This window comes from Rhopalosiphum padi, chromosome 2 (assembly GCF_020882245.1).
Source record: "Rhopalosiphum padi isolate XX-2018 chromosome 2, ASM2088224v1, whole genome shotgun sequence".
In the NCBI taxonomy this organism is placed as follows: Eukaryota; Metazoa; Arthropoda; class Insecta; order Hemiptera; family Aphididae; genus Rhopalosiphum; species Rhopalosiphum padi.
In genome coordinates this window covers 1,561,401-1,617,899 of record NC_083598.1, presented here as the reverse complement: position 1 = coordinate 1,617,899, position 56,499 = coordinate 1,561,401, and the positions used below count along the sequence as shown (strand labels likewise).

General features: G+C 30.3%; 5 protein-coding genes across 6 annotated transcripts; 4 read left to right on the top strand and 1 right to left on the bottom strand.

Moving 5' to 3' along the window:
* Positions 1-13,607: 13,607 nt before the first annotated feature.
* On the top strand, positions 13,608-16,224 carry LOC132921536 (uncharacterized). The gene is made up of 7 exons (XM_060984605.1): positions 13,608-13,854; positions 13,935-14,485; positions 14,566-14,667; positions 14,727-14,816; positions 14,973-15,222; positions 15,817-15,976; positions 16,048-16,224. The coding sequence occupies exons 1-4, from the start codon at positions 13,668-13,670 to the stop codon at positions 14,730-14,732; spliced, it is 846 nt and encodes a 281-aa protein (XP_060840588.1). The 5' UTR covers positions 13,608-13,667; the 3' UTR covers positions 14,733-14,816; positions 14,973-15,222; positions 15,817-15,976; positions 16,048-16,224.
* An 837-nt stretch (positions 16,225-17,061) lies between these two features.
* On the top strand, positions 17,062-18,212 carry LOC132923136 (uncharacterized). Its single transcript, XM_060986971.1, has 2 exons — positions 17,062-17,385; positions 17,813-18,212. The coding sequence occupies exons 1-2, from the start codon at positions 17,074-17,076 to the stop codon at positions 18,140-18,142; spliced, it is 642 nt and encodes a 213-aa protein (XP_060842954.1). The 5' UTR covers positions 17,062-17,073; the 3' UTR covers positions 18,143-18,212.
* Positions 18,213-31,465: 13,253 nt separating this feature from the next.
* LOC132922829 (protein lin-37 homolog) lies at positions 31,466-36,006 on the top strand. Of its 2 annotated transcripts, none has more exons than XM_060986550.1 (7): positions 31,466-31,593; positions 32,912-33,016; positions 33,117-33,228; positions 33,739-33,912; positions 33,977-34,166; positions 34,389-34,537; positions 35,649-36,006. In XM_060986550.1, exons 2-7 carry the CDS (start codon positions 32,938-32,940, stop codon positions 35,662-35,664), a joined length of 720 nt encoding a protein of 239 aa, XP_060842533.1. In that variant the 5' UTR covers positions 31,466-31,593; positions 32,912-32,937; the 3' UTR covers positions 35,665-36,006. The 2 variants fall into 2 exon arrangements, with proteins under 2 accessions (XP_060842533.1, XP_060842534.1); XM_060986551.1 differs by lacking the exon at positions 31,466-31,593 and adding an exon at positions 31,612-31,736.
* A 2,307-nt stretch (positions 36,007-38,313) lies between these two features.
* LOC132920096 (peroxiredoxin-like) lies at positions 38,314-40,730 on the top strand. The gene is made up of 8 exons (XM_060982171.1): positions 38,314-38,537; positions 38,606-38,704; positions 39,155-39,236; positions 39,764-39,908; positions 39,971-40,106; positions 40,180-40,308; positions 40,366-40,471; positions 40,542-40,730. The coding sequence occupies exons 2-8, from the start codon at positions 38,672-38,674 to the stop codon at positions 40,628-40,630; spliced, it is 720 nt and encodes a 239-aa protein (XP_060838154.1). The 5' UTR covers positions 38,314-38,537; positions 38,606-38,671; the 3' UTR covers positions 40,631-40,730.
* An 879-nt stretch (positions 40,731-41,609) lies between these two features.
* On the bottom strand, positions 41,610-55,449 carry LOC132920095 (bridge-like lipid transfer protein family member 3B). Its single transcript, XM_060982170.1, has 19 exons — positions 55,142-55,449; positions 54,860-55,061; positions 54,215-54,403; positions 52,439-52,664; positions 52,189-52,355; positions 51,956-52,115; positions 51,512-51,877; positions 51,284-51,376; positions 51,011-51,198; positions 50,685-50,925; positions 49,515-49,623; positions 49,144-49,402; positions 48,829-49,077; positions 48,487-48,767; positions 47,204-47,438; positions 46,981-47,115; positions 45,464-45,724; positions 45,068-45,396; positions 41,610-44,989 (listed from the first exon to the last, which is right to left on the bottom strand). The coding sequence occupies exons 1-19, from the start codon at positions 55,183-55,185 to the stop codon at positions 44,863-44,865; spliced, it is 3,861 nt and encodes a 1,286-aa protein (XP_060838153.1). The 5' UTR covers positions 55,186-55,449; the 3' UTR covers positions 41,610-44,862.
* Between the last annotated feature and the right edge of the window lie 1,050 nt (positions 55,450-56,499).

Genomic DNA, 56,499 nt, shown 5'->3' with positions numbered 1-56,499 from the left:
TAAGTATCTTGTACTTGTACACCCGTTTTATCTTAAATACATTTTAAACAATTCAACCAGGAACATGTTCACTCATAACGTTCAGTAAACGGCCATTGGTCCGGTCGATCGCGTTGTTTATTCGTTAATTTAAAAGCAGACGTGTATTGTAAGTATCATAAGACAAAATAAACTCATGGGTTTCACAACGATGTCGAACCAGACATACTGTGAGGAAGATTTTAGCATCATTCTATCCCACATATGGGAAGAAATCAAAAAATTTATTGCAGCAGTTGTGAAGCTATTGATCGTCCTAATTTCGATGGTTAACTTCACCGCACGGTTGGCCGAGGAGGTGTTGAATGTGATAATCAGGACAAAGGCAGACGACGGCGCCCAATGTCTGGAGCCAAGGACACATGTTCACTCATATCGTCTTGTAAGCGGCTAATGTTCCGGTCGATCGCGGCGGCCGTGACCGCGACGTCATTTTGGTGGGTGTGCTTTGTCACCCTAATACGCCGGTGTACTCGTATTTTGGAGGAAAGTAGTTCATCATATAAGTAATCCGTAATTTGTGCTCGATTACCGGCAAGATTGTTATCCGGTGACGTTCTTTTTAATATTATACAATCTAAGTATCTTGTACTTGTACACCCGTTTTATCTTAAATACATTTTAAACAATTCAACCAGGAACATGTTCACTCATAACGTTCAGTAAACGGCCATTGGTCCGGTCGATCGCGTTGTTTATTCGTTAATTTAAAAGCAGACGTGTATTGTAAGCATCATAAGACAAAATAAACTCATGGGTTTCACAACGATGTCGAACCAGACATACTGTGAGGAAGATTTTAGCATCATTCTATCCCACATATGGGAAGAAATCAAAAAATTTATTGCAGCAGTTGTGAAGCTATTGATCGTCCTAATTTCGATGGTTAACTTCACCGCACGGTGGGCCGAGGAGGTGTTGAATGTGATAATCAGGACAAAGGCAGACGACGGCGCCCAATGTCTGGAGCCAAGGACACATGTACAGTCATATCGTCTTGTAAGCGGCTAATGTTCCGGTCGATCGCGGCGGCCGTGACCGCGACGTCATTTTGGTGGGTGTGCTTTGTCACCCTAATACGCCGGTGTACTCGGATTTTGGAGGGAAGTAGTTCATCATATAAGTAATCCGTAATTTGTGCTCGATTACCGGCAAGATTGTTATCCGGTGACGTTCTTTTTAATATTATACAATCTAAGTATCTTGTACTTGTACACCCGTTTTATCTTAAATACATTTTAAACAATTCAACCAGGAACATGTTCACTCATAACGTTCAGTAATCGGCCATTGGTCCGGTCGATCGCGTTGTTTATTCGTTAATTTAAAAGCAGACGTGTATTGTAAGCATCATAAGACAAAATAAACTCATGGGTTTCACAACGATGTCGAACCAGACATACTGTGAGGAAGATTTTAGCATCATTCTATCCCACATATGGGAAGAAATCAAAAAATTTATTGCAGCAGTTGTGAAGCTATTGATCGTCCTAATTTCGATGGTTAACTTCACCGCACGGTGGGCCGAGGAGGTGTTGAATGTGATAATCAGGACAAAGGCAGACGACGGCGCCCAATGTCTGGAGCCAAGGACACATGTACAGTCATATCGTCTTGTAAGCGGCTAATGTTCCGGTCGATCGCGGCGGCCGTGACCGCGACGTCATTTTGGTGGGTGTGCTTTGTCACCCTAATACGCCGGTGTACTCGGATGTTGGAGGGAAGTAGTTCATCATATAAGTAATCCGTAATTTGTGCTCGATTACCAGCAAGATTGTTATCCGGTGACGTTCTTTTTAATATTATACAATCTAAGTATCTTGTACTTGTACACCCGTTTTATCTTAAATACATTTTAAACAATTAAACCAGGAACATGTTCACTCATATCGTCTTGTAAGCGGCTATTGGTCCGGTCGATCGCGGCGGCCGTGACCGTGACGTCATTTTGGTGGGGTGTACATTGTCACCCTAATACGCCGGTGTACTCGTATTTTGGAGGGAAGTAGTTCATCATATAAGTAATCCGTAATTTGTGCTCGATTACCGGCAAGATTGTTATCCGGTGACGTTCTTTTAATATTATACAATCTAAGTATCTTGTACTTGTACACCCGTTTTATCTTAAATAAATTTTAAACAATTCAACTAGGAAAATGTTCACTCAGAACGTTCTGTAAACGGCCATTGGTCCAGTCGGTCGCGTTGTTTATTCGTTAATTCAAAAGCAGACGTGTATTGTAAGCATCATAAGACAAAATATACTCATGGGTTTCACAACGATGTCGAACCAGACATGCTGTGAGGAAGAGTTTAGCATCATTCTATCCCACATATGGGAAGAAATCAAAAAATTTATTGCAGCAGTTGTGAAGCTATTGATCGTCCTAATTTCGATGGTTAACTTCACCGCACGGTTGGCCGAGGAGGTGTTGAAATTGATAATCAGGACAAAGGCAGACGATGGCGCCCAATGTCTGGAGCCAAGGACACATGTTCACTCATATCGTCTTGTAAGCGGCTAATGTTCCGGTCGATCGCGGCGGCCGTGACCGCGACGTCATTTTGGTGGGTGTGCTTTGTCACCCTAATACGCCGGTGTACTCGTATTTTGGAGGGATGTAGTTCATCATATAAGTAATCCGTAATTTGTGCTCGATTACCGGCAAGATTGTTATCCGGTGACGTTCTTTTTAATATTATACAATCTAAGTATCTTTTACTTGTACACCCGTTTTATCTTAAATAAATTTTAAACAATTCAACCAGGAACATGTTCACTCATAACGTTCCGTAAACGGCCATTGGTCCGGTCGATCGCGGCGGCCGTGACCGCGACGTCATTTTGGTTGGTGTACTTTGTCACCCTAATACGCCGGTGTACTCGTATTTTGGAGGGAATTAGTTCATCATATAAGTAATCCGTAATTTGTGCTCGATTACCGGCAAGATTGTTATCCGGTGACGTTCTTTTTATATTATACAATCTAAGTATCTTGTACTTGTACACCCGTTTTATCTTAAATAAATTTTAAACAATTCAACTAGGAAAAATGTTCACTCAGAACGTTCTGTAAACGGCCATTTGTCCAGTCGGTCGCGTTGTTTATTCGTTAATTCAAAAGCAGACGTGTATTGTAAGCATCATAAGACAAAATATACTCATGGGTTTCACAACGATGTCGAACCAGACATGCTGTGAAGATTTTAGATCATTCTATCCCACATATGGGAAGAAATCAAAAAATTTATTGCAGCAGTTGTGAAGCTATTGATCGTCCTAATTTCGATGGTTAACTTCACCGCACGGTGGGCCGAGGAGGTGTTGAATGTGATAATCAGGACAAAGGCAGACGACGGCGCCCAATGTCTGGAGCCAAGGACACATGTACAGTCATATCGTCTTGTAAGCGGCTAATGTTCCGGTCGATCGCGGCGGCCGTGACCGCGACGTCATTTTGGTGGGTGTGCTTTGTCACCCTAATACGCCGGTGTACTCGGATTTTGGAGGGAAGTAGTTCATCATATAAGTAATCCGTAATTTGTGCTCGATTACCAGCAAGATTGTTATCCGGTGACGTTCTTTTTAATATTATACAATCTAAGTATCTTGTACTTGTACACCCGTTTTATCTTAAATACATTTTAAACAATTAAACCAGGAACATGTTCACTCATATCGTCTTGTAAGCGGCTATTGGTCCGGTCGATCGCGGCGGCCGTGACCGTGACGTCATTTTGGTGGGTGTACATTGTCACCCTAATACGCCGGTGTACTCGTATTTTGGAGGGAAGTAGTTCATCATATAAGTAATCCGTAATTTGTGCTCGATTACCGGCAAGATTGTTATCCGGTGACGTTCTTTTAATATTATACAATCTAAGTATCTTGTACTTGTACACCCGTTTTATCTTAAATAAATTTTAAACAATTCAACTAGGAAAATGTTCACTCAGAACGTTCTGTAAACGGCCATTGGTCCAGTCGGTCGCGTTGTTTATTCGTTAATTCAAAAGCAGACGTGTATTGTAAGCATCATAAGACAAAATATACTCATGGGTTTCACAACGATGTCGAACCAGACATGCTGTGAGGAAGAGTTTAGCATCATTCTATCCCACATATGGGAAGAAATCAAAAAATTTATTGCAGCAGTTGTGAAGCTATTGATCGTCCTAATTTCGATGGTTAACTTCACCGCACGGTTGGCCGAGGAGGTGTTGAATGTGATAATCAGGACAAAGGCAGACGATGGCGCCCAATGTCTGGAGCCAAGGACACATGTTCACTCATATCGTCTTGTAAGCGGCTAATGTTCCGGTCGATCGCGGCGGCCGTGACCGCGACGTCATTTTGGTGGGTGTGCTTTGTCACCCTAATACGCCGGTGTACTCGTATTTTGGAGGGATGTAGTTCATCATATAAGTAATCCGTAATTTGTGCTCGATTACCGGCAAGATTGTTATCCGGTGACGTTCTTTTTAATATTATACAATCTAAGTATCTTTTACTTGTACACCCGTTTTATCTTAAATAAATTTTAAACAATTCAACCAGGAACATGTTCACTCATAACGTTCCGTAAACGGCCATTGGTCCGGTCGATCGCGGCGGCCGTGACCGCGACGTCATTTTGGTTGGTGTACTTTGTCACCCTAATACGCCGGTGTACTCGTATTTTGGAGGGAATTAGTTCATCATATAAGTAATCCGTAATTTGTGCTCGATTACCGGCAAGATTGTTATCCGGTGACGTTCTTTTTATATTATACAATCTAAGTATCTTGTACTTGTACACCCGTTTTATCTTAAATAAATTTTAAACAATTCAACTAGGAAAATGTTCACTCAGAACGTTCTGTAAACGGCCATTTGTCCAGTCGGTCGCGTTGTTTATTCGTTAATTCAAAAGCAGACGTGTATTGTAAGCATCATAAGACAAAATATACTCATGGGTTTCACAACGATGTCGAACCAGACATGCTGTGAAGATTTTAGATCATTCTATCCCACATATGGGAAGAAATCAAAAAATTTATTGCAGCAGTTGTGAAGCTATTGATCGTCCTAATTTCGATGGTTAACTTCACCGCACGGTTGGCCGAGGAGGTGTTGAATGTGATAATCAGGACAAAGGCAGACGATGGCGCCCAATGTCTGGAGCCAAGGACACATGTTCACTCATATCGTCTTGTAAGCGGCTATTGGTCCGGTCGATCGCGGCGGCCGTGACCGCGACGTCATTTTGGTGGGTGTACATTGTCACCCTAATACGCCGGTGTACTCGTATTTTGGAGGAAAGTAGTTCATCATATAAGTAATTCGTAATTTGTGCTCGATTACCGGCAAGATTGTAATCCGGTGACGTTCTTTTTAATATTATACAATCTAAGTATCTTTTACTTGTACACCCGTTTTATCTTAAATAAATTTTAAACAATTCAACCAGGAACATGTTCACTCATAACGTTCCGTAAACGGCCATTGGTCCGGTCGATCGCGGCGGCCGTGACCGCGACGTCATTTTGGTGGGTGTGCTTTGTCACCCTAATACGCCGGTGTACTCGTATTTTGGAGGGATGTAGTTCATCATATAAGTAATCCGTAATTTGTGCTCGATTACCGGCAAGATTGTTATCCGGTGACGTTCTTTTTAATATTATACAATCTAAGTATCTTGTACTTGTACACCCGTTTTATCTTAAATACATTTTAAACAATTCAACCAGGAACATGTTCACTCATAACGTTCAGTAAACGGCCATTGGTCCGGTCGATCGCGTTGTTTATTCGTTAATTTAAAAGCAGACGTGTATTGTAAGCATCATAAGACAAAATAAACTCATGGGTTTCACAACGATGTCGAACCAGACATACTGTGAGGAAGATTTTAGCATCATTCTATCCCACATATGGGAAGAAATCAAAAAATTTATTGCAGCAGTTGTGAAGCTATTGATCGTCCTAATTTCGATGGTTAACTTCACCGCACGGTGGGCCGAGGAGGTGTTGAATGTGATAATCAGGACAAAGGCAGACGACGGCGCCCAATGTCTGGAGCCAAGGACACATGTACAGTCATATCGTCTTGTAAGCGGCTAATGTTCCGGTCGATCGCGGCGGCCGTGACCGCGACGTCATTTTGGTGGGTGTGCTTTGTCACCCTAATACGCCGGTGTACTCGGATTTTGGAGGGAAGTAGTTCATCATATAAGTAATCCGTAATTTGTGCTAGATTACCAGCAAGATTGTTATCCGGTGACGTTCTTTTTAATATTATACAATCTAAGTATCTTGTACTTGTACACCCGTTTTATCTTAAATACATTTTAAACAATTAAACCAGGAACATGTTCACTCATATCGTCTTGTAAGCGGCTATTGGTCCGGTCGATCGCGGCGGCCGTGACCGTGACGTCATTTTGGTGGGTGTACATTGTCACCCTAATACGCCGGTGTACTCGTATTTTGGAGGGAAGTAGTTCATCATATAAGTAATCCGTAATTTGTGCTCGATTACCGGCAAGATTGTTATCCGGTGACGTTCTTTTAATATTATACAATCTAAGTATCTTGTACTTGTACACCCGTTTTATCTTAAATAAATTTTAAACAATTCAACTAGGAAAATGTTCACTCAGAACGTTCTGTAAACGGCCATTGGTCCAGTCGGTCGCGTTGTTTATTCGTTAATTCAAAAGCAGACGTGTATTGTAAGCATCATAAGACAAAATATACTCATGGGTTTCACAACGATGTCGAACCAGACATGCTGTGAGGAAGAGTTTAGCATCATTCTATCCCACATATGGGAAGAAATCAAAAAATTTATTGCAGCAGTTGTGAAGCTATTGATCGTCCTAATTTCGATGGTTAACTTCACCGCACGGTTGGCCGAGGAGGTGTTGAATGTGATAATCAGGACAAAGGCAGACGATGGCGCCCAATGTCTGGAGCCAAGGACACATGTTCACTCATATCGTCTTGTAAGCGGCTAATGTTCCGGTCGATCGCGGCGGCCGTGACCGCGACGTCATTTTGGTGGGTGTGCTTTGTCACCCTAATACGCCGGTGTACTCGTATTTTGGAGGGATGTAGTTCATCATATAAGTAATCCGTAATTTGTGCTCGATTACCGGCAAGATTGTTATCCGGTGACGTTCTTTTTAATATTATACAATCTAAGTATCTTTTACTTGTACACCCGTTTTATCTTAAATAAATTTTAAACAATTCAACCAGGAACATGTTCACTCATAACGTTCCGTAAACGGCCATTGGTCCGGTCGATCGCGGCGGCCGTGACCGCGACGTCATTTTGGTGGGTGTACTTTGTCACCCTAATACGCCGGTGTACTCGTATTTTGGAGGGAATTAGTTCATCATATAAGTAATCCGTAATTTGTGCTCGATTACCGGCAAGATTGTTATCCGGTGACGTTCTTTTTATATTATACAATCTAAGTATCTTGTACTTGTACACCCGTTTTATCTTAAATAAATTTTAAACAATTCAACTAGGAAAATGTTCACTCAGAACGTTCTGTAAACGGCCATTTGTCCAGTCGGTCGCGTTGTTTATTCGTTAATTCAAAAGCAGACGTGTATTGTAAGCATCATAAGACAAAATATACTCATGGGTTTCACAACGATGTCGAACCAGACATGCTGTGAAGATTTTAGATCATTCTATCCCACATATGGGAAGAAATCAAAAAATTTATTGCAGCAGTTGTGAAGCTATTGATCGTCCTAATTTCGATGGTTAACTTCACCGCACGGTTGGCCGAGGAGGTGTTGAATGTGATAATCAGGACAAAGGCAGACGACGGCGCCCAATGTCTGGAGCCAAGGACACATGTTCACTCATATCGTCTTGTAAGCGGCTAATGTTCCGGTCGATCGCGGCGGCCGTGACCGCGACGTCATTTTGGTGGGTGTGCTTTGTCACCCTAATACGCCGGTGTACTCGTATTTTGGAGGGAAGTAGTTCATCATATAAGTAATCCGTAATTTGTGCTCGATTACCAGCAAGATTGTTATCCGGTGACGTTCTTTTTAATATTATACAATCTAAGTATCTTGTACTTGTACACCCGTTTTATCTTAAATACATTTTAAACAATTAAACCAGGAACATTTTCTTTCATAACGTTCAGTAAACGGCCATTGGTCCAGTCGATCGCGTTTTTTATTCGTTAATTTAAAAGCAGACGTGTATTCTAAGCATCATAAGACAAAATAAACTCATGGGATTCACAACGATGTCGAACCAGACATGCTGTGAGGAAGAGTTTAGCATCATTCTATCCCACATATGGGAAGAAATCAAAAAATTTATTGCAGCAGTTGTGAAGCTATTGATCGTCCTAATTTCGATGGTTAACTTCACCGCACGGTTGGCCGAGGAGGTGTTGAATATGATAATCGGAACAACGGCAGACGACGGCGCCCAATGTCTGGAGCCAAGGACACATGTTCACTCATATCGTCTTGTAAGCGGCTATTGTTCCGGTCGATCGCGGCGGCCGTGACCGCGACGTCATTTTGGTGGGTGTGCTTTGTCACCCTAATACGCCGGTGTACTCGTATTTTGGAGGGATGTAGTTCATCATATAAGTAATCCGTAATTTGTGCTCGATTACCGGCAAGATTGTTATCCGGTGACGTTCTTTTTAATATTATACAATCTAAGTATCTTGTACTTGTACACCCGTTTTATCTTAAATAAATTTTAAACAATTCAACTAGGAAAATGTTCACTCAGAACGTTCTGTAAACGGCCATTGGTCCAGTCGGTCGCGTTGTTTATTCGTTAATTCAAAAGCAGACGTGTATTGTAAGCATCATAAGACAAAATATACTCATGGGTTTAACAACGATGTCGAACCAGACATGCTGTGAAGAAGATTTTAGATCATTCTATCCCACATATGGGAAGAAATCAAAAAATTTATTACAACAGTTGTGAAGCTATTGCTCGTCCTAATTTCGATGGTTAACTTCACCGCACGGTTGGCCGAGGAGGTGTTGAATGTGATAATCAGGACAAAGGCAGACGACGGCGCCCAATGTCTGGAGCCAAGGACACATGTTCACTCATATCGTCTTGTAAGCGGCTAATGTTCCGGTCGATCGCGGCGGCCGTGACCGCGACGTCATTTTGGTGGGTGTGCTTTGTCACCCTAATACGCCGGTGTACTCGTATTTTGGAGGGAAGTAGTTCATCATATAAGTAATCCGTAATTTGTGCTCGATTACCAGCAAGATTGTTATCCGGTGACGTTCTTTTTAATATTATACAATCTAAGTATCTTGTACTTGTACACCCGTTTTATCTTAAATAAATTTTAAACAATTCAACTAGGAAAATGTTCACTCAGAACGTTCTGTAAACGGCCATTGGTCCAGTCGGTCGCGTTGTTTATTCGTTAATTCAAAAGCAGACGTGTATTGTAAGCATCATAAGACAAAATATACTCATGGGTTTAACAACGATGTCGAACCAGACATGCTGTGAAGAAGATTTTAGATCATTCTATCCCACATATGGGAAGAAATCAAAAAATTTATTACAACAGTTGTGAAGCTATTGATCGTCCTAATTTCGATGGTTAACTTCACCGCACGGTTGGCCGAGGAGGTGTTGAATGTGATAATCAGGACAAAGGCAGACGACGGCGCCCAATGTCTGGAGCCAAGGACACATGTTCACTCATATCGTCTTGTAAGCGGCTATTGTTCCGGTCGATCGCGGCGGCCGTGACCGCGACGTCATTTTGGTGGGTGTACATTGTCACCCTAATACGCCGGTGTACTCGTATTTTGGAGTGAAGTAGTTAATCATATAAGTAATCCGTAATTTGTGCTCGATTACCGGCAAGATTGTTATCCGGTGACGTTCTTTTTAATATTATACAATCTAAGTATCTTGTACTTGTACACCCGTTTTATCTTAAATACATTTTAAACAATTAAACCAGGAACATGTTCACTCATGTCGTCTTGTAAGCGACTATTGTTCCGGTCGATCGCGGCGGCCGTGACCGCGACGTCATTTTGGTGGGTGTACATTGTCACCCTAATACGCCGGTGTACTCGTATTTTGGAGGGATGTAGTTAATCATATAAGTAATCCGTAATTTGTGCTCGATTACCGGCAAGATTGTTATCCGGTGACGTTCTTTTTAATATTATACAATCTAAGTATCTTGTACTTGTACACCCGTTTTATCTTAAATAAATTTTAAACAATTCAACTAGGAAAATGTTCACTCAGAACGTTCTGTAAACGGCCATTGGTCCAGTCGGTCGCGTTGTTTATTCGTTAATTCAAAAGCAGACGTGTATTGTAAGCATCATAAGACAAAATATACTCATGGGTTTCACAACGATGTCGAACCAGACATGCTGTGAGGAAGATTTTAGCATCATTCTATCCCACATATGGGAAGAAATCAAAAAATTTATTGCAGCAGTTGTGAAGCTATTGATCGTCCTAATTTCGATGGTTAACTTCACCGCACGGTTGGCCGAGGAGGTGTTGAATGTGATAATCAGGACAAAGGCAGACGACGGCGCCCAATGTCTGGAGCCAAGGACACATGTTCACTCATATCGTCTTGTAAGCGGCTAATGTTCCGGTCGATCGCGGCGGCCGTGACCGCGACGTCATTTTGGTGGGTGTGCTTTGTCACCCTAATACGCCGGTGTACTCGTATTTTGGAGGGAAGTAGTTCATCATATAAGTAATCCGTAATTTGTGCTCGATTACCAGCAAGATTGTTATCCGGTGACGTTCTTTTTAATATTATACAATCTAAGTATCTTGTACTTGTACACCCGTTTTATCTTAAATACATTTTAAACAATTCAACTAGGAAAATGTTCACTCAGAACGTTCTGTAAACGGCCATTGGTCCAGTCGGTCGCGTTGTTTATTCGTTAATTCAAAAGCAGACGTGTATTGTAAGCATCATAAGACAAAATATACTCATGGGTTTAACAACGATGTCGAACCAGACATGCTGTGAAGAAGATTTTAGATCATTCTATCCCACATATGGGAAGAAATCAAAAAATTTATTACAACAGTTGTGAAGCTATTGATCGTCCTAATTTCGATGGTTAACTTCACCGCACGGTTGGCCGAGGAGGTGTTGAATGTGATAATCAGGACAAAGGCAGACGACGGCGCCCAATGTCTGGAGCCAAGGACACATGTTCACTCATATCGTCATGTAAGCGGCTATTGTTCCGGTCGATCGCGGCGGCCGTGACCGCGACGTCATTTTGGTGGGTGTACATTGTCACCCTAATACGCCGGTGTACTCGTATTTTGGAGTGAAGTAGTTAATCATATAAGTAATCCGTAATTTGTGCTCGATTACCGGCAAGATTGTTATCCGGTGACGTTCTTTTTAATATTATACAATCTAAGTATCTTGTACTTGTACACCCGTTTTATCTTAAATACATTTTAAACAATTAAACCAGGAACGTTCACTCATAACGTTCTGTAAACGGCCATGGGTCCGGTCGATCGCGGCGGCCGTGACCGCGACGTCATTTTGGTGGGTGTACATTGTCATCCTAATACGCCGGTGTACTCGTATTTTGGAGGGATGTAGTTAATCATATAAGTAATCCGTAATTTGTGCTCGATTACCGGCAAGATTGTTATCCGGTGACGTTCTTTTTAATATTATACAATCTAAGTATCTTGTACTTGTACACCCGTTTTATCTTAAATAAATTTTAAACAATTCAACTAGGAAAATGTTCACTCAGAACGTTCTGTAAACGGCCATTGGTCCAGTCGGTCGCGTTGTTTATTCGTTTATTCAAAAGCAGACGTGTATTGTAAGCATCATAAGACAAAATATACTCATGGGTTTCACAACGATGTCGAACCAGACATGCTGTGAAGATTTTAGATCATTCTATCCCACATATGGGAAGAAATCAAAAAATTTATTGCAGCAGTTGTGAAGCTATTGATCGTCCTAATTTCGATGGTTAACTTCACCGCACGGTTGGCCGAGGAGGTGTTGAATGTGATAATTAGGACAACGGCGCCCAATGTCTGGAGCCAAGGACACATGTTCACTCATATCGTCTTGTAAGCGGCTATTGGTCCGGTCGATCGCAGCGGCCGTGACCGCGATGTCATTTTGGTGGGTGTACTTTGTCACCCTAATACGCCGGTGTACTCGTATTTTGGAGGGAATTAGTTCATCATATAAGTAATCCGTAATTTGTGCTCGATTACCGGCAAGATTGTTATCCGGTGACGTTCTTTTTAATATTATACAATCTAAGTATCTTGTACTTGTACACCCGTTTTATCTTAAATAAATTTTAAACAATTCAACCAGGAAAATGTTCTCTCATAACGTTCTGTAAACGGCCATTGGTCCGGTCGGTAGCGTTGTTTATTCGTTAATTCAAAAGCAGACGTGTATTGTAAGCATCATAAGACAAAATAAACTCATGGGTTTCACAACGATGTCGAACCAGACATGCTGTGAAGAAGATTTTAGCATCATTCTATCCCACATATGGGAAGAAATCAAAAAATTTATTGCAGCAGTTGTGAAGCTATTGATCGTCCTAATTTCGATGGTTAACTTCACCGCACGGTTGGCCGAGGAGGTGTTGAATGTGATAATCAGGACAACGGCAGACGACGGCGCCCAATGTCTGGAGCCAAGGACACATGTTCACTCATATCGTCTTGTAAGCGGCTATTGGTCCGGTCGATCGCAGCGGCCGTGACCGCGATGTCATTTTGGTGGGTGTACTTTGTCACCCTAATACGCCGGTGTACTCGTATTTTGGAGGGAATTAGTTCATCATATAAGTAATCCGTAATTTGTGCTCGATTACCGGCAAGATTGTTATCCGGTGACGTTCTTTTTAATATTATACAATCTAAGTATCTTGTACTTGTACACCCGTTTTATCTTAAATAAATTTTAAACAATTCAACCAGGAACATGTTCACTCATAACGTTCTGTAAACAGCCATTGGTCCGGTCGATTGCGTTGTTTATTCGTTAATTCAACAGCAAAGTGTATTGTAAGCATCATAAGACAAAATAAACTCATGAGTTTCACAACGATGTTGAACATGACATGCTGTGAGGAAGATTTAACCATCATTCTATCCTACATATGGGAAGAAATCAAAAAAATTATTGCAGCAGTTGTGACGCTATTGATCGTCCTATTTTCGATGGTTAACTTGATATGGAGAACATTTGAAGTGTTAGAGAATATGTTTGAAAAACCTGTAGAGAGTTGTAAATTAGGAATTTATAAAATAAGTTATTTTTCTAAAGTGTTATGTGTATGGGACATTAATGACATCATTACAAAATATGTTGTGTCAACAACTGACCAAGTTGTTACTGTAGTTATACCGATTATTCATTTTGAAAATTAATTCTTTATTTTTGTTTATATTATGTATCTTTATAAGTTTATAACTGTATAATAAGCATTAGCAGTTTTAGAATATTTAGTCCTGTAGTGTAAGTAATATTATTTTATTAGAACTATTTCTTAAAAATTATAATTCACCTAATATACATTTTTAATATAATTAAGTTTTATTAGATCAAATATGTGGACTATTGTACACTTTGTGCAAGACAACAGTGTTGAAGTAGTACCCACATATTGGGTTAATGGAGATAATTGTGCTTGGCTTAAAAATAATGAAGGAGCTTCAAAATTAAGAGTTTCACTAGTAAAACCCAATGATTTTGAATTTGATTATTATAGAGTGAGAGTCTTTTCCAAAAATATAAGTATGTTATTTACATTGATGTACCAACCTAAACTAAATGTATAATACATAATTTAATTGTATTAAAACTGTTATAATCAGATTCGTTATTAGAAGCAAAAGAGAAATGTGAACGAGCACAGTTTACTTCTGATATTTCAGATTATGATCAAGAAACACTGGTTAGAAAACGTAAACAAATATCTGAATTAAATAAAAACAAAGCCAAAAGTACAAGATATCAAGGAACATTAGGAGTATCTTCATGTCACAAAAACTTATTTGATATACCAAATGGTGACAAAATATATAATGGTAACCATAATTCTGATAATGATTTTATTAATTCAAAACCTAAAAGCCAGAAAGAAAAATCAGCATCTACATCTACTTCTATAACAGCATCAACATCTACATCTTACCAGAACTTTGAAACAAATGAAACAGGAAATGTAGACTTAACATTATTATATAATAGTGGTCGTTCGAATATTTCTGATGATAATTTCACTACAGAATATAAAAATAACCAGAAGGAATCTTTATTGTATAATACTCAAATTATATCACTCAAAAATATTTTGATAAATAGTTTGAAGAAAATGATGAACTCAATCCAGAAAATATTTTGGACCCGGCTATATCTCAAGAAGGTATATATTATATATTATAAGTATACAAACTGATTTTTAAGTATGTAGAATAAATTAAATAAATATTGTTAATGTTTTAGTTTCCACTGTTTCAAGTATTATTGTGCCACAAACTACATCACCTAATTCTTCATGTAGCCAGTTTAATAACATGTATGCTCTTGATGTCCATAAAAATAATGGTAAACAATTTAATATAACTATTCTTATTAATTAATTAATCTATTACAATATTTTTCAGTTATAAACATTAATAACACAACCCCATCAAATGTAAACAAAACTAACCCAAAGACGACCGATAGTACACCTTCTAGTTCACAAAATAATAGTAAGCATTATATTATTGTTCTCATACATGTAATATATATAGGTACATAATTATAATTAACATGAATAATGTGAAATAAATATAAGTTTTATACTTATACTAAAACTTAAAAACATGAAAATGAACTAATACATAGGTATGCAACTTTTTGTTTAGCCTTTCAGAAATCTGTTCTTAGTTATTTGGCATATTTAAAGATTGAATTAAATAAAATGTCTGATACCCAACAAGAAATACTGCAAATGTTGTCCAATTTACCTAATAATCATTTTAATACTTAATTAAGACTATTTTTGTTGATGAGGAAATCGATTATTTTATTTCTGCATGGCCACTCCAAAATCATGAAAGTCTAGAGGATATGGAAAGTAAAATGAGATCGGACTCAAACTTCAGAAACAAAGTGGTAAAATTCTTTATTTATTATATGTTGTGTTTTTCAGTATGTATGTATGTATTAAACTAATAATCATCTACTGAACAGTTTTTATGAAAATTAGTCTAAAATAATTTTACATTGTTATCATAAAATGAATCACTATTTTTTTTTAATTATATTTAAATATTAAATGTATCTAAAACTATTTGAATATTCCATTTTTATTATATATATATTATAATATGCTACTAAATTAAAAATGTTTAAGATTTTTTTAATGAAATGTCAGATTATATCACTTGTTAGCAATATCATTTCTGGTAGTATAATGGAATAACAATTTGGTGAATAAGTAATTCATTATTTGGTTATTTTCATTTGTTTTATAAAAATAGTATTTATATCTATAAGTTGAACAGTTTAAATATATTTAAATGTATACTTATGGGTGCTTTTAAGAAGAAAATTAAATTATTATTAAATTACATATTATTTTATTATTAATATTTTACTTGCTTTTTCGTTACTTTGGTCTTTTGTATTTTTACCTATATCTACCGTTTTGTGTGTTTTATTAATTTTTTTTATTATTATTACTATTAATCTTATTAAATACTTTAGTTTGGCGAGCTTATCAGAGTTGGAGGAAAATCCTTACCAGATATGATACATAAAATTATGAAAAAAGTTTTTGCGGACTCCTTATTGATGGAGTTTACATATCATGGATTGAGGAACAAATACAACTTTTCTAATTTGCTGATAAATAAAGCAATAATTGGTAATTTTTGGCATTTTATAATTTATTATAAACAAAATAATATTAATATTATTTCCTAATTATTTTTATAGATGCAACTCGCAAGTCCAAGTTTAAAAATTCATGTGATGATGACATTGCTCTGATAGTTGGGAAATGGTTAACCACGTCAAAATCCAGAACAGAAAAAAAAATTAAAATTAAAACAATTTTTTATATATATTATAACAAAGTATTAATATAATTATATATTATAATAAGGTTATGCAGAAGACATTAAATAAACAATTATAATCCTACTAGCTGACCCGGCAAACGTTGTTTTGCCATATAAATTATTTCTAGGGAATTTGTAGTGTAGAAAAAAATAACCAACTTATTGTAAGTGTATACAGTATTACAGTGTGTCCCGTTTTAAATGTACCACTAAATATCTCAGCCCGATAATCTTAGATTGAAATACGGTTTGCTGCAATAGATAAGGGGTACTGAAGTACACATTAAAGGACAAATTTCAAATTTTTAACTCTTGTAGTATGCGCATGCGCAACACAAATTTTTTTTATAAATTGCAACACCTATTTTTGTCACCGGATATGGATAGATTATTTTATTCTAAGTAATTTTGATCCATTGACCATAGTTCTAAACCAAAAATTGAACGAGTTACACCTTTTGGAAATTTTAAAATAATTAAATTTTTTCGATTTTACCAAAAACATTACACGCTTGAATTTAATACAAAAGTAAGTCATTTTTGAACTAAAATGAAATACATTTAAATAATTTAATACAAAATTACCAAAAAAAAAATGTATAGCCAAATTAAATTAAATTAATTTAAAAATAAATTTACCAACTAAATTGACAATGACGTTGTAATTTGCGTTATTATTGTGCGATAAAAGTTATTTAATTATTTCCAGTTTTATTATTAGTACTTTGATAATAGTAAATTATTTCTAATTTTATTCTTAGTACTTCGATAATTATTGTAGATATTGTTTGATTATCAAAAATGAACTAATGCACGTTCACTCAGTATTGTACGTTCATGGATAACACTTATAACTTTTAACATAATACTTTGAAAGATTTTTCTTTTTTTCTTCTTTAAAATGTTAAACAATAGTGAAAAAGTTGATATGATTTTAATTTATGGTGAGTGTAATAAACATTGTCGGGAGGCTGCAAGGGTTTATGCAAATCGATATCCCGAAAGATATCATCCACCGCATAATTTTTTTTTAAGATTAGTTAATAATTTACGAACTTACGGGACTTTTTCGATAAGAGATGCACAGAGACAACCACTACGCAATATGGAACAAAATGATGATCAGGAAAATGAAATAATTGCGTACATTCAATTAAATCCTCACTCATCTTTAAGACATGTTGCTAGAGAATTTGGCTTTTCAAAAACAAAGGTACATAAAATATTCAAAAAATACAAGTTACATCCTTATAGGGCTGATCTAGTTCAGCATTTACGCCAAGGTGATAACGTAGATTAACATTTATTGCATGGATAACAACAGAAATTAATAACGACCCATTATTTTTAAATTACATTTTGTGGACCGATGAATCAAAGTTTACCAATAATGGCGTTTTAAATAATAGCAGAATAACCGTTATTGGTCAAACGGAAATCCACATTAGGCAGTTGATACAAATTATCAAACAGTATGGGGCACAAATGTGTGGTGCGGATTATTAGGAGGAAATTTAATAGGTCCACATTTTTATGACGGTACTCTTAATGGAAGACGTTATTCAGATTTCTTAACTTTGCTACCGATGATGTTGGAAGATGTCCCTTTATTACTTCGTCAAAACTTATTTTTTCAACAGGATGGAGCACCCGCTCATAATGCCATTATTGTAAGACAACAGTTAAATGAAATTTTTGGAAATCGATGGATGGGAACTCACGGGCCAGTGAAATGGCCCCCACGGTCACCTGATCTAACACCATTAGATTTTTTTTTATGGGGTCATTTAAAGACTGTTGTTTATGCAGATCCACCAGCAAACTTACAGGATTTAAAAAATAAAATAACGGTAGCGTGCAGACAATTAACAAAAGAACAAATTTTGGCAGCAACCTTTAGAGAAGTGAGTCGTCGATTGGAAATGTGTTTAGAAAAAAACGGAGGAAATTTTGAACATTTTATTAGATAAAAAAAATAAACATAAGTCAAAACAATGTAACGGAGTATTTTTTATTTAATTTCCTACTTCACATTCTTTATTAAAATCTATGAAAAAATCACTCAATTCAAATTTAAAACAATAAATGTTTTTTGGTAAAATCGAAAAAAATTTAATTATTTTAAAATTTCCAAAAGGTGTAATTCATTCAATTTTTGGTTTAGAACTATGGTCAATGGATCAAAATTACTTAGAATAAAATAATCTATCCATATCCGGTGACAAAAATAGGTGTTGCAGTTTATAAAAAAAAATTGTGTTGCGCATGCGCATACTACAAGAGTTAAAAATTTGAAATTTGTCCTTAAATATGTACTTCAGTACCCCTTAGCTATTGCAGCAAACCGTATTTCAATCTAAGATTATCGGGCTGAGATATTTAGTGGTACATTTAAAACGGGACACACTGTATAGGTAGATCAATTTACCCGGCGTTGCCCGGAAACAAATTCGTGACAAATGAAATAAAGCCATTATATGTGTTTTGTATTACCATTTACCTTCTTAAATACATAATTATCGATAAGACATAAGGTTAGGATACTAAACTTAAAAAAAACTACGTTTTTTGAAAAGTAATTTTTATTATTTTGGAAAAATACTACATATCTACCGATTAACCAATATTTCTTTATAAACTATATTATTAGTTTTTTCACCAGGGGCATAAATGTTTAAGTTTTTTTCTGAGCTTACACGGGAGCAGGCAACATAAAATTGTCCGTGAGTGAAGCATGTCAATTCCTGCAACTTTCATTGTCTGTCCTTTTGCCTTATTAATTGACATAGCAAAACAAAGTTTAACTGGAAATTGGACACGTTTAAATTCGAAGGGGTACTCGTTTGTTATCATTGGTATTCTTGGGATATATACCATTTGACCACTCGCTGAGCCGGTAAGAATTTCAGCTTCAATAAGGTTTTTTTTCAAAGATAATATTTTTAATCTGGTTCCATTGCACAATTTGGGAGCATTTAAATTTCGCATGAGAATAATAGGCGCACCGATTTTTAAATCAAGTTTGTGTGGGGGGAGACCTAATGGATTTAATGAGTTAAGAAATTCAGTCGGGATATCTATAGCTTCATCTTGATTAGTAAGTGTATCTATGGAAATATAGTTTTTATTATCAGCTTCGAACATGGAAAGAACTTTTTCGTTTATGATGTTGACGATGTCGTTTTTAGGGGCCAAAATTGCACGTTCACGAAGCCATTCATTAGATTTATTGGAAAGATGAGAAATTTCAGGATAAACTTTGTTGATTAAGTTATTTTGATCAAGAACCGAAATTGCAAATGTAGAATTTATGTGTATTATGCTATCCTTATCATTCTGAAAAGTTCCGTCACCAATTTTCAAAAGATGTTGTGAGAAGAGCTCGGCATTATTATCACCACCAAGGTGTACACGCATATTGGTTGTTAATCTCAAAGATGTTATGTAAGACCAAAGATAAGATGACTTTAGACAGGCGTTGATTTCATCACTTTTAGTGCCTTTAGGCACAACTGGCAATATTTGTCTAAAGTCACGAGCAAAAAGAATAACAACCCCGCCCATTGGGCGATCATTATTTTTAAAATCCCTCAGCGTTCTATCAAGTGCCTCAGGACCACCTTTATTCGCCATTGTTGATTCATCCCAAACAATAAAACGTGTCTCCCTTAATAATTTACCCAAAGAACTTTGTTTCTTCATACTACAAACTGGGCGTTCGTTAGTCTGAAGATCCAAAGGTAATTTGAAAGCGGAATGTGCTGTCTTGCCATTTTGTAATAATGTTGTTGCTATCCCGGAAGTAGCGACTGCTAATGAAATTATTCTCTCTACACGTAGCTTTGCAAGCAAGAGATTCAGCATGAAGGTCTTGCCAGTTCCACCAGGAGCATCAAGAAAAAATAATTCTCCAGTATCTTGCAATACGCTTTGTAAAATAGTATTATAAACAACTTGCTGATCGTTTGTTAACTTCGGCTCATTCTCCTTAATGTAATTTGAAAGTATATCATAATCATAAGAAGTTTCTGCAATATAAGCCCCCTATCTCTAAGAAAATTATTATCATTATCATCAGTTCGTAACGGTGATTCCATGTTAAAATCAGACAGCTTCTTTCCAGATATATTCAGAAGATCATTTTCTATTAATATTAAAGTTTTATTCAAAATATATGGAGTGACAGCTAAATCGTGATTTCCAGAACGATGCCTTTCTTGCTGCAAAATATCTAATGACATATTATTTTTGTGATTTTCCCACAGTTCTGTTAAATTAGTAATGTGGCAAAATGCTATCATAGTAAAAATATATATATATATATATAGTTAAATATCCGCCATGCAGCTTCTGATGAACTAATATATCTGCCATTTTGGAATGCTTTAATTTCATCACGCGATTCTACTGAGAATGCAGCTTGATCAGATCCTTTATTAATATAACTACAAATATATTGAATGGCTTTTACTGAATGGCAAAGTTCTATGTTGATGTGACAGTCAAATACACGTAATAATAAAGGGCTATATGGCACAATCCACCGATTATCGATTGTGACCATGCGATTACCGGATTTCCTTAGCTGAAAAGTTTGCCCCCCATCATCCGGTGATCGACGACGATATTTTGGATAACCATCCTGTCCGGATTGTGTCACAATAGTAAACAGTTTCGGAAAACCTTTTGAACATTTTCCGTTTTGCATACACGGTGAATTCATGTTAAATGTACCACATGGGCCATGAATCATGTTTCTACTGACGACATTAAATAGGGAAGGACCTTCTTGTTGATTTGGCAACTCAGCACTAAGAACTAAATCGATGTCATTTGGCCTTAATTTATCGTTGAGCCACACTAAGAGATGAACATGAGGCAATCCTCTTTTTTGCCATTCAATAGTATACATATAACACCTAACTCCACCATATATTTTTTCTTTTGTAATTAAATCTATAAGTTTTTTCACTTTCAAATTGAAAACGCGAGCGATAATATCATTCCGGTCAGCGGGTATTTGATTAGTAAATAAACATGATTGAATATCTGGCCATTGTGGATTGCACGTCATCGTAATAAAAAGATCTGGGCGTCCGTAATTTCGTACGTACACCATGGCATCTTGTTTACGTTGCTGCATGTAGCGTGGACCACCAACAAATGAAGATGGTAAAATCACTCTCTGGCCAATTTGATCTGGGTTTCCGTCAGCTTGCATTGCATCTTGAAGGTCAGTGTAAATTTCAGTTCGTAATCTAGTTTGATTTGCTCTTAGATATTGAAGCCGTTCAGTTTCAATTTTCGCGTACATATCGACAATATATTGATTCAAAAGTTTACCGTATTTAAGTATATTATTAGAATTTTCTCTGACTTGAAGTCTATAAGAGTAAAAGTCCATGGCGGAAACCGTTTTATTAAAAGGAATTTTTGTAATTGGATTAACTTGCGAAACATCAATAGAATAACCATTCTGTCCATAACAAAACATTAGAGGATACTGTAACGCATCGTACGAACGATGAATTTCACTTACGCGTGTTAATGTATCATCTCGAGCTCTTAATACAATATCTCTCTTTGAAAATTCTTGGCCGACAATTAATATGGCTACTTCATCAGTTTGAGGAGTATTATATCGACCACGATTTGCTTGTGGTTTTCTGTCGGCCCTAATAACAATCTTAAATTCAGCTAGATTGGACGGCATCAAATCGAGTGCACTCTTAAAACTACGAATGTACGAATTATTTCTATGCAACATATATTGCAAATCATATAATATTTGTTTATCTGTATTGGAAGCAATAGACAAACGCCTTTTCACTTCATTCTCTGAGTCACCCATAAAATATATCTGTAAAAACTTTGGTTCTTCTGTACCGGTGGGTAATAAAGAACCCGCCAAATGATAAACTTGACCTTGAACTTTAAATGTTGGCATGAAATTTCCATGTCTAATTTCTGTTGCACCAAACGATGTCATTTGGAAAGCCGAATTATAAACACGTATCATGTCCAAAAATGTTTTGAATTTTCGTGAGAAAAATTTAAGAGACTTTTTAATGGTTCAGGTGGATCAGCAATGTCTTCCAAAACAACTTTTCCTCCTGAACAACAAAAACCTGCAGGCTCTTTGGACCATTTCAATGCACGACAATAATTACATTTTAAATTCATATTTCCAATGATAACGTGAGAATTATTTTTATAATCTATTAATTTATCATTAGTAAATGCCGACATTTCACGGCGACGCCATGGAACTTGTGGTTCATCTAAATTTTCGTTGTTATTAAATATTAATATTGTTTTCATTAATACTACCAACACTATTTTGACTTAATCTAAGTAAACGTTAACGTTTTATTATATTCGATGAACGACCTAAATTAATTTTCCTTTTCATTGTGATAAATTTTAATAATTAAAAAAACGAATAAAAATTTAAAAATTATAGAAATTAAATTAAATTAAAAATAAGTTATTATTAATAATTTACTTATTATTAGTACTGTTTACTATTTAAATGCAGGCATCTTGAATATTCGACAATTCATCGATAGTTGATACACAAACATTAAGCAGCGTTCCGACTTTTACGAAGCTTCTCTTAAAATGTCGGTCGGTCCGTCCTTCGTTCACTATAATGCGGTGAATTTCTACAGAATGTGCGAGAAATTGTGTTTTTTTTGTATTAACATAGATTATATATATATTATGCTACTGCAGATATATATATATATATAGTATATTAGTATATATATATAAATTTAACATTCATCAGATATCAAAATTTATTGCAGGAATGCAATTAATAGTATTATAATTTTGTTATTCATAAAATATTAAGTAAATACAAAAAAATTATCAAACTGATGTTTATGAGTTGTTAAAAAACAAATATCATACAGATATTTTATTAATAATATCTATGAAATAATACTTCTTGGTTCATAAGAAATCTATATGATATTAATTGAATATTAAAAAACATGGCAGTCTTTATTGAGATATGATTGTAATATTTAAATCAAAACTCAAATATTTATATGATATTCATATGATATTTTTTTGCTATATGGCCAGGAACATAATGATCACTCGTAACGTTTTGTAAACGGCCATTGGTCCGGTCGATCGCGTTGTTTATTCATTAATTCAACAGCAGACGTATTGTAAGCATCATAAGACAAAATAAACTCATGGATTTCACAACGATGTCGAACACGACATGCTGTGAGTAAGATTTTAGCATCATTCTATCCCACATATGGGAAGAAATCAAAAAATTTATTGCAGCAGTTGTGAAGCTATTGATCGTCCTATTTTCGATGGTTAACTTCACCGCACGGTTGGCCGAGGAGGTGTTGAATGTGATAATCAGGGTAACGGCAGACGACGGCGCCCAATGTCTGGAACCAGTAACATGTTCACTCATATCGTTTTGTAAACGGCCATTGGTCCGGTCGATCGCGGCGGCCGTGACCGCGACGTTTTTTTGGTGGGTGTACTTTGTCACCCTAATAGCGCCGGTGTACTCGTATTTTGGAATAGAGTGGTTCATCATATTAGTAATCCGTAATTTGTGCGCGGTTACCGGCAAGATTGTTATCGGGTGACGTTCTTTTTAATATTATACAATCTAAGTATCTTGTACTTGTGCACCCGTTTTATCTTAAATAAATTTTAAACAATTCAACCAGGAACATGTTCACTCATAACGTTCTGTTAACATTAAGTATACTGAAATATTGTGTTCGCATTTTATGTATAAGATTTTCAAAATGACAAGAACCAATAACGTTTTTTGTAATCGATGTAGCTTTAGTTCTTCCCATTTGTATACCATTTACAATTTTTGAGACAGGAATAGCAGATTTAAATACGCCTACAAGATGATCAACAAAGTTAAATGATAAATTGTGTTTTGCAATCATTCCACATAACTTAATTTCAGCTGATTTTACTAATTAGTCAATTGGATCATTTTTCTTTTTAGCAAACATTTGATCAATGCTAACCTTTGTTCAAGATTTAAAATTTTGCAAATGATTTGTTCCTTTGCCGTAATTTTTAATTACAGTTAATTCAGAAAAAAATTCTGAATTGCAAACTTTACATTTTGCTTTCAGTGGCTTACCTTTAACTGATGTTAACCTACTTTTATACTCCGGTTTCTCACACCACTCGTTTTGAGTAACCGAGTCCATACTATTACAAAATGTTGGAGAATTTTTATTGAAAGTTACAAAGAAAAAAAATAGCATAAAGAATAAAGGTAAGGTGTTAAATTGAAAAATTTAATTTTTTTATTTGTTGTTATTTTAAATTTAAATATTTTTTTTTTTTAAACATCGCGTTTCCCGGGTGATGGCGTTGTTTATTCATTAATTCAACATCAGACGTATTGTAAGCATCATAAGACAAAATAAACTCATGGATTTCACAACGATGTTTAACACCACATGCTGTGAGGAAGATTTAACCATCATTCTATCCCAAATATGGGAAGAAATCAAAACAATTATTACATCAGTTGTGACGCTATTGATCGTCCTATTTTCGATGGTTGTCTTCACCGCACGGTTGGCCGAGGAGGTGTTGAATGTGATAATCAGGGCAACGGCAGACGACGGCGCCCAATGTCTGGAACCAGGAGCATGTTCACTCGTATCGTTTTTTAAACGGCCATTGGTCCGGTCGATCGCGGCGGCCATGACCGCGACGTTTTTTTGGTGGGTGTACTTTGTCACCCTAATAGGGCCGGTGTACTCGTATTTTGGAATGGATTGGTTCATCATATTGGTAATCCGTAATTTGTGCGCGGTTACCGGCAAGATTGTTATCGGGTGACGTTATTTTTAATATTATACAAATTAAGTTTCTTGTACCTGTACACCCGTTTTATCTTAAATAAATTTTAAACAATTTAGTGGCGTTGAGGTCCATGTTAAGAGGATGCCAGCGTAGTATTTGTTCTCTCTCTCTAACCCACGCGCAACATATAGCAAATTTTACATTCACAAAAATGAATATAACCATATTAATTTCTCAAATTAGAGTGAAATGACCTATTACATAATTTAAAGTTAAGAACATTATCTAGGGCATCTCATAAGCGTTTCGAGTCCCATCATTCAACAGTAAAATTAGTAAAATTAATTTTCGTATACCCTGTGCTTTTTTGTATTCTGGTGTATCACTTTACGAGTGACTATTTAAAAACAATAATATATCAACCGTATTTACCTATTTAAAACCTTATAACAAACTAAACGTTCCACGAACATCACAAACATTTTGGTCCTCCGGGCCGGATCAACATAAATTACGTAACGCTTTTCGTGGACACTTTTTCGTGACGGTTTTTTATTTTAATGTGCCAAAACAAAGACATAAAATGTCAATATCTAATTGGAATCAATCATAACGCATACGAGAGTCCGCGTTAAGTGAGACATTTTATGTCTTTACTTTCCTACCTATTCGTCATATGTATAGGTAGGCATAGGCGCCACCAGGAATTTTATCGGGCGAATGTAAGTTCCTACACGAGACCTAGCAGGTAAACAAGATACATATGTTAGTTCCTACACGATAAAATAAGGTACATGTGTAAGTTCCTATACAGTAAAAAACAGGTACTTGTGTAAGTTCCTACACGGTAAGAAAAGGTACGCGTGCAAGTTCCTACACTAAGTATGTTATAAGTTATCAATCTAATATTAGTTATATCATATTCTAATACTGTCATACATTTTAACCCTTTATTCTATATAATATATAATTCTTTATAATATTTAATAATTTACCTTATAAATATTATCAATTTAATAATTTTAAAAATAATAATTGTAATAATACAATAATAATTCGTCATTTATTGTAAAAAAAAAAAAATATAAATGTTTCGAACAGTACTAACATAACTATTATTATTCAATGTGACAATGTACATTATTCTGTGGGGTTTTTTGTACAATTTTTATCAGTAATGAAAAGTCGTAAATATTTCGTAGATTGAAAAATCGAATTTATAAGTCACTTTGTCAGCTTTATCGATAAACTATCATTATAATGTATCTTATCTTAATGCGATAACATTATTTCATCACTTACTCCACACTATTATGTTCTTACAATTATTACAATTATTAGTATTTTTAAAATTATTAAATTAAATTAGATAGATAGCTAATAAATTTTATAGAATATAGAATAAAGGGTTAAAATGTATGACAGTATTTTATAGACGTAGATTGATAACTTATAATATTCCTAGTGTAGGAACTTACACATGTACCTTTTTTTATCGTGTAGGAACTTACACAAGTGCCTGTCTTTCGTCGTGTAGGAACTAGCATAGGTACCTGTCTTCCGCCGTGTAGGAACTAACATACGTACCTTTTTTTTTCGTGTAGGAACTTACACATCACATATGTAGGAATTAACGTATGTAATTGTCTACCTGTTACTCTCGTGTAGGAACTTACGATTCCCCATTTTATCAGGGGGGTGCATCGTGCAAGTAGGTATACGCTAATTTCTAAATAATGCTTATATACGTAATAATAATAATAATAATAATAATAATAATAGTTAAATACGCAAAAATATTGTATACGTATAATAATATGTTTCTTATCGAGAAAAAATTGGAAAAATTATGAAAGATCAGAAAATTGCACTCGAAATTACAAATTCAATGTGCATTCGATAAGACGACGGGGTTTTGATTGTAAAGGCACCTGCTGACGAAAAATCTACTGACTATTGGACGTTGTCACATTATAAAACGAAAAACATTAATCAAATTGATTCCAAGGACAGGTAAAATATATTATACTACTTTACTATCGCGCTTCGAATATAACTAAATAATTATAGTATACATTAATACTATAGTTATTTATTTTTTAAGTAAGATATTATTATAAAAATAATTTTTGTATGAATAATTTTTATAGATTGAAACATGCTGAATGTTCGATGAAGCTTGCAATAACCGATCAGATAAAGGACCAAACAATATCGAGTGAGCTGAACGAATTGGTTCAAACACTTTTCGACCGCTTCATGAAAGATTCGAAGAAAAAATTTACACGTATTTGATATGTATTATAAATAAACTATGTTTATAATAGTGGTGGCTGGAAATCATTTAATAAATAATAAAACTTTGTTTGCAATATATTATGACTTGTTTTTTTTTATTTAAATAAAAATAAAATAATACATTTATAGCCTTTGTCTTCTGATGATGATTTTGACTTTTCTTCGGATACCGATTTAGGTGAAGGTGATTCTGCCGACGAAGAAGCTGTAAATGATACAATACGACAGGTTAATCCCCAAATTGAATCTGAGGATGAAATGGTTATTCAAACGTCCGACATTGAATCGGATTCTATCGATTCTTCGCCTACAACTAGTCAAACTATTAGGAAGGCTCCCGCTTCTAAAACTAGTCGAAAAAATTATACATGGTTAGACGACAAACCAAGTATAAGTAAAATACCTTTTAACGAAAATTCCAGACTTAAAGTTCAACCTACCGGTGATCAACCGATCGATTTTTTCAATTTATTGGTGACTAAAGATTTTTATAATTTGGTTGTGAGAGAGACTAATAATTATGCGGCTGATTTATATTTGAATAGATCAAGTGATAAGTCTCGGATTACAAATTGGGTTGATATAGACATTGATGAATTAAAAATTTTTTTTGGTCTTCTATTTCATACTGGTACAATAAAAATGTCCAGAATTGAAGATTATTAGAAAACCAGTAAATTATTTAATCTTAATATTTTTCGATCCTGTATGAGTAGAAACAGATACATGCTATTAATGAGAGCTCTTCATTTTTGTAAAAACCCTGAGTCAGAAAATGACATTCAAAATGTAAGCCGCATCTATAAAATCGAATCTGTTTTAAATTATTTCAATAATAGGATGAACGAAGTATATCAACCGTCAAAAAATTTATCACTTGACGAGTCGATGGTTTTATGGCGTGGGCGATTACTTTTCAGACAGTATATAAAAAATAAGCGACATAAATATGGTGTCAAATTATATATGCTTACTGAACCAATAGGGTTGATTCAAAAAATATTAAATAACCGCTCTCGCCTACTGCGTTATCTATATATGTACATCACCACATATCAACTTAAAAAAACTCTAAAATTTGACAACCATCACAATCCCTTGATTTCCGAACTATCCACCAACGCTATTCCTATAGTGACCCCAAGAGGCGACTTAAATGCACCTGTTTTCGGGACCTGCTAAATTAAAATTATAAAGCGTTTATAAGTAAGGTTATAAAACGGGGAAAAACCAATAAACGACAAAGCACACAGCTAAAATTATAACCGATGCCTAGATAGACCTAGAATGCTAATATGCCTCCTGGCCTGTCGCCAGAGAGGCTACCGGAGATGGAGTACGACAAGCGCTGTTTATGAATTGCGTGTCGTATAAAAAGGTATAAAAAAAGTATAAAAAGGTATAATACTATAATTGCGTCCCTAAAATATAAAAAAAATATTGTTTAGTGTATAAAATATATAAGACACGCAATTGGTATGTACCTACTCAAAACAAAAAAAAATCGGGACGCAACTAGTATAACCCCCAAAAATACCAGCGACGCAATAATTCGTATGCAGCCACGAAAAGTCGTTCTTCACCCCGGTTTGGTCCACAAGCCGCGGTCTTAAGATGGCACTACTGCAGTTAGTAGTTTACTTTTGTTTTGTTTTTTTTTTGTGTCATAATAAATAAAGTTGTACTTTACTTTAATTGTCTAATCTCTAAACCACGTGTGTGATTTTTTTGTGTCAGCATTAGATACTATCCACTGAGTCACCCGTCTACAAATCGTGATCATGTATTGTACTTAATGCATATTTAGTATGATCGGCAGGGCCGTCTCGAACAATATTTCATAAAGGCAGGGCCGGAGGGGGTAGAAGTGGTAGAACTATGAATTTGCCGACTCAAATTTTTTTTCGCTACGCTCAAAAATTTTTCTTGTGTGTACTGTGTACCTATACGTATATTATATTTTATTTTTATACTCTGTTTCGAAAGAGAATATACTAGGTAGCAATCAGTTTTTTCCGGCATCGTGCATCCCCCACAAGAAACCCTTAAGTTAGCGGGATCGCGCGTCATTTGATGATGCGCAAATCTAGTACATTTTCTTTTGAAACGGAATATAGTTATTATTTTATACATACACATTATACATTATAAACTATATTAAATAAATTATATAGCCATATAGGCATATAGCATTAATTGGGTCGCTCATGTGATTATGTGAAAATTATAAATATCATAAATTTTCATACTTTTACAGCACCTGGTCCATTTATTAAATTATATAATTTAAAATCCCAAATAAGGAAATGTAATTAGTAGGTACATCAATTTTAAACAAAACATTTATATTAGTACAATATTATTAAATCATAATGATTAATATATTGTGTACATAAAATATAAATTAAAAATAATTAAACATCATCTATAGCTTATGGGTATTAGGTATATTCAATTAGATATGAATCCTACGGTTTTTCAAAGTTCTCCACAATGTTGCTATTTTGTTTATATCTAATTGATCTACTGTATATTTTTCTACACTTAAAATCATAAGGGAATCCAATCTATCATCACCTATAGATAATCTTAAATTATTTTTAATTAGTCGACACCCCCCACGCCACCCTCAAAGGACGACCCTGCATCCATTTTAGTGACCACTGACCAGTGACCTACTCTCCATCTCTACTATACAGCAGAGCGATACCCACTTGCCCGCCTTCTTTTAGTTTTTATATAATATAATATTTTTGATATTTACTAAAATTAAGTGTGTATAAATATATTAATAGATTATCTCGGGTACACCTAACAAAGCCATTCGTCAAAAAGCCACCCGACATAAGATTGAAGATATCCACAAGATATCCTAATTCGTGATATCCAGGGCCGTATTACCGCTTAGGCTGTGTAGGCTAAAGCTTAGGGCGGCAAATTTTTTTTTGGTGTGACCCAAAAACTACGTTGAGATATTATTTTTAAATATAAATTGTAAAAACATGCAATAATATAATATATGAAATAATATTATTAGTTATAAAGTATATAAGATAATATATGTGTAGGTTCTAAAATGGTAATTGAAAAATCTGTTACAAAAGAATATAAAGATTTAAAAACTCGTAAAAAAATTAAATCAATTTTTTATGATGAAACTCGACATAATGATTTAATTACTTCTGGAAGAGAAAAATTTAAAATTGATACCTTTTTAGTAATTTTAGATCATTTATTGAATGAACTTAACAAGAGAAGAGCTGCGTATCAAAAATTTTTTTTTCCATTTGCTTTTATTGTCATGCTCGAACGTCTATCACATGATGATATTGTTAAAAGAGCTACACAACTTAATGTAATATACTATGATGATATGGATTTAAATGAATTAATCAATGAATGTTTAACACATAATACAACTGGCTGACGATAAGCAAAAAAATGTTCCCAAACTGCTTCAAATTTTACATGAAAAAAACTTAACTTCAATTTATCCCAACATCGAAATAGCACTCAGAATATATACATCTACTGCGGTGACTAACTGTTCAGCTGAACGTTCTTTTTCTTGCTTGAAAAGAATAAAAAATTATCTCCGATCTACGATGTCACAGGATCGATTAAATGCACTTGCTATACGAGTACTAAGTATTGAACATGAATTAACTAATCAGTTATCATAGGACGACATCATTGAAGACTGCGAAAAAAAAAATCAAGACCTAAGACTATAATCTGAAGAATATGAAAAATAATTATTTGTTCGTATTTTTTTTTTTGTAATATGCTTAAGGAGTTTTCATTCATTAATAATAGTATACCTAATGTATTGATTTTGTTTTTATTTTATTAATGATCATTTTTTATATGGGGTGTGGAGGGTTTTTGCGTATCACTTACAGAAGTAAAATATCAATACCTATGAAAATTAGGCGGTAAATTTATTTCAGCCTATGGGCGGCTAAAACCTTAATCCGGCCCTGGTGATATCCATCAAGGTTTATAATTTAAATTTAGAACCGAAAATAAAAAACTCATAAATTAAGTGTAAAACAAAAATAATGATTGTTATCTATGATACCATTACGATTACAGTTATCTAGTTTTTAACGTCTTTGGAACAATTTCAACGTTATCAAACATAAACAAACATTTTTAAAATTATCATTATTTCATATTTGCTGGTGAAATATCAAATTTGTAGTGAATTAGTGAATTCAGATTTACAGCTTATTGCGACTGTTACCGAGTGTTTTCATTGTTCTTAGTAATATTCATTATTAAAATAAATTTGTCACTCGTAAGTATTTTTCTGAAGTTAAATGTTTCAAAACATAAATCGTTAAAATCATTAATTATACTATGAGGTTATAGTATGCCCAGGCCATTTGGAAAATACATCAGTTTTTCTTAAAAAAATGTAGCTCTTGTGTTTAAGTACAGGTTGTTAGATATTATTTTTATCGTTTTTCCTATTATACTGTGCTGATTTTTTTTTTTTAACATTATTAGCTATTGCAGTGCCAATGGCAAATAAATATTTTGAAAATAATTATAATACCCAACTCATTATAATTTATAATACTTTGGCATTATGATAGCTGTTATTATTTTTATTTATTAGAACTATTAAACAGTTTTCTTTATATCTTGCAGTTATCTTAAACTGCTTAAAATGCAACAAGTAAACAAATAACTTTAATAATTAGTTTAAAGTATTAATTTTTAATCATTTATGTATTTTATAAAAAGCCTATTTGCCTTAGTAATGGTTTATTTTACATAATATACATAGTTATTCAGTAAGCTTTTGAATTAGTCAACTCTTTAAAGAAAAATAAAAAAAATAATTTTTAATAGCCTGCAACATTAATTAATAATTTTCTTCATTTAGTTTTGGATATTAAATTAAACTAAAATTATTATTGTAATTTTTAATTGTTATGTACTTGTATTAATAATATGCAAATAGGCCATCAGTTCAATTATCAATCGTTTATTATTATGTCCTAACATAAAATATCATTATACAGAATATCTATACATTTTATAGTATGTACATAATAAACATTTTTTTTAATTATAAAGATAATTTTTAAATTTCCTAATATTATTAAATATATATTTTGATTATTCTAACTGTAGTATTATTAATTAAAAAATAAAGTAATGTTTATGTCTTCATCTATGGCCAACCCTATGTAATTGGGAGAAAAGGGTAAACAAAAATATATAATTTGACCTTAATAATTTAACAATGTAGTTGATGTTGTGTTATGTTTTTTATTAAGTACATTATAAATTTTAAGATTTGAGGAGAATGGTTGCCACTTGCCATAAGGTTCCCCCATCCAAAATGTTTACAATGTTTATTAATAATTTAATACATCTTGTTGATATATTTAACATTTTTAACCAAATTTGAAATTTTATATTTAGTATTGAGTAAAATTATGATATACCTGCATGTTTCTATATATTTCCTCCTGTTAAAAATATTGATATCTAGATATAGTTTTGATATAAGGTTATTTTTAAAAGTAAAACATAATTTGTGTACCACCTATTATTATACTATCTTTAAAATATTAAAATACTTTATATTTTATGCATCATAGACAAGGGTCAACCAGTGAAATAAATTATGGTTAAAAAAAGGAAAAGTGTACTGAAGTCTTCAACACAAGTTGTTGACTCACCAATGAAAGAACCAAGGATTATAAGTAATTATAAAAATTACATTTATTATAATTATAATAAATTACATATTATAAATATTCCAGTTATTAAATTATATTTAATTAAAATCTGTCAATATTTTAGGAGGTAATCATTTAGAAAAGGCTCGTAACAGTTTAAATGAAGCTCTTGATATTATTGCAAAGAAAGAGCATAAGAAATCCGATGATGTGACAGATAATGATGTTTTAATTGTGTAAGTATACGTTATATACAGTTTGAACACTAAGTGGCTATAATAATTTCATTACGAGGATGTTGTATTTGCATGCATTAATAGTGCATACCATACCAAAATATATGTTTTGCAGTTCCAGTTTTGTGGTTTAGCTCAAATATTAGAATGAAATTATCTATTACCACACTGAAAGCAAATTATAAATAAGTAAAACATTTATATTTGAAAATGCTCATAATTTACTTAAAATAAAAATATCGTAAAAAAATTGATTAAAAATTACAATTTTTAAATCTTACCTTTAAGTTTTATGATAGGTCATTTCACTCTAATATTTAAGCTAAACACACAAAATTGGGGCTGCTGAACCTATATAATAGTATAGTATGCATTAGTAAGACAAGGGAAATATATTATTTAGGTACAGCAAGTTACAGTTTCTTTGTTACTGGATGAAAATTATTTGCCATCTTAGGTTATTTTTTATAAAAAACAGAGTATACAATAACAATTTTCTTGTATTTTTAGCGAAGAAAATGATACAAATAAACGAGTAAAGAAAAATGAATCCAAACAGGAAGTTAAAGATTCATTGGTATTAAAATTACGAGATCGCAGTATTGATTTAGCTTCTTTTACCAATAATTCAGCTATGTACTCTATATGTCGAGCTTGGATAAAAAATGATCCATTATCAGCAAGGTGAAAATAAGTGTGCCTAATTTTCAAAGTTATGTGATTAATTACCTTTTTGTTTACACTATAGACAAGTAAAAAGTAAGAAATCAGAAAATTTGGAACGTTCAATTAAAAGTGATAATGAATCATCTACAATCGAAGATTATGTCTATAAATTACCACCACCTAAAAGTAGACCTGAAGATGAGACAGATATAATTCACAGAGTACCTATGAATTTACCAAAGGATGTAATATCCACCTTAGATATTAAAACTGTGAGTAATGTATTACAATTTGTATTTTTCTCTGCTTTTGTTATAAAATATAATAATACATTTTTAATATTAATTATAAATTCTGTATTTATGTTTTTTAAATTTTTAAATTTTTAAATAACCAAAAATTAAGGAATTATACTTTTATTTTTCATAAAACTATGTAAAGTTTGTATTTATATAGACTTAAAAAAGTTTAAATAAAATAATTGCACTTTTTAGAATATCGAAGAAGTTCCTAACGTTAGTGAATTACTTAATGAGCACAGGAAAAGATGGGTTTGTATACGACAGCAATGGATTAAATTCAGTAATGAAAATGAAGCCCGCTACTCTATGTCAAAAAACATTTTGAATTCAATGTTAAACAAGTAATTTATATACTTAATTATTAATTTTTAATCATTAATATACATATATTGTAAAGGTACTCCCGGTTTATCTCGACTACCCAAATATTTTCAAGACTAAATTATAATTATCCTGGTTATGTTGACTACCTAGAAAATCTAATAACAAATAATAAAATTGTGCATCTAATTTTATTTTATATTTCCTTCTTGTAATTTGTATCATCAATTTAATTTTTTTTGTAAAATGTATTATCTAAGTATTTTACTATTAGATCATTAACTATTTATGTTGTCAGTCTGACGACAGTAATTTGTTAGGCACCTGTTGTCCATACTATTAAATAACACCTAGCTAACAATTTTTTTTTATTAGAACATAATTTTTAATGAGAGTTCCGGATATAAAAACAAAAACTCTTATGACAATCACTAATAATATTCAAGAAGGTTCCACAATTTATTCAGATTGTTGGCATGCTTTTTGTTATTATTGAGAGTATCTGGCTTTGATCATTATACAGTTAATCATAATTATAATTTTGTGGACCCAATAACAGGAATACATACCCAAATAATTGAACGCCTTTGGGTATCAGCAAAGTGACATAGCAAAAATCAAAGGGAAACAGTTCACCATTATCTGGAACCATTTCAGACTGTATTTGTTTGACGACAATTTATGTCTATTTTCTATAATTTTTTGGATATTACACCCTAGTTTCCTCCGCAGTAAAATTATTGACTGAAATTTCTTAAGAATTTAAAAATGTTTTTATGCTTATGAATTATTTTTACCTGATTGTTTTACTACCTAATACCCTAATACCTCTGTATTAGCTTAATGTTAATTAAATTTGTTAAGCAACAATATAATATGGATATCTATATAATTTTTTATTTAAGATTTTGGTAGTTAAGATAAGCCGGAAATACCATTGTAAATAATAAAATAATTATGAAATATTTAAAAATAATCATAAAACGTTCATTGTATTATTAATCACTTTTAATGTTTATGATGAATTAGAATTTGAATTGCATTGCTTAAAATCAATGATGTTACAATTTGAAAAGCAATTTTATTTTTATTGTATTAAATTTTAACTGTATATATTAATTTATGTTACAGAGATAATAATGTTTAGTACCATCAATATACCAGCCTAAAGAAGCATAATATTTTTTATCAATTTTAAGTTTAGTTAAATATCATGTTTATGTTGTATAATGTCCTTATAAAATTAATTTTATTATGTATTGGAATTTTAACTTTGTTTATTCTCTTTATAAATTTAAATTGAAAGTATTGTCTAGTAACAATTTTATTTTAGTATGATTCTTAACAGTTATTATTGTAACATAATGAAAAATTATTATTTATCAACCATAATATTATGGATGTAAAAAATAATTATAATAAACAATTTTGTAATAAAATTTGCATATATTTCAAACATAGTAAAAAATACATATATTTTAACCTTTAATAGTATCTATTATAAATTATTCCTTTGTAAATATTATATATTTTTACATAAATAACTAGTGTATTATATGTCTACAGACAAATTGATTATATCATATCCTAATATTTTCCTCTTATAAATAATGGTAGTGTGATTAAGGGCCATTCTTACAATGTTCAGTCAAGTGTCGGTTAACACTAACCGGCTGATAGCAGATTTTATTACCAACAGAATTCTGCCGGTTAAGTGTCCGTTAACGCTTAACCAGACATTGTAAGAACAGCCCTTAAATTATCTATATAAGTTTTAGTATTTATTAATTTTTATTATTATATGGTAACAACATAAGGTATCCGGTGAATTGGTCGCGAACAATTGATCGCCGGTGAATTGATCGCGGGCGAATTGATCGCGAATACAATTGGTCGCCAAGATAATTGATCGCCAAACGAACTTTTTTAGTTTTTTAAGTATTTTATTATCCTAGGTATATATAACCGAATTTTATGTTTATTATTTTAGAATATTTAAGTATTCTTATTGTTTTATTTTTAAATAACGTACAGTTAAATGCTAATTTTAATTAAAAAAAATAATAAATAGATTATGTATATAGAGGATAATATAATAACAATTTGATCACGGCCACGTTGATATCACCTTAACACTAAAAGGGTTAATAATAATACAAGTTAATTTGACAATTATATAATAATAAAATTACGTGACTTCACGGTATTGATAATTTAACAATGAGAAGACGTTGGCTTTTGACGAACAATTTGAGATTATGCCGCGGTGATTAGAAACGACAGAAATAAACTGATAATGCCCGTGTGGGTATATAATATCAATAATAAATACCTTATAACAATATAATGATACGAACTCGATAATGAAAATTTAAAATTAAATCAAATAAAAATTATACATTATATTGTTAATAGTTAATAATTACACATAAATAAAATAAAATAATAAATAATAATGTCAATTAATTAAATTTTAAAAATACTTAAATATTCTAAAATAATAAACATAAAATTCGGTAATATACCTAGGATAATAAAATACTTAAAAAACTAAAAAAGTTCGTTTGGCGATCAATTATCTTGGCGACCAATTGTATTCGCGATCAATTCGCCCGCGATCAATTCACCGGCGACCAATTCACCGGCGATCAATTGTTCGCGACCAATTCACCGCGAACCCAACATAATGGTTAATGATTGCAAACATGACAGTTATTATTAAAATGTTTGAACAAATGCCAAGCATGCATTTTTGACAAATTATAATTATATAAAGTGTTCTTAAAACAATAAACTGAATAAACTATCATTTTTTGTCCAACTATTACTTTAAATTATATACATAATTTATATCAATGAATGAAAATCTTTTAATACTGATTTGTTATTATTCGACCATCCATAATTACAATAACTAAGAAACAGTATATATATAAAACCATATAGGCAATAGGCATAGAACAATTTAGCTGAATTTAGCTTTTATTTTTATTTCTATATAGTATATTCTTCCTATAATAGGGTAAAAGAAGGTTGCAATAGTAGCAAAAAGTAATAACAATTACATAAATAAAATTTTAGTCTTTTAAAATTGTAGTATCAAATGGATATTTATTATTTAGCTCTGATTAACACAGAATTTATCCATGCAAGATTTGAAAAAAAAAATATATTTGATTCACACCGTTTTTATTTTGATTATTTAGCCAAACTTCACAGATAGAATACATAAGTTATAAGATTTAATGTTTGTGTGGATTATTGTAATTGTAACTACAATTGTAGTTGATTGACATGATTTATCATTTATATTGAAACCTTTGTTTCAAAAATAAACTTAGCTTTCCAGATTTATAAAAAAAAGTATTGCATTAGTTTTTGATAATTATAATGAATATTATTTCATATTTTTTCGTTTATAAACCTATTGATTTATTGGTTGTATAACCGTGACGACAATCATAACGTTGATAAAACTTTCACTTGTCAAAGCTTAATATTTTCCATAAATCTGTATCACTTTTTATTGACCGAAGAAAAATCAGTGACTTAAATTATAATTTATTGAGACAATTAGTGCTCACTGCTTACTGCTCTGACGCTATATGTAGTTGTGTCTAGATGACTTTATGACTCATAAATAATAATATTATGTCCATGAGATGACTAGATAAATTATTAAAAATGGATTATAAGCTCAATCCAGTCAATCCAATAGTTTAAAAATAACACACTAATCCATAATCCATATCAACCGGTTGATAAGATTTTAGATTTGATAAAAAAATCTTGTAAGTTTTCCAAAATATACCTAGGGCTATAAGCCTATAACCATAGAACGTACTATATAATGTTCTATGCTATAACCTATGTATTATTTAATGTTTTCTACATATGAACTATTCACATTTCACTATATCTAGTGACTGACCATATCAGTATATCACTATATAATACAACTACTATAGTATTGAAATATTATATTTATTATTTACGGTCATCTGGACATCCTTTCTTAGGGTTCGTGTTTCATTATGTTACATAACTTGCCTAATGTATCTAAAGTTACGAATTTTAATCTTTTTCAGTTTCAAAATCGTCTGCCTCTAGTGACGTTGTATCGCAGTTGATAATTTACTATTATATTGGACATCATGTTTAGAAAACTTGCATCTGCGGTTTCAACAGTAAGCCAACATTTTTAATTTAATAATTTACTCTCTAAGCGCATTATCAAGCTTCATTTCTGTAGTAGCTCATTTTTAGTTGTTAAGAGGAAATTAGGTATCCATTTCCTCTTAACAACTAATGGCGGTGAGAATATCCATTGTTTCGTGTAAAAGTTTGGTGGGCATCTTAATGATCTCTGACTCATTAGTCATTTATTATTTATGTATTTGTGTGTGTGTGGGTAGCTCTGGATGGGTACTTATTTTAAATAGTTCACACCGTCACTGCCCATTGCTAGTCAATAATTTTCCCCGAGATATTATTATGATTTAATATGTCATCATGTATGATTATGATGAATTTGTAGATTTGGCTACTGATCATAGTCAAAAAGAAAAATGTTAGTCATTTTAGAAAAGTGATAGGAATTAAATTATAGATTTGTTATAATTGTTTATTTATTTCAGGTTCGCTTAGCACAAAACAATCTCCAGAACATTCCAAAGTTCAATCAAATTGCAATTACTAATTCAGTTACACGATCATTTTGTAAGCATAATTTGAATATTAACTAATCTTTTTTTCAATTTCACGGATGTATATTCTATTTAATTTTAGCTTTTGTTATTATTTATGTATATTAAAAATGATTGTTCAATAGTTACATTAAAATAATTTCGATACATTTGAATTATTGTTGAGCCATATTAAATGATTTTGAACCCCTCATCTAAGTAAATAAAAAATTATAGATGACTAAAAAAGTTTTTAAAATGACTTAGTTATTGCTTATTTTTCTCTTGTTATTCACCCCAAAAAATTGATTCTTAGAGTAGTCCAGTCCTATAAATACAGACTTCATAGTTGTCAAAGTAAAGGTTAAGTGAAGGTCGATTTATTGATGTATATATAAACTGATATTTGTATAAAATATGAAACAGTATTAACAGTATTAATAAGACCAGTATTCTATTATTTATTTATAATTAGTTAGATATTGATAATTATATTTTAAGAGTTGTTTGTTAAGTTTATCTGATGAATTATTTTAATGAATAATATTTATTGTGTTTTAGCTTCATCTCCGGTGACCAATGTTAAGGTACAAGAACCTGCACCACAATTTGAGGGTAAAGCAATTATTGATGGACAAATAAAAGATATTAAATTATCAGATTTTGCTGGAAAATACTTGGTTTTATTTTTTTATCCCTTGGATTTGTAAGCTACAATTACTATAATAAATTAAAAATATGCTGATTATTGTTTTGGTTTGATTCCAGCACATTTGTATGTCCTACTGAATTAGTGTCATTTAGTGATCACATTGATGAATTTAAAAAAATTGGTGTAAATGTAGTTGGCTGTTCATGTGACTCACATTTTTCACATTTAGCATTTGTTAACACTCCTCGAAAGGTTAGTTTGCGTTGTATAGAAAAAACTGAATTTTTTATATTTACTTATTTATTTGTTATATGGATAATTATAGCATGGTGGTTTGGGTGGACTGTGTTATCCACTATTATCAGATTACAAAAAAGAAATTGCTAAAGCCTATGATGTTCTTATTGAACCTGATGGCATACCATTACGTGGCCTCTTTATTATAGACCCTAAGGTAAATAATAATTTTAATTCTTTATAAAATATGCTTAATTTGATCATATAATTTCAGGGAATAATAAGACAAATTACCATTAATGATCTGCCAGTAGGCCGTAGTGTAGATGAAGTTCTAAGACTTGTTCAAGCTTTCCAATTTGTTGACAAACATGGAGAAGGTAAATATTTTATTAAATAATATTAAAATTATTATTAATTATATTACTTAAATATGATTTTGTATTTTAGTTTGTCCAATGAACTGGAAGCCAAATAGTCCAACTATTAAACCAGATCCAAATCTTTCAAAGGAATATTTTGATAAAGTCAACAAGTAAATTATAGTTCAACGTTGAAAATACTCTAAAATTATTTTCACAGTATTTAAAATTAATCAGGAATATTATCTTCCAATAAAAAAAAAGAAATTATCATGGATTTTTCTTAATTTTTTAAACTTAAATACTGGGTTACACAAAAAAATTAAAAATATTCTAATGAATATAACATAGTGAGATAATAGTTGTTTAAACACAATTTAGTAGCCTAATAAATTATTGGTCTATTAAATTAATACAATTTTTATGTAACTTATCATTAAGATTATTATAAATTAATTAAATTTTTAATCAAATTGGTAATCTTAATTTATTAAACTATTAATAATGAGCAACTATGACAAAGATAAATATATTTATTTAGTTTTTTTTCTCAAAGTTTTAGTATTTTGTATTACCAGCAGTATCCTATAAAATGTATTTAGATTCTTAATGGTAGCAAAAAAGCAATTTTCTTTTATTTATTTTAAAATAATATCAAAACATTGGCATCATATAGATGTATATTGTATAATGTTAGTTTTGACTTAAGTTATATGTGGTTATAAGTGAAAGAATTAAGAAACATAAGAAATATGTAAAAAATCAAACAGAAAACAAAACATAAGTTATTAACTTGAAACCCAAAACTACAGATACACAAAAAAAAAAATGTTGTCCCGTCTAAAAGAAATTGTGTACCTCAACTCGTTTAAGCATGTCTGATTATAAGAAAGATCAAGTAAAACCTCTTATTTACAGATATTTTATGATTCTTCAGCAATAACTAACACTTTTTTTTTTATTTAACTCAGATTTTTGTTTTATTAATATTTTACTGTAGGATAAATATTAGTAGGATATTTATTAGTATACTTTATCAATTTTAAAATTTAATTATATATTAAGAAATAATGATTACAAAATGATGAATTATTCTTGTTGAATAGTGATGATACAAGTGTATCAAGCATGAGACCTCAATCAAAAATAAAGGAGATTTGTGAAGTGTTATGATATATTTATATACTGAAGACATTATCTGTAACTTTCATTTAAACCACATGACATAAATATATTATCACTTATAACTTATAATGACAGGTACCCTTAATCCTGGTTTAACCAATACTGAGGGGATTGGTTTTTTATTGATGATACCTGTTTAGGATTACAAACAAATATTAAATTACCAGATATATCTAAATATGGATTATTTAATAGGTAACAACTGGTCTTATTTTATGTGCTAAATCAACAATACAATTTTATTAAATAGAATTCACAACAAATATAGACACAAATAATTAAGTTTTTTTTCAAAAAACTATGATTATATAACAAAACTTATGATAGTAAAAAGGCGTAATAACAGTATTAAAAATTTATATTTTATAGTATATATAAAAAAAAATACATGTAATAACAAAATATTTAAAGAAAACAATGAATAGATAGGCAAACATCAGAAACCAGAGTATAATAGAATTGGTAAATCAGGTAATAGATGTGGTAGGTAGGTAAGATTTAAAATATCACTAATAATATAAGATATACAATTATTACTTTGATTAAAATAAATTCTAAAATAGGTAATAAGTATACTTTGTAAATTATGTAAAATTAATAATCTAACAGCCACTGAGTGAAAACCAAATCATGATTTATAATAAGTGCGATAACAATAAATAATTTTAATTAAGATGTAATTCAAATAAACATATTGAAAAGAATTCTATTTCAAACAAGAAATGTATACAAACACGGATGTCTACATAATTATGTATAGTGTGCATATTTAGCAGAAAGGAGTCAAAGCACATCCATTCCCAAAATTAAAAGTCTAATATATAATAGTAAAAAAAAAAAAATATTATTTTATATGTATACATATAATGGTAAGATAAAAAAAAATGGTGTCAGTTAATTTCACTCATCTCGAAAAAGAAATTAATATAGTACCTATATTTTTATTTGGATTTAATGTGAATAGTATTTTAAAATTTAAAATGTTTCATTCCTTAAATGAATTATGTTGTAGTATAAAATCTAAAATTCTTAATTAACCTTCTCATACATGGACAAATTGAGATATGTGTGGGTATAACATTGTTTAAATTATATATAATGATTAGTATTTATTTAAAAATGCCTGTCAAATATGGATCTAGTTTAAATCTTTCAGTTCAAATAGATTAAATAATAAATTATATTTAATTTAAATAGCGAATTACTTTGAATTTAAAGTGAGTATTCGTTTATCTATAGGATAGGATGAATAATGTTATATGACTTGGAAATAAGATAAGCTTATTTATGCAAAAAAAATAATAATAATAATAATAATAAATAAATTAGTTTTGTACATTTTATATAAGACTTAATCAAAAATGTAACTATATCAATTAATTTTAGGTTAGACAATTATAATTAAAAAATTTAATAAAAATATGAAAAGGGTCAAATGTCTTTGGACAGACAGGTCATAATGTAAAAACAAAATGGTATTAGACACATTTGATACCTGCCAGCCAATGAAATACAAATAAAAAATTATAAGAATCAAGTATTTAAAAGAAATATAGAAACAATAGTAATTAGTAACAGCACCATTACACAGAGTATCAAACAATATACTAAATTTTTTAAAGTAATGGTACCTATTAAAGAAGTTTGGTTTTTAATTTTAAAACAAAACATGAGACATGCTATAAATAATGTAATATTGTAATTTAATGAAGTTAAATATAATGGTTAAATAATATAGAGTATTAATGTATTATTTTACAATTAACATCACAAAAACCAATGCATAAAATATTTTAAAATAAATTCAATCACAATAAACATATTTTTTTCAAATATTTTATTTAAAGTATATTAAGATGAAACCAGTCTTATAACATAACCTACTCAATAAAATATGTATTTTGAAACATAAGCATTCTCTTGTATTGCTTAAAAATTAAAATATAAATTAATTTAAAATAGAAGTTAGATCCAAATTATTTTTGCTTATATAAAGATTAATTCTTTTAACAGTAAACACTCATTAATCATTATCTCAGATAGTATTAACATTTTTAAAAATCAATACATTCATTCCATTGCTCTTCTCAGATTTAAAAATATTTTTTTTACATAATTTTAATTTATAACAACACAATAAAAAGTATTTTGTTGAAACTTATTATGTAAAAATATAATCTTTTTAAAAAAAAAGTTATGTAATGATTTCAAATCATATAAATGTTTTAAAAATGTTAAAGTTGTTTAAGATAATGAGTGTTTGTTGGTAACATAGACATTAGGCATATAAATGTAATATGTTATATTTATATTTATATGGGTGGTTAGAATTACTCTATATATTTATTATAGGTAAATAATTATAGGAATAAGAAGATGAATAAAATCAGCAAAGTAAAATTATATAACAAAATGTGATGATAGTTCATCATATATTAGTTTAAGATATAAAATATGTATAAAGTACCTATATTATATTATATTATATGATATTTATCATCGAAATCACAGAAAATACAAGAATTCAACTTCAATATTTGCATATTTTAAACACTGTACATATTTTTGTCTTTTACCTAATTAATAATAAACCAGAAAAGTCTTTAAACTATAATTTTGAAAACATTAAAGCAGCATCATTATTCCTACATATAGTTAAAAGTATGGTTATCTCAGTTCAAACCAGTATTAAAAATTTAATAAAACAATTGTGATTATCAATCATATTTACTTATAACACACAGATTTAATGTATACATAAAATTAATTCATCAAACATAAATGTACTGAATTTTGCACTTTTCTCTAAATAATAAGACATTTAAACAGATATAAGATATGCATAGGAGAAAATTAAAGAAAAATATTTTGCAACCAATATAAATAAAAATAGAAAAATGTTTAATTGCTGATACCACAACTATGTCACATTTGAAAATTGTAAGTATCAAATAATATAAGTACAATTACTTATCAACGAATAACAATTCATATAGATGTTGTTACTTGAATTACTTTTAACCATTAATTTTTTGTTTTGAGATCATGGAGAATATGATATTAAATAATCAGATACTGTACCCATGTTTTCAAACTTATACTACTATATAAAAAAGTATATCAAATAACAATAACACGAAACAACAATATAAATACAAACCCTTGTTTTATAACAGTCATACTGGTGATCTATCGTTCGTGCAAGTAAAGCACCAACACGTACGCTATCTTTTCGAAGACGTCACTATCATATTAGTCTTTGGCTCTTTTAGAACATGTACTTGATCCAACAGATTTTGTTTTTCTCCCAATAACTTGCTAATGTTATCTTGTGCTTCACTTAACAATATTCTGTGAATAAATTAATCATGTATAATAATATTAATAAATATTAATATCAAAATTACAAAATAATACTACAATACTAACTTTAGATTTTTGTTTTCTTCTTGAAACCTACGCAATTCTAAATTCTCTTCTTTTAATCGTTCAAGAGTACCCAGTTTTCTATGAAGGTATTCATTTTCAATAGTAATTTTTTTAAATTCTTCCATCATTTCTATTTGCTGATTACCACTATCAGGACTATCACAATTTTCTTTTATTGGTTCCACACAAACCAAACCATCATTAGTGCGTTCGACTTTCAACCTACTAAGATGAATTTCCGTATCAGTTGGTTTTATGCTTGTTTCATCTTGTAAAGCATCATTTTGAGTTGGACTACACAGTTTTATGGTTGTGTTTTCAATAGTTGCCTATAAAAATAAAGACAATTTAAACTTTTATTTTAGATAATATTATTAATAAGTTATTTTTTCTGACCTCAAATGGCAATGCTTTTGATGGATGTTCGTCAACAAAAAAGTCCGCTAAACTAGTTAATGAGTTTGAATTTAATGATAAAAAAACATTGTTAATCTTAGCAGTAACATTATCATTTTTCCATTCATCGACATTAATCAGTTTTTCATCACGTTTAGGCATAATATTGTGTTCTAATCGAACCATTACCCTGGGTATCTGTGGTAAACCTGCAACACCTTCAACTTCGTTCCAATCTCGTGTTCTGGTTGTAAATTTGTCCTAGTCAATAAATGCATATATTTTTATACAATAAATTTTATGTTTAATTTTCAGTTATAATAAATAATCAAATTTTAGGCGCTACTAGAGCTCAGTAATAGGAATATTTAACATCTCTAATATGTTTTATAGCAATTCTTCTGCTTTACATAGTCCTAATGTATGTATGGCTATAATTATAAATTAATTTGTAAAATATAAAAATGAGATTATTATGATTTTTTGTTTATCATACTCATACCTAATTCATAAGTCATATCTTAAACAGTAATACAGCGGAAATTGATAAAACAAAGTTTATCAAATATAAAATTACAAAATTCATTAAAAAAATAAGAAATTATAATTTTTATTTTATAATATTTGAGTTTTAGTTGCGCCTAAAATCTAATATAATATAACAATGTTATCTAACTATTCTAATATTATGTGTGCTACTATATTATTTGTTGTTTTGTCGATCTTTTAAATTAGGAAATTTTTTTTATAAATAAACAATAAATATTGTTTATTAGCTCCTGATAATAAAATAAATGAGTCATAAAGATCGAAAAAACAAATTAATCCAGAAATTAGTTATTATGAGTACCTTCTTATGCTGTGAAATGAACAGCAAATTATTTGTGTAAGCACACCCATTGCATTCCAAAGGCAAATGATAAAATTAAAACAAAGTGAACATTAAACTCAATAATGATCATGCAATTATAGTTTATACATTAATAACAACCCTCTTAAACATTTTAAGTTTTCTCAGTGAAGTTCAATATTCTTTTAAAAGGATGCAACATTCTACACAAGTTATAATATTGATACATTTTTATTATAAACAAATTAAGTTAAAGTATATGAAATAAATATCAAAATAGCCAAATTTAAACCAATTAATAAATCAATTTTAAATTTTAAAACGCTTTCTGTATACTTAAATACTTGAAAATTTAATTCTCAAGCAATTCATGATATTAAATTAGAATTTATAATTTATAAGATCAAACTAATAATGGCCAAACAGTGTTAAATTGTTGATATATTAATTCGATATCCCTGTTATAAATATATTTTAAAACATTTCTTACATAACATTTAGTTATATATTCAAATGAAGAGCCAACTCCCTTGCTGGATTTAAGAGTAATATATTCTTTTAACCTGATTAATAGAGACATGCAGAGGTTTTTAAGAGAAAAAAATTAAAAGATTTAATAAAAATAAGAAAACAAATATTGCACACGAATAAAAATGTAATAAGATACCTGAAATTCATCCCATGGAATATATGGGCATTCTTCTGTACTAACATTTGTGACTTGTAATTTAACAACCGAATTGAGACCTTCTGATTGATGTAGAATTTCAACTCGTCCAAATTTCAGAGTAGTTATAGCAATCTGAAATAAAAATTGAATATTAGGTACATTACCATTTAAAACAATTAATTTATGACATGAATATATGACACTATCAAATTTATTTTACCAAATCTTTTCGTTTAATAGAACTTCCAATTGAATCCCTTTCACTAGAAGTGGTTGGTGGGGTTAATTCTCCTCCTCCAAAAATATCATCAAATGCTTCAGAAGCCAATTCAATATTTTTAATAAATCCACCTTTTGGTCTTTGTGCTGAAGGAAACTTAAACATTACATCAGCACCATCATTTGTGTCTAAGCTCAAGTCCATTAAACTTTCACTATCTGAGCTCATATCAGATCTAAAATTTGTTTTTACTTATTAATATCATAAAGCTTAAACAAAAATATATTCTATTAAGATGCCATTATGTCAACATTCATTTTCTCTGTTTCTTGTATAATATAACAAAGGTAATTTCTCGTTTATGACTATCTGGTTCAGTTTAAAGCAGTGTTTCCCAAACTGTGAACCATGTACACATAGGGGTCCACATGTATAGCTGAGGGGTCCGTGAATGTAAATTGAAAATATTATATGTAAAAACAAAAATACCAATGTAATATTCTTATTACACTGGAAAATATATATGTACCATTGAGTTTAATACAAGACTATTCAGAAATATCAAAAACAACAAATAATTGAAAATTTTTAAGAACGTACTTTTCTGAAAAAGGATTTTCAATTCATGTTTATACTAAACATAAACATAGAAATAAATTACAAATAAAATAAAATAAAATTTACGAATCCAACAATCTTAAATAGATCCTAATATATTTATACCCGATTTAGTATTGAAGAAACAACATTACCCATCACATTGAACTTTTTTTTTTAACAACTATACAAATTATATATTCATACATTTATTTTTCTTATTAATTTAATTTAATATCATAAAAACATACATTAACTTAAGAAAATAAAGCAATATAATTATCATTATTATTTATTATTGTATTTTATTTTAATTTTTATTGAGGAACCTGCAATCAATTGTTTTATGGGGTCCAGTGGAAGAAAAATTTAGAAAATATTGGTTTAGGGCAAATGAGTCTATGTATGTTTTATAAAGAAAGATATTTCATGTGCTGGATAGTTTTTACATTTGTTATCAAAATAATCATGTTTAAATGGAACTTAATAAATTTATTTTTAATCAATAATAACTTCTTAAAAAATTAAAATACTCAAAATCCTATAATTATCTGACAAATGTATAGAAAACATTCACCAGATAGTTGTAATTGTGAAAGTACAAAATGTATTTGTTTTAATATTATACGAAAGGTAGAAAAAAAATGAATGCTAGTGTTGTAGTTATTTAATGAACTGTTATTTACCTAACAGAAACATTATCATTAAAATCGTCTATATTTTGTTTTCCTGTGAGATCAACAGATGCTCCAAAATTAAACCAACGTTTCTTCATGCCTTTGAAAGTTGGTAAATTTATATCTGACGTAATTGATTCAGCCATTTTTATTTGAGACATTTCTTTGACATTATCATACACAACAGACGCTGACTTTTGCGACATAAATTCTTTTCTTTTAGAACTGGCTTCAGATATAGCCATTGGTATTCTGAAAGCTTGGCTCATATCGTACACATATCCAACATCCTTAAAAAAAAATTAAATATTTTAATAATCTAAACCTAAAAATTTTTTAAAAATATCAAACCTCATAAGTAGTGGTTTGTATGTTATTGCTCAATTGTGCACTATGACCACTTTGAGTCGCTATACTTGATGAATCTGCTACAACACTTGAGCTTACATCATCAACACCTCCAGATTTTCCCATTATATCTAACTGAGCACTAGTGACAAATGTTATTTCAACTTGAGCAAATAGTGCAGCAAATACAAATGATCCACTCTTTTTACTTCCCACTATATTATGTTGATCAGCAACAATATATGTAGCAAGCTAAATATAAATAAATATTTATTATATTATCTTTTCTATATTATATTATAAAAAATAAATAATTACTTCATCTACTGCATCAGCAACACGCAAAAGAAAAAGATATTGAAAATGATTGATTTGTATGCTAATTAAATTTGGAACATAACATAACACTGTCATATCCCCATATTTTAAGTTCCTATTAAAAACTTCAGATTTTGGTGTAAGGGTAGGTGGCTGAACCCATAAGGTTAGGGGAAATGCTTCAAGAAAAGGTACTGGTGTAGATCCAACAGCTCTGGCACCATAAAAATCACCCCAAACAGGATCTAATCGTACACACCTAGTATACATATTAAAATAAGTTAATCTTAAAAATAAATATCTACAATTACATATTACATTAATAATCTATAAAATATCTAATTTATTTTTAAAATGAATACTCAACATACCAAATATCTTTAGCTTCAATCCATAAAAGTTCTTGGCTTAATTCTTTTATGAACTCTTCTAATGAAGAAACTGTTATATTATTAGGGTAAGCTCGTACATCATCATTATCTAAACCAACATAAGTTTTAATTTTGTTAGTAAAAATTATTTAAGTAAATCATACACAAAATTTCAATTCAGGTATGTCTGAGTCAGAGAAGCAGTTTTTTGGTTTAAAAGGGAAAACCTTATTTAACCTTAATAACAAAATATGAATTGTAGTATAAATTTAATGATATTTATTTAAGTTTACTACATCATTATTCATTAATTAAAAATTATATATTTTAGTATTAAGTAAATTCTATACAGACTGTTAGACTGTTTTTAAGGCATTAATATAGGTAATTTATTTAAATGCATCTAAAAGAAATAGCAGAATGCTCTTTTTTTAGGGAGGGGGGAGTCAAAAGTATAAATTTTTTAACAATTGTATTAACTAACCTATCTGTCTAATAAAATGTCTGAAAATATATTGAATTTGTGTAACTATTTACTTAAGAAAGATGTTCTTACATTTTAAATTTATTTTTAATTACAATATAATTAATATTTTAAAATTCTTAATATTAAAAATTTAAAAATCTAATTTTTAAGTTTAATTTCAAAATAGTGTAACAATTTATTTCTTAAGAAATGCATGAAAAATTCAAACATGATTCAGCAATCTTTACCCAATCCCGTGATTCAAACAAAAAAAAAAGGTTTATTTTAATATAAAAAAAAAAATGGGATTAACCCTCCTTAAGTTAAATTAATAATTTATCTAATAGCCCATTAAAAAATGTAAATAAAATAAAACTACATCATTATTCTAAAATGTAAGTATTCTTCATTAGAAAAAAAACAACTGAAATTAGTATTTTAATTTACAAGATAAATATTATTTAATATTAATAACCACATTTTACTACTAAATAGTACATATAACCTAATGTTATAGATCAATATTAATATTTATATTTGTATTAGATTTTGAGCAGAATTATTATTATTTATTTTCTCTGTCATTATATTTGGAATAAAAAATATATTTCAATCTTTAATTTTAAACAGTAGTTTTTAATACAATGATCTACTCTATGATAAGGTTCATTTTACAGATGAGTGATTTCCTTAGTTTTTATTACCTTGAGCATGGTTTAATAATTTTTCTGTTACAGGATGATAATCTCCCTCTTTTGCTGGGTATTCAGAAGAATAGAAAAGAGATGCAAATTGCAAACCATTAACACAATTAGCTAAATCAGATCTTGACATGCCATGTTCATTACTACGAACATTACTCAAAGTAGCTCGACTAGTTTGTAAATTTAATGACTTGGGACGATCCTTTTGATTATTACAAAGTTTTTCTTCTTCAAATATAAGCTGTAAGATAATATTTGTTTATAGAACAAAAGATTTTTAATAACATCTTGAAAATAGCTAATATTTTTTATCACTAATTACTTACACGAGGCATAATTGCTTCGACAAGAATGTCAAAATAAATTATACTGCCTAAATTATCTTGATTTGCAACATTAGTAGTCATTAGTGATTTATAGACATTTAATGCAAACGTATTTAACCATAGTACAGTTAATGCGTCAAAGTTCATTTGAACTGGATTTAATTGTGCATAAAATTTTGATGGGGGCACTGAAAATAATTTTAAAAAATATTCAATAATTTTTATTTACTATTTTATTACTTTTTTTACTATGCAAATGAAAACATGACTTACAAGGGAATGCAACATCTCCAGGATAATAATAATATGTAAATTCTGCATGAATTACTTTAGAATCATGAGGTAATTTATGACGTTCCTTATCACCTAAAGTATAGTAATACAAATTGTAATGAATATTTGAACAATATTTTTTTTTTTTTTTTTTGACAACTGTATTGTATACTGTTAACAAGTTAATTTACTAATTGTTAAATATATTTATATTTAACTTATAAATACCTTTGATAAAAGCAATCTGATCTTGTTTTTTTCCGGACTGGACTCTAAATACAACGAAGTCAGACATTCTTAGAACTGTACAACTTGTCATCAGCTTTGAATATTGAGCTTTTAAATATTTAGTAACATTTCCTTTTTGAATATCAGGAATTTGGAAATTTTCTCTCGTTAATGTACACAGATTTTCCCAAAATTCAGACTGGGAATCTTTTAACCATTGAAAAAAAGATGAACTTGCTTTTTTGTAAAGACCCCAATGTAATCGATCACTATCAGCCAAATGATAAGGATATAGATCAACTTGAAAACAAGTTACTTCAATTTGTATTGAACCACCTTTTTGTAAATCTGGATGTAAAGAACGACCTAAATCATTAAAATATTTTAGTTATAACTTTAATTTATATCACAATTAAATTAAAATCCTAACAAGACATATCTTACTTCCAGGATCATCACTAAGATGAAGATTAATTTTCTGCGCAACAAAATGATATGATGTTTCAATTACATCATGAAAACTAAATAAACATGAACTTTTTGAACTTGATACAAATTTTCCTCTCTTTTCCTGATCTAGTTGAGCTTGATATTCAGGTAAACACTAAAAAGTATACACATACATTATTGTGTAGAATATATTTATAAAAGTTGTATTAATTGTATTAATAATTTACTTCAAGTTTTCTAATTGCTTTTTTCTTGCGAGAAAGATCTGTTGATTTTTTTACAACACCAGCTAATGAATCTATGTAATGAAGTGCTGCTTTCATTTGAGAATCAGTGAAAACGCACAATAACTCTTCAATTAAAATTGCTAACTTGCATCCCAAAATGAAACAATCTACAGTAGTTTGGAAATTATATAGTTTTTTATTAATTGAATTAGAAAAATACTAAAATTATCATAATTTAATATTTAACTACCTGAAAGTCTCTTTTTAATAGTTAACCGGCAAATTATATCATTTGTGAATAATTTAATAGGAGGTTTATTTCGATCATTAGTAGAATATAATTCAATTCGTATCATCTGCCAAGTCAACTCTTTAAATATCAATATTTGAGTTTTCTGTTCATTTTTTAGTCTTGTTGTTTTAAGATTTGTAGACTCCCAGTTAGGAGATTTAGATTGAACTAATATTTTCAAAATCTAAAATACAAAAATTAATTTAATTGATATTTTATAGATGCTGGTTTAAAGTTATTAATTATACAATTAATATAAATAAATATTTAAAATGTTTATATTTATATTTTAAGTATACAATATATATTTTTTTATATCAATATCATTAATCAACTATCATTAACTTTTTGTATTTTTAAAATAAGAAAATAGTCTCATAAATATAATAAACTACATACTCAGATTAATTAGTTTGTGTACACTAACCTGATACTTAAAAATTGTATAATTAATTATTATAAAACAAATATATATTTGAAACATGTTGCATTATTATGAACCCTCTATAAAATCCTCCACCACAAGTTATAACTAAAGCGCGGATTTTTATGCACTTAAAAGTATCGACATATGACATATAATATGCAGTAAAAATCATGAAAATATACAAAAAATATGCAGTTAAAATCAAGAAAATATGTAAAAATATGCAAGAATTTTTTATTTATTTAAAATTTACAATAAAACTTATAATAATTAATTACTTAAATAATAAATAAAAAAAAATTTAGGGAATTTTCTGAACTTAATTTATTTTTAAAATTGTATTTATTATTAAAATGAATAATCATATGCATTTCAAGTTTTTCTTCTGTGAAGCTGTGTCATTTATCGATTAACATATTTTTAAAGACTGAGAACGAATGTTCAACGTCAACTGAAGTTAATGGGGCATAGTTGAAGTTTACGTCGTAATCGATTATTTATCTTATAAGTTATAACTAAATATATATATAAATTATTATTTAGTGACTATGAAATTTAGTTTTAATTTTTCTACTTAACAAAATATTATTTTATACATTTTTTTAAATTTTCATTTCAATATGCAATAAATTTTGAATTTTGCCAAAATATGCAAAAATATACAATAACCTTTAAATATGCAGCAATATGCAAAAAAAAATTTCACCATTAGCTTCAAATTATGATGATTCGTGGAGATAACTGACAAAAATCCAAAAATATTAAAAGGAAAAAAATATGCAATTGCATAGAAATCCGCGCTGTAGTTATAACTTATCAGTGGGTTACAAATATTATGAACTTTTTTTTGAATCTCCTTTATTTCATTTTATTTTATCTATCTATTGCAAATTATGTTATCTACATTCAACATCGAAAATTATTTGAAAATAAACATATTATAAAATATATAGTAAACATGTTCAAAAATTAAGTAATTTAATTTTAAAATATAATAATTTTTAATCTAATTGATAAAAATTAATTTATACCGTTTTTGTAACCTAATCAATTAATATATTATTATAATATGTATTATACATGATAGTTATCTAAAAAACTTTTTTTTTCTATTATAACAACTTTCTAAATAGGTATAATAACTAAATACATTATCTCAATAATTAAAAATAAAAAGATAATAATTACTATTAACACAATATAGTTTTAAAAGCTTAGTTGAGTTAAAAGTAAATAGATAAAGAGATTATTATGGAATTTTATTTTTTATGTCTATGGGAGAAAAATTATTTAAAAAAAAGTTTTACCTGAACAGAAGCATGAAAAGCAGGATCTCTAAAAGTAATATTAACTTCATTGATTTGTATAGTCATACCATCAATAACTTGATTAATAAATTTATATTTTCCCGGTTGTACAGTCTGAACATTTTCCCTCATTGCCATTGATTCAACATTGTCACAAGTCTCGATTTCAACCGAAACTTTATCTAAAGTCTATAAAACATCATGATATAATTACTTATAAAAAAATGTTCATCAAATTAAAATATTTATTGTTTAAAAGTTATTTTAATGTGAATGATTTTTCTATAAATTGTTATAATTTAATATAAAAACAATATAAGAATAAGCTATGATAAATATACAAATAAAATGTATCAACTTGTATTTTAATCTTTATATCAAATTTAAAATTGCCCAGACCAATATAGGTATAACCAACCTTTGGTTTTTAATAATTTTAACCTTAACCGTTTGTTTTCTGTACCCTGGTTTGATCGTAAATATATACACAAACCCATTTTATTTTTAAATCATTAATTTCTAGTTTTAAATGACCAATATTATTAAATAATTAAATTCTATACTTGTCAATAATATGCATGTACATTATATAACCATTCTTTATTTCTAAACAAATATCAAAATATTGATATTATAATATATTACCAAGGACATAGGAACTTTCTTGATTGCCATGAATGGAACCTGAAAGAAAACTCTATCACATTTGGCACTGGTTATTCGTACCCAATATGGTACATCTAATACATCCATTAAAGCATTTTCATCAAGTTCCAGAGATGTCAATTCACCTTCACCTTTAAACGTACTCAAATTGATGTCTTCTTCTCTCAGGCCTTTGGTAAACCTACATTTTAATCATACATTTAATACATAACAAAACCAAAGAAAAGTATTTTAAAAAAACTGTCAATTTTTAAAACTCACCTTGATAGTTGTTTTAAAATTTGCTTTTTAAGAACTGAAGCCATTTCTGTAATTTGACAGATTTAAATATTCTAAAACTAGTGTACAAAAATTTAAATGTCGACTTGCAGTATTCACATATTTGATATTTGGTTGTATAACACCATAATATTACAAATTAATAACATTTTAATGTCTATAGAAATAAATTTGAAATATTATATACATGTACACTATACGTAGTAATAAGTAGTGGTTACTAAACGCCTCAGTGCCTCACGCCTGTTGGGAAGACGTAATGTGGACTATGGAGTGCTGGCAAGTGGCAACTGGCAAGTGCTATCAGTAGTTATCAAATGACTTTAGCTTATCGGGTTATCAGCTGATTTATTTTGTATTGATAAAAATCGTCACAGCTAATAACAAATAGCTAATTATTAGTTAATCTTAAATACCTATATTAAAAAACAAAACAATAAGAACCATAATATACATATTATACTATTATAGGCAGAGACGGAAAACTGATGGTCCGCGAGCCGTATTCGTTCCCCATATATTATCTAACTCGTGATACATTATATTTTCAAATAACTTTATAAGATTTTAGCGTTTATCTGTATTTTATCTTATTACCTACATAATATATTTTACGTAAAATATTAGATTTTTATCGTCTTATCGAGTAGGTACCTATTGAACTAAAGCTAAATCATTAAAAGTCTATTATATAATTAATGTATTTATAGAGAGATAGCTAACAAAGTTAATAGACGTACCTATGTACCTTCTTATTTTATTTTATTAATTTAGTTGTTTCCGTCATCGTAGTGCCATGTTAGCTATTGGTTTTATTATTTTTTTGTTTTTAGTGTTACCTACAGTACGCTAAAAAGCATAAAATGAAAATAGAACTTATGCAGTTTATGGTAGAATAAGAATTTACAGGGCCGGATTAAGGTTTTTGCCACACGTAGGCTGAAATAAATTTACCACCTAAAAAAAAAGCTATTTCGTTTCGACTGTTAAAATTTGCCGCCCTAGGCTTTAGCCTTAATAGCCTAAGCGGTATACGGACCTGAGAATTTATTAGTATTAAGTCGATTTTGTTTAACTATTATCTGCAAGAGTTTAATTATCTACACATCCTCGAATCGCAAATTAAAACATGTAAATATAAATAAATGAATGATACCGAATTATAAATTTTAAATTTTAATGACTTTTTTGGCTTCTATGCTTTGGTTCACTAGATTTTTAAGTTTAGAAAATTGGCCCTCTATTAACTTTGAGGGACTCGTCCCTAATATATTTATTAAAGTAATTTACTTATATTAATTTTAATATTACGGCACCTAGTTCCTTATGTTCCTAGGTTG

What these genes read in the sequence shown, in the direction of transcription:
- LOC132921536 (XM_060984605.1), top strand. Translation starts at nt 13,668, where the DNA reads ATGTGGACTATTGTACACTTTGTGCAAGACAACAGTGTTGAAGTAGTA. An exon ending in AGTCTTTTCCAAAAATATAA is followed by an intron (nt 13,855 to 13,934) that starts GTATGTTATTTA and finishes TGTTATAATCAG; the next exon opens with ATTCGTTATTAGAAGCAAAA. An exon ending in CCCGGCTATATCTCAAGAAG is followed by an intron (nt 14,486 to 14,565) that starts GTATATATTATA and finishes TTAATGTTTTAG; the next exon opens with TTTCCACTGTTTCAAGTATT.
- LOC132923136 (XM_060986971.1), top strand. Translation starts at nt 17,074, where the DNA reads ATGTTAAACAATAGTGAAAAAGTTGATATGATTTTAATTTATGGTGAG. An exon ending in TTGGCTTTTCAAAAACAAAG is followed by an intron (nt 17,386 to 17,812) that starts GTACATAAAATA and finishes TTTTTTCAACAG; the next exon opens with GATGGAGCACCCGCTCATAA.
- LOC132922829 (XM_060986550.1), top strand. Translation starts at nt 32,938, where the DNA reads ATGGTTAAAAAAAGGAAAAGTGTACTGAAGTCTTCAACACAAGTTGTT. An exon ending in AATGATCCATTATCAGCAAG is followed by an intron (nt 33,913 to 33,976) that starts GTGAAAATAAGT and finishes TTTACACTATAG; the next exon opens with ACAAGTAAAAAGTAAGAAAT. An exon ending in CCACCTTAGATATTAAAACT is followed by an intron (nt 34,167 to 34,388) that starts GTGAGTAATGTA and finishes TGCACTTTTTAG; the next exon opens with AATATCGAAGAAGTTCCTAA.
- LOC132920096 (XM_060982171.1), top strand. Translation starts at nt 38,672, where the DNA reads ATGTTTAGAAAACTTGCATCTGCGGTTTCAACA. An exon ending in TTTTTTTATCCCTTGGATTT is followed by an intron (nt 39,909 to 39,970) that starts GTAAGCTACAAT and finishes GTTTGATTCCAG; the next exon opens with CACATTTGTATGTCCTACTG. An exon ending in TCTTTATTATAGACCCTAAG is followed by an intron (nt 40,309 to 40,365) that starts GTAAATAATAAT and finishes ATATAATTTCAG; the next exon opens with GGAATAATAAGACAAATTAC.
- LOC132920095 (XM_060982170.1), bottom strand. Translation starts at nt 55,185, where the DNA reads ATGGCTTCAGTTCTTAAAAAGCAAATTTTAAAACAACTATCAAG. An exon ending in CTTTTCATGCTTCTGTTCAG is followed by an intron (nt 52,665 to 54,214) that starts GTAAAACTTTTT and finishes TTTGTATTTTAG; the next exon opens with ATTTTGAAAATATTAGTTCA. An exon ending in ATTGAAGCTAAAGATATTTG is followed by an intron (nt 49,403 to 49,514) that starts GTATGTTGAGTA and finishes TATGTATACTAG; the next exon opens with GTGTGTACGATTAGATCCTG.